Source organism: Lactuca saligna, chromosome 5 (assembly GCF_052625555.1).
Source record: "Lactuca saligna cultivar CGN05327 chromosome 5, ASM5262555v1, whole genome shotgun sequence".
Taxonomy (NCBI): Eukaryota; Viridiplantae; Streptophyta; class Magnoliopsida; order Asterales; family Asteraceae; genus Lactuca; species Lactuca saligna.
Window position 1 is genome coordinate 309,780,417 of NC_136421.1, and position 72,089 is coordinate 309,852,505.

At 35.4% G+C, this 72,089-nt stretch overlaps 2 protein-coding genes and 3 non-coding genes across 6 annotated transcripts; 2 read left to right on the forward strand and 3 right to left on the reverse strand.

Moving 5' to 3' along the window:
• Positions 1-11,249: 11,249 nt before the first annotated feature.
• Positions 11,250-15,702, forward strand: LOC145048571 (transcription factor EMB1444-like). 2 transcript variants are annotated; one of them, XM_078997102.1, is made up of 10 exons: positions 11,250-11,940; positions 12,437-12,589; positions 12,693-12,777; positions 12,960-13,001; positions 13,250-13,309; positions 13,403-14,140; positions 14,721-14,822; positions 14,917-15,057; positions 15,130-15,255; positions 15,357-15,702. In XM_078997102.1, the coding sequence occupies exons 1-10, from the start codon at positions 11,843-11,845 to the stop codon at positions 15,435-15,437; spliced, it is 1,626 nt and encodes a 541-aa protein (XP_078853228.1). In that variant the 5' UTR covers positions 11,250-11,842; the 3' UTR covers positions 15,438-15,702. The 2 variants fall into 2 exon arrangements, with proteins under 2 accessions (XP_078853228.1, XP_078853229.1); XM_078997103.1 differs by having other exon boundaries at positions 11,788-11,940; positions 12,484-12,589.
• A 4,566-nt stretch (positions 15,703-20,268) lies between these two features.
• LOC144999305 (small nucleolar RNA Z102/R77) lies at positions 20,269-20,354 on the reverse strand. Its single transcript, XR_013660818.1, has one exon. It is a non-coding gene; the product is annotated as a small nucleolar RNA Z102/R77 (small nucleolar RNA).
• Positions 20,355-20,572: 218 nt separating this feature from the next.
• Positions 20,573-20,658, reverse strand: LOC144999303 (small nucleolar RNA Z102/R77). Its single transcript, XR_013660815.1, has one exon. It is a non-coding gene; the product is annotated as a small nucleolar RNA Z102/R77 (small nucleolar RNA).
• Positions 20,659-20,885: 227 nt separating this feature from the next.
• LOC144999304 (small nucleolar RNA Z102/R77) lies at positions 20,886-20,971 on the reverse strand. The gene has a single exon (XR_013660816.1). It is a non-coding gene; the product is annotated as a small nucleolar RNA Z102/R77 (small nucleolar RNA).
• A 34,459-nt stretch (positions 20,972-55,430) lies between these two features.
• Positions 55,431-58,585, forward strand: LOC145048572 (alpha/beta-Hydrolases superfamily protein). The gene is made up of 8 exons (XM_078997104.1): positions 55,431-55,564; positions 56,340-56,648; positions 56,728-56,927; positions 57,009-57,359; positions 57,427-57,627; positions 57,701-57,771; positions 57,836-57,975; positions 58,061-58,585. The coding sequence occupies exons 1-8, from the start codon at positions 55,522-55,524 to the stop codon at positions 58,426-58,428; spliced, it is 1,683 nt and encodes a 560-aa protein (XP_078853230.1). The 5' UTR covers positions 55,431-55,521; the 3' UTR covers positions 58,429-58,585.
• Positions 58,586-72,089: the final 13,504 nt, after the last annotated feature.

Consider the following 72,089-nt stretch of genomic DNA (forward strand, 5'->3'; position numbering starts at 1 on the left):
CAAGGGACTGTACCTAATCTAAATATAAATTGAACATGTAAATAATGAATGGATCAGATTAGATCTTCTGCAGATTTGGATATCAACACCAGCACATCAAAAGCTGATCAGAGCATTAGCTTCAGCTTCAGTCATCAGCGTCACGGTTAGGCTGATCAACTTCAGCTTTAGATAGTGAATGGCCATTAGTGAGTATCATCGGCGTATTATCTAATTAGTGTGTCATCAGTGTATAACCATCAGCGTCTGGACAAACTGATCAATCTTTAGTAGATGATGTCTTCATGCCTTTGGTGCTGATAGAGTCTTTAGGGTCTTTCAGTCATTAGTCGATGTTCTTTAGTTTTCAACATAGAACTTCCATCAACATATCTTCAGATTAACTAACTAACTATAACTATACAATATATATTTTGCATCATCAAATATATACAAATGAGTGAACCAACAAAAAGAATTAGGGTTTCAAGGAGTCAAAATGTTGGATTTTAGAAAACACGGAGCCACACGACGTGATATAGGTTATATGAAAACTTTTGTTCGGGATTGGTCTCACGACATGAGACATAGAGGCTCACGACGTGAGAACTTATGCAGCCCAATCCCATGATCTTTTAGGGTTTCCTTCGTATTTAAGCACCTCTAAACCCATTCTAGGGTTCATTATCAGCCTCCAAAACCCTCTTCCACCTCATAAAACCCTAGCCTTCATCCATTTCTTGATTCTTGGTTATTTTGGAGCCTTTCTTGGTTTGAAGAAGAAGAGAAGGTGATCTTTTAAAGAGGCTTGCAAGCAATCATCATCATCATCATCACCTCATATTGTTTCTGGACCCTTGTAAGTGTCAAAGCTTCCACCTTTATTATTGTTTGCGACTAGATCTAAGTTTTATCCCACTCTTCTCCTTGGTTGAGCAAGTTTGAATGAATGGAAAGTTAGGGTAAAATGCTTAATGGATTAAGGAATTAAATTTTTTGATTTTTGGCTTCCGACTGTGCTCATGACTTGAGACATAGGGTCTCACAATGTGAGGTTTTAATGACCCCATTTTCTGTTAAGCTTCTTAGATCTTACGTCATGAGAGGAGGCTGCTCACGATGTGGGATAAACTCTAGTGACTTTTCTTGTCTGAGTTGTCTGAGTGGAATTGAGATGAGTTGGAATCGAACTGAGTGAGCTCTCACGACGTGACCAAGGGTTGGTCACAACGTGAGGCTGAATAATTGACATTATGGTTTGTTGACTTTGACTTTAACCATTGACTTATGACTTGGGTTGACTTTTGGCTAAGATGGTTGATTTCAGTATGTATTCTAAGGTTGGGCCTTGTATGTTGTGATAGGAGCAATGTAATGGTGGTTGCATGGCTTTGAGTTGGGTGTTAGTCGACTTTGTGATTTAGGTGAGTCTTCTCACTGTACTTGTGGGTCGAAGGCACAAATGTCGTCCCATTAGGATATGTTATATAGAATGCTAGTTGTCTTTGTGACCCTTGTATTTGTATGTCGGGCTACGCCCATTGTATATTGGGCTAGGCCCATGGTATGACGGGATACGCGCCCATTTGTATGTTAGGTTTGGCCCATTGATTTGGAAGGGTTATGTAAGTCCCGATTTTAATGATCCAACCGAATGATCAAACAGATAGCAATCAATCAGAATAAGAATGGAGTAGAGGAAATATTAAACCAAGCATGCACACGTTAATATCACAAAAATGTCAGGTACATCTTAGATACACACACATACATCACCCTAAAACTGACACAGACACACTCTATCTATAGGACCACCAACTGTACATGCGTGTACAGCCGTACACACGAGTCTGGTCGTACATAGCCACACAACAAGCTACAAACACCATTACAAATCAGAAAAATACAGTTTCCTAGAAAAGCAAAGTATAAACCATAATTTTAGACCCAACAATCTCCCCCTTGGTTTATAGCTTTCTTTTCTAATTGACCCAACAACCCTTCCCCCCCCCCTAAAAGGTAGTTGGCTTTTCTTGTTAATCATCATTGGGAGCTTGGCTTCATCATTAATCTTTGATATCTTCAGGACTTCAAGATGAACATATGAATCTTTAATAAACGACTTCATCTTGAGCACTTGGGCTTTTCTTCATAATTTGGCTTTGAACACACATTGAGTGAGGAGGCTTCTTGTACTAACTCTTGAAAGATAGCACATTCAGCTTGAGAATCTTTAGAGAGAACAATAGAAAGAAACAATCTTCTAGATCACTTCAGCAGGTTCATAGATAGCAACAGACTGATTGAGGAGGCTTCAATGCAATCTGTCACATAATTTTCAATTGCTTGACCTTACTTCTGAAGAAAGATTGAATGTTGAAAGAATAATCTTCATTTCTTGCTCCTTCAAATGAAAATTCTTCGACACTCACGGGTGAAGTCTTGGTTCAGAAATTCTTGATACAGTCTCCATAAGTCTCATCTACATGTGATTTCACTTTTCAAGACAAAACAAATTTTGATATAAACTAAAAACTAAAAACAAAGTTAGCACACAATATTTTTGGAGTTTTCATATTTTCTGAAACATAAAACAGAAACAAAAATATTTTTGGATTTTTCAAATTTTCATAAAAGAAATAAAGCAAAAATAACACTATTTTTGGATTTTTTTTTTGTTTTAAATTTTTTAATTCTCCCCCTAAATTTGTGCATAGAGGAAAACTATGAACAAATTTAACAAAAACAAAAATATTTGGAATCAAAGTTGTGAGACAATCTTAACTTTGTTTATCAGTACCTTCACTTTTATGAATAGATCTAGTCAATTGTCGGTATTGTGGCCCACTTAAACACGAAGGATATTGACAAAATTTTCTAAATAAACCATTTAGCTGACAACGACCACGGGTATTGTCGTCCACTTAAATTAAGCAGCAAGATCTATAGACAACCTCTAAATGGTTCAAGTTTAGTTGCACTAGAACGTGTTCCCCACTTCCCGTATACCCTGATTATCAAGAACTTCCAAATAACTCCTTACTTTAGGTGAGTAAACAATTATTGAGGACGAAGATAGATTTAGAGATAGATGCATATGTTGTGTCCCAGGTCGGATCTCTTTCAATCACGCAGAGGGGACAACATATGACTAACATAGATAGAGGGATTGAGAGGTAGAATGTTGCATATGTTGTGTCCCAGGTCGGATCTTCCGATCACACAGAGGGGACAGCACAAGGCTAACAGATAGAAAGAATTTCATAGATAAGGAGTTGAGTAGAATTAGAGTTGCATATGTTGCAATCCAGGTCGGATCTCTTCCAATCACGCAGAGGAAGCAACATATGACTGACAGATAGAGCGTAAGAAAATAATTTCTATAGACCTACTTTATCAGAACCCCCAGTCTCCCTATCAGAACCAGAATTAAGGATATAAGTCCGTACATCAAGGAAAGGTTGAACCACTATTTTAGATGCGTATTAATTTAGTGTATCTCGTGGGTTCCCGTGTTTATCTCACTACTCTATCTACCCGAGCGTCGTATGATCAGTCCAAACAATCCTATCTAAATCCACACTGTCAAATCCTTCGTGCCTACCAGCACATTGAACACAGAGTCTAGACAATTCAGATTCAGTCCCTTACACGTGTTTTAGACTGCCCGTTATCACTTTCTCGATATCACGTCCCAAATAATACCTACTAACAAAAAACTATAAGAAAATGAAAAATTATCTTGAAAATAATTAGTTTAAGATAAACTCAGGAGTTGAGAGAAGAAAACTCAAACCGTAAGTCACTGATTGAATTTGCATCCAGAAGGTCTAAGAGCAGCACGCATAATCTCAGAACAGATCCGAAAATTCTTCATGTCATTAAGCACAAACCCCATGTGATCCTCTCCTTTCTTCCTTTCATTCCTTTCCCGCAAAGGACACATACTCTCGAACAAAGTTATGAATGTTGTATAGTTGAGATATATCCTCTATCATGTGCCTGAAACAGCCTACTACCAACAAACTAAAGTTTGATGATATGCCTCCATAGCTGCTCTAGCACAGAGCGGGATCAGTTGGTCTTTGGAACCCAATCCATTTTGAAACTGGGTTGACCTTTGTCATCAATGCTAGGAACTCTCTCCCATGACATATCATGTTTATCACAAACAGAAGATGATGAAATATTAGAGTCATTAGAAGATTTGGGAGATTGAACCTTCGGTACCCATCGGTAGTTGGGTTTAACCCATTTCTTGTTCGATCGGATGGGTGCCTCGATACTTGATTTTGAATTTGAAGCTGATCTTTTAGATGACTTTGATTTTGGTTTCACTGATTTATCCTTTGTACTTTTTGATTTTAAATCATTATTGTAAACACTTTCAAAAGGTGATGATGATTGGCTGGAAGTAGATTTGGGCACCCACTGGTATTTAGGTTTTGAAGATTTCACAGGTGATTTGGAAATGGTTTTCTTTAGCTTTGAGTGTTTAGATTTCTGACTAAAATTAGTCGAAGATCCATACGCACCCTTTGACGAAATCGATTTTGACTTAGTTGCATTCGATTTCGGCAAAGCACATGTGTCTGATTTAGTGAAAACCTGTTTATTTGATTTAAAAACAGCCCTTGTTTTATTATGATTAACCTTCCAATCATCATCTTGAGGGCGGGATTTCGAGAAATTTCTAGTTAAAGACCTTCCCCGAGACTCGTTCTCTCTCCTTGGTAAGGAAAAATGCACAAATGTCCAGTTGGAACAATTTCGAGCAATGTGGCCGGCAGTACCACAGTTAAAACAAATTTGTTTTTTATCACGAAAATTGGTATTGCCTTTCTCTGATTTATTTTCTATAATAACGTCCTTATTTTTCCCACAAGTACATATGCAAAAGTCAGTGTGTGTGTTGGGTGAGGGTGAAGTGGATGTGCTTGAGACATGAACATCAACATTATCAAACAAATCATCAAACATATCAAAGAAATTTAAGTTATCAGAGTTTGACACAGAATCATCACAAGACACAACATTAGTTTTGGAATCAGAAACAAAAGTAGCATCATTAGAATCAAAAACATCAGGTTCGGAAACAATTTTATTATCAGACACATTTTCTTCAGCTTCTAGCTTGAATTGACTTAATGGTTGATCTGCATAAGAAGTGGAAACATTAGTACTCACAACCTGAGGACCACATCCTGACACAAATACAACAGGATTGCCATATTTGAGATGCGCCTCTCTGTCCATTTCCTCTTTAGTCAAAGGGTTATACTGATAGGTGTGATTAAAAGGAGGAGACACTTTATCATACCCTAAACCCTTTGACTGATTATTTTTAAATCTCAAACTATTTTCCATCATTGATGCAACTACTTCACTCGACGCATTAAATTTTTTGAAATTAATATCCACATTTTCAAACTTATGTTTTAATGCATCAAGTTCAACAGTTAACTGTGCAAGTTGTTCTGTTACATATCTATAGTTAGCACATTTATTGTTGTATTCTTCCTGAAGTTTCCTAAAATCTTTTGTTTTTGCTTCTAACTGTGCTTGCAAAGGCATCTGTTTTTTCCTAAGTTAATATATATCGTATTTTACGTCCTCGTTCTCTCGACGTAACAATTCTAAATGCTCAAGTAGATTTTTAACATTATCAATGCATGTTTGAGAACAAGAAGTCTGACTTGCCTCTTTCTTTTCAGTCTCTAGAGTGGTAGACACCATGATCACAACCATACACGCCAACTGTACACTCCAGTCGGACACTCCAACCATACACTTCAACTGGACACTCCAACCGTACACTTCAACAATACACTTCAACCGGACATGTCACAACTAGGAAATTGATGCCTTGTAAACATTGAACAATGATAACAAATGTGAACCAACAATGTGAAAACATGTAAGATGCTTATTCAATAACAACAGAATTTCAATCAAACACTTCATACAAGCACTACGAATAGTCAACAAATAATTGGAAACCCTAGAAATCCTTGTTTAAGTCCATTTTGGACTAGGATTTCCTTATTGGGCCCAATGGACCAATAAGCTTCCAATTAGACTATCTTGGGCTTAGAACTCTTGAATGAGCTCTAATTGGACCCACTATCATTTATTTCAGTATTTTGGGCTATATTGGGTCTAGAATGAAACAAAATATTTAAATGGACCTTATTGGGCCATAACTAACCTAATTTATCCCTAATAGGTCATAAAAATCACATTTATATTTATTTGGACCAAAAATCACTCAACATAACCATGAAATTGGGCTTAAGCATTTAAGGCCCAAAAATTCTCTCTTCCCTCTCCATTCTCGGCCCAAGCCCAACCAAGGAAGAAGAGTTGACTTTTTTCATTGCCACCTCATTTTTGTTTAATGGTTCTCCATGCAAATCCCATACACCCAAGTAAACATCTCATCAATCCCCTCTCTTCCTCTCCCTCTCTTTTCTTCGGCCGAGAAACACACAAACACTCACAACAAAATTCCCTCTAAACCACTCAAGAATCATCCACTCTCCTTCATCCAAAATCTCGAAAATTTGGCTTGAAGTCTAAGGATTTTTATCAAGTAAATCATCATTCAAGGTAAGCTGATGTTAAATCTATGATCTAACTCACTTCATTTCATCAAAAATCTCTTCTAAATCCATTCAATCTTGTGATCTTGCACCTTAGAAGCTCTTTAAGTTCAAGATCTTCCAAGAAAGGTTGCTAGGACCGAAAATAACAACAAACTCTTCTCTTTTCTTCTTTAAATCGAAAACAACAAGCAAAGGTGAGTTTTATACCCTTTCTTTTCGGTTTTTATGAGTTTTATGGGGGAGAATACAAGAAAATGTGTAGATCTATGTGTAAATGTATGTTATGTGTGTTTTGATGCATGTGTGTGTGTGTGTGATATCATGTGTTTTGTGATGAATATGTTATCAAAAAGTGTGTAAAACCGAGATCTAAGACATGAGAAAGGAAATAAACATAACTTAAGCTATTGTACACTAATCAAGTCAAGAAAAATAGTTTATAAGGTTAGGATGAACACACTTGAACATAAAACCCATCTTTGGGCTTAAATTGTCAAAAATATAAACTTGGGGTAAAAATCAACAAGTCACTGTTTCTTGAAGGTTAAATGGGGCCAAAATAATCTCCATAAATATTTTTCTGATTTTTAGAAAATTCTAAGGACTTAAAATGTAAATTTTTAACCTAATTGGCTAACTATGGGCTTCTCGACCCAATAAGCCTCAAAATGCGAAATTTTACAAGTTGAGGGGCTGGAAACGTAACTTTCTATAAAACAGCGGGTATTTAGCATAACAAAATGTTTATAAGGGTCAAAAATGCTTTTCATTATCAACAAGGACCAAAAATGCAAACTTTTTAGATTTTGGGCTAAAACTGTAAAAGTTGTGAAAAATGAGTCCTTAACCAAGAATCACTATTCTAGAGGGGCTGAAGCTGCCAACTAAGTAAACTGTGGGTTAAAAATCGTGTTTTCATCAAATAAATTATACAAAAGTGTCAAGAAAAGTATTTGAAGGACTAAAAATGAAACTCTTTTATATAAAAGGACCAATAGTGTTATTTTTATAAAAGGAGGGTAATGAAAAGGATCAAACTCCATTTTCAAACAAATTAAGTCATAAATACAAAATACAAGATCCACGACTACCGACGAAACAGAAAGACAAATACATTCTCAACAACAAATATCGTTACAAAATGAATTGATTCGGTATCGAATCAATAACAAAACAAAATCATAAAACCAAAGCATTTTAATAAACACGCGATAATTATGATGAGTCAACTTACAAACTTTAGGCTTGGAAGTCTCAAATTATGCTTATTGGACCTTGCTAGCCCAATAACATGATCTTTGGGCCCGAAGGGAATACGCTTATGTGTTATTGAGCCTCCTATGACCCAATTCCATGTAAAAAGACTTTCAATAGCTCTAATGTGCTATTGGGCCCTAGTGGCCCATTAGTACTGCTAGTAAGGTCGAGAAGTTAAATGCGAGTTGGGCCAAGTGTCTTTCGCATTCCCAATAGCCTTGAATAACTCATGGAAATAAAGGGGGCTTCGTACCCTCCTTTCTCCTTGGTTGTTGGGCTCATGAGAAATCAAAGTAAACAGATTCAGGACGATAAACAATAGTAATCAGGGTGGGTGGATTAAGTGAGTAGTAACGGCCAACGCCTTTAAGGATCGTTCGTAAATTGTAGTTATAAACTAGCCATTTTCTAAATGCGTGATTATAACAACTCACAAACCCTAATTAATCCAACGCCACCCGGGTAATCAAAAACATTCAACGTATCGGTATAACAATAAACAAGCCATGTATTTTAGGTTTTGGGAAAACATCGGGTTTTTCCTGGGAAGTTCAACATTTTCACTTTTATGATGAATACAAAGTTCAACAATTATACATGTTTTGAAAATCAACAAGAATATTTACGGATCTTCACACTTTTTATAAACAAATACTCTTTTCATAAAATATCGGATTTTCTGCGTTTACGAACTAGACCAAATCATTTTACCACAACATTACTTATGAGCTCACCAACATTTCATATGTTGACGTTTTTTTCAAAATAACTTGTATTCTCAGGTAACAGGTAAGTTGAAGGATAAGTAACAAGTAATGTCATGGTGTTTTGCTTAGGTTATCTGTCAGACAGTTATGTTATGAAATTGTAATGTCTAAAACAATGTACAGAATGTAAACAATACCAGTTGTAATATTTCAATGCATGGTGATGTATTATGTTATGATTCATGTATATTCATTGTAATGGTATTCAATTTAAGTCATAAGAGCCTTCGGACGTTTCCGCCGTCTGGTTCGGGGGTATGACAGGACACTCCAACCGTTCACTCGATTACAGTCAAGGATCTTGAATGGAGTACGGTCGTACACGCTTCAACTAAGCTCAATCGTACACATTGCATTTAACCATACACACCAAAAGCACTTGAATTTTCGAGTAAGTTTTGATTCTAAGCCTTTGAATGTTGATCAGAAGCAGAAACTCAATAGGTAATCTCGAATTAGTCTAAAAAATGATGAAGTTTTCTGCCCGTACACACACGAAGATCCGATTTGACACTGATTTTGCTTTGATACCAATTGTAAGTCTCAATTTCAATGATCCAAACCAGTGATCAAACAGATAGCAATCAATCAGAATAAGAATGGAGTAGAGGAAAGATTAAACCAAGCATGCACACGTTAATATCACAAAAACATCAGGTACACCTTGGCTATACACATCGTCACCCTAAAACTGACACAGACACACTCTATTTATAGGACCACCAGTTGTACACGCGTGTACAGTCATACACCCATGTACGGCCGTACACAGGGTGTACGGCCGTACACATGGGTTCGGTCGTACATAGCCACACAACAAGATACAAACACCATTACAAAGCAGAAAAATACAGTTGCCTAGAAAAGCAAAGTATAAACCATAATTTTAGACCAAACAAGTTAGACCCATCTGTATGTGGAGTCGGGCCAATTGATTAGGAAGGGATAGGCCCATTATTATGGGTTGGGCCCAATGTGAGGGCTAGGCCCAAGGATATGTATGGTGTGAGGTATTTTGGAGGAATTCTTTAAGCTTTATGCTTACGGTTTCATGTTTATGGTTTTAGGTACTTCTGGTACGAGAGGGAAGGGTCTGTCGTGGCTGCACAACATCCCCCCTGAGTTTATTCCACATTGATAACTTTTGTTGTGATGTTTAAGTACTATTTTTCATCTTGAATGCTTTTGGGAACAAAATGTTATATGGATTATTGTTTTAAAAATAAAAATTTTACCTTGGATTTTCGGGACATTACATGAGACAAAGATCCTTTTAGGTTGCATGTGTCATTCTTAATAGTTAAATGATTTTCGCAGTGTGCATATTGTTGTAACTTGAAAATTCCATCAGAAACGACCCTTTGCTCTCATGATACTCTCTTTGTCGAATTCTTTAAAAGAAACCCAAATTTGTTTGATTTGCTTTATATACTTCTACTTAATAATTTGTTTATATTTAAAAAAAATAGAGTAATTGTAATCATCATTAACTTTAGAGGTGTTCACTGAATTTGCATCTCACAAAGTTTATGAATTTTTTGAGCCTAAACCTAAATAAATAAATAAAAATTAGTTAACCGGTCTTTTATCAACTAGTATTTTTGACTCATCAAGTTAACCAAATAACAATATCCTAATTATAAATATAATTCCATGTTAACAACCTCCACAAAATTTTCCAAAATACAACCGATGATGTTTGTTTACAATAATATAATTGATAATACAATTGATGATATCCATTTACAATAAGGTTAAAACGTCTAACCTTGTTTTTCAGGTGTTATTACAATTTTTTTTACCTGTATTGTTATTAAAGTTTTTTTTTTTCAGGTCTCATTTTTACACTACAAAAGAAATTTAGTTTATGCACACAATACACATATACCTTCCCTTAACTATATAGATCACTCCTGTATTGAACATATAGGTGATGATTATGATTTAGTTATTTGTAAGTTGGTTGATATGAGTAAACTTAAATTTGAACAATTGAAATGAATTAACCAAAAAAAAAAAAAAATACCTAGTCAAATGGATTTTGTACCAATATAGATTTTGTAACAATATATAACATATTAATCATAATATAAAACTATAAAAATAGATTTAAAAAAAGTTTGTGGAAATGTTTCGTTTTTATGTTATCCGATTCATCGACCCATCCATATTGGCACCTAACTAAACATTATGCAAGTCAAATAACCACTTAAACACAAATTATAAATAAAGAATCTGAATAGAGGTGTTTTGTTGTTGTCATAACTTTTACATATAAAAATCATTGGTGAGCAGGTATTTTTGTGAAAGGGTGAGTAAGAAAGATGATGGGAAATAGGAAACATTTTTCTAACTTGAAACATCATATTGTTTGCCATAAGAATGAGAACATCTATAAAAGGTGACTCGTAACATCACAAAAATGATAAGTGTAGAGAATCAAAAGAATATGTACACACAAACTGACACTTCTTTTGGTGAGTCATCATTCTTGAAAAGCTTTAGGTGAACTGGGGTCAATTCGCAAATATGGTTTCAATTCTTGTGCCAATTGTCAAGTTATTAGAAGTTGGAGGGTGGGTTGTTAAACTTAAGTGAGAATAATAATATCCGCTCTCTGTTTATAAGTCTAGTCTTGAAGCTCACTTATTACACAGATTTTACTCCTTTCCTTTTCTTTCTGTGTGTGTATAAAAGTTCAATTCTTTTAGTATCTTTTCTAAATTGGAAGAAAAGTTAATGCTGAAAAGTGAAAAAACATTCAATTTTTCCCCTCATTTCATCGATGTCGTTTGATATTAGTTAAATTCTTTGAAACTGTTGATCGGAAGATCCAAGAAGATATCTCTTTTCAATTTAAAATTCTTGAATTTAAATGGAGGGGTTCTTGAATTGTGTAGTTTTTCATGTGGGTATTGATCTTTTGAATGTCAATCTTATAAATTTGGTTCAAATTTGTTGAAATTTGAAGAAACATTAGGTCTCTATCAGGTTAGGATTTTTTTAAGTAATTGGGGGAAAGAGAATGGGATTGGAGAGTCTGCTTATTCTAACAGTAGATCCACCAATAAAACGGCGAGCAGGGCTACGGAGAAAACAGGCAGGGAGAGGCTCTTACAGGGGGAGCTAGGCGTAAATTAGGGTTTAACTTTTTTTGGGGGTGTGAAAGTTCATAATTCATTAGGTTGGTGGTGTAATTACAGTAGGAATTGTTTAGATTTTTTCCGAAAGAAGATGGGGGTTAGTGCATTACATCAAGCTCTGAAGAATTTCTGTCTTAACACCGACTGGAATTATGCTGTTTTTTGGAAATTGAATCCTCAAGCTCGAATGTAAGATCATTTTACTTCTACATGTTCGTTAATCACTTATTGTATCTATCAAATATGTTATCGTCAACGAGGTCTGTTTCTTGATCTTCGTTATCTCAAAACCATCTAATTAAATTATTCTGTGAATCGTCATTGGGATCATAAATATGAATCAATTTTTATGTTTTTTGAAGTGGAATCGATGGTATTTCTATGGATCGTAGATATTAATTTGTTTACGTGCCATTTCTTTTTGAATTAATTAGTACACGACTTAATCTTAACAAAGTAAGTCAAAAACTTTTTCCATTTTCTAGACATTTATCTATCTAGACAACATTGATTTTAGTTATTCGTTTATTTTGGGTCAAAATATTCAGATCTGGAGAAGCATGTAAAGAAGTTTTTGCTTTAATAAAACTGATTATTGAGATAGATGTGAAATTACCTAACTATCCATGAATGGCTATACTACCTTAGGATGTTCACAATTGCCTGTGATATGAACTTCTTGTAGGATGTTGACTTGTGAAGATGCTTATTATGACAAAAATGATCCTTCAGGGAGCAAAAAACCGTTTGATACAATGATTGGAAATTTGCATGAACAAGACCTTCTTGACCTAGCAGTGGCAAAGATGTCTTTTCACAGATATTCTCTCGGGGAAGGGTATACATACCACATTACCACTACACTAAAAATGTTTTTTTTTTTTTTTTTCATTTAAAAATCTTTATGACAAAAAATTCTCATGATACTTTTTATTTTATAGAATCATTGGGCAGGTTGCAGTTACAGATAAACATCTATGGGTTTCTGGTGATCAGCTTGTTAGTGATCCCAGCTTGTCCTTTGAGGTAAGAAATAGCATTCTACTTTTAATTTCTATTATTAGAATATTGTAAATTTGTAAAATATATTCAACTATAGAAAGTGAAAATTGCTTTCTATGTTTGGATGACATGGCTATAATTGGATATATCTTTCAAAATGTAATGTTGTATTTAACCGATTTATATTGCAATTTGGTGTTTTTCAGGATTATGATGGATGGAAAACTCAGCTGCAAGCTGGGATTAGGGTATGTATGGCCTTTACAAAAAGTAGCATCTAATTTTTGTTTTTCTTTTTTTCTATTACAATGAAAAATAAAAAATCTACCCAATTATAGCATTCCACTTTTAGTTTTTTCAAACAATGAAAATTGCTTTGTATTTAAAAAAAAAAATTGCTATAATTGGGTAGATTAACAAATATATGAAACTATGTTGATATTTCTTGCAATGATTCATGATTTGTGAAATAAATTGATCTCTTCTTGATATGCAGACGATTGTTGTTGTGGGTGTTATTCCTCATGGAGTCGTACAACTTGGCTCATTAAAGAATGTAAGAACAATTTTTTTTTTCTTTTCTATTCATTAAATAATTATTTGATTTGATTGAAGTTAGGTAATTTATACATTTGTCTAAAATCAACAGATTCCTGAGGATTTGAAAATGGTGAATGACATCCGAGAGATCTTTCTTGAGTTACAAACTTCTTTAACCGGATGCATACCTAGCACTACTAGTTCATATAACGATACAATTACTTCCGTAAACTTCGGAATCAACAAATCCTACACAATATCCAATCCCGATCGAAACCCGGAATCAGGAATTCCCGTTCCGTCAAATTTCCAAACGCTAATGAACTCCAGAAACACAGATTCCCAAACCGAAACCAACACCATGAATACATCTTTCAATTTCCCAGCCGGATGCGAGTTATACGAAGCACTAGGACCCGCATTTTTTAACCAAAATGAAAATTACAATAGTCAAACGGTCAATGAGATGCCTGGAATCGGAATGAGAAATACCGATCATTTGACACCCAACTCGGGTTCCGAACATCTTCTAGAAGCGGTTGTGGCCAATGTTTGTCAAAGCGATAGTGAGTTTAGTAACTCGGTGAAATGGGTCGACCCGCGGTTCAATGACATGCAAACGAGCGGTTCGGGTTGTTATTCGTTTGAGACTTACGGTTCTTCATTAGGGTTCTCATCGGCTAGTCATAGTAGGTGTAGTGAACCATTAGAACAATCACAAGAACGGGTGCATGTTAGCAAGAAACGGGCTAAACCGGGTGAGGGTAGTAGGCCCAGGCCCAGAGATAGACAGCTTATTCAAGATCGTATTAAGGAACTTCGTGAGCTCGTGCCTAATGGAGCTAAGGTAACTTCCTCCCTACATAATATTTTATTTTATGTTCTTTTTTGTTACATGTTACATGGGACTGAACAGATGTTACTGCGTTTGACATGCATTGGACTGGGACTGAGATTGACATTTGATGTCGATGGGACATAAATTACAGTCTCTGTCATATCCAAAAAGGTAGAACAAGGTGGGACAGGGACTCCGCTCTCAATCTCTCGTTTGTGCAAAAGACGTAAATACCCTTATCCTTCTCAGCATTGAAAATAGCCCTAAGAAGCTTTTCCGGTCCTGTCCCGTGTAGTTACACGGGACTGGATGGGGACCGGTTATCTAGGGCTATTTTCGGTGATGTGGATGACGAGGGTATTTACGTCTTTTGCACAGACGAGAGATTGAGAGCGGTTTCCCTATCCCACCTTGTTCTATCTTTTTGGATAGGACAAAGAGACTGTAATTTATGTCCCATCGACATCAAATGTCAGTCTCAGTCCGATGCATGTCAAATGCAGTACAAGACTGTTTTGTTGTGTCGTGTACTGTGTAACAAGCGGGGCCCGGATGTACTGAAAAGGGGTAGTTATGATTTATGACACAGTGCAGCATTGATTCACTTCTGGAAAGAACAATCAAGCACATGCTCTTCATGCAATGTGTTACGAAGCATGCTGACAAAATCGATAAATATGCCGAATCTAAGGTAATGCTTTGCTCTTTGGATAAATATTTGACCAAGACTTTCTCTATTAAGTCAAGTTGTTCTTTCTGTATTAAGTCAAAACGAATTTTTTCAGTTGCTAGGAAAGGAAGCAGGCATACGAGGTCCATCAAGTCATGAACAGGGTTCAAGTTGGGCAATGGAGGTTGGGGATCAGATGAAAGTTTGTCCGGTAACAGTAGAAAACATTGGTACAAACGGCCAAATGCTGGTGGAGGTATGGCGGTGAAAATCCTTTTTTTTTTTTTTGAGAAATAAACTAAAAATTTTCATTCGATCAAATGCGCAGATGATGTGTGAAGAAGGCGTCCATTTTCTTGAGATAGCAGATGCCATTAGGAGTTTGGGTCTCACTATTTTGAAAGGAGTTACAGAACCCGAATGTGATAAAACCCGGATGTGTTTTCTTGTCGAGGTATTGTTGCTATTATGTGTATAAAAATAAATAAATAAATAAATAAATAAATAAAGTTTGTTTGTATTTGCTATTTTAATGCGTTGATTGCATGTTTTCAGGGAGAGAATAACAGAAATGTTCATCGGATGGATATACTTTGGTTACTTGTTCAGATATTACAATCGAAGACACAAACTTAAACTTAGCTGGATTGTTTTTTTTTTTTTTTTTCTCATGTCGTGTTGTAATTTAGCTCCTTTTTTTAAAAAAAAATTGATGCAAAAATAATATGTATTGCCTTTAAGTTTAGGTTTTTTGTGTCTTTGGGGGGAAAAAAAACTATGCATGTATGTATAGTCATCGACATGTAACGAGCAATTGTATAGGCTTATATCGGGGATTGTAAACTACAAAGCTATGTTGTCTTTTATATGATCAAGTTTTAACCTTTTGGCATGAACACAAGTCTAGATGTTCTTGAATGTATAAGAAAAATGATAAAGTGTGTTTGGTATTCAACTTCAATAACTTGAAATGAACCTTAATTCAAGATTGAAACTCTTTGATTGTAAAGAATTAAAACCTTAGAATGGATATAATCATAAACAAAAAACCTCGACTATACGTCATAAAATGAAAAGAAGCAATTAGTGAATGTTACATCAAAATTAATTGTTAAAGACTTGATCAAATGATACTAACTAATCAATCAGAAACAAAAAAAAAAGTTTATTCTTTGTCTAGTTGAATTGGTTATTTCGATTGTGTTTATTTTGAAAACATATTTCATGTTCGTATTGTATAATTTTAAACAATATCTTAATCCTTGTGTCGTTCTTGTATGTTTGTACAAGATACACTTGTCTCTGTATTGTATTTTTTTTTAAAAGCAAAAGCATCATCATCTTCTAAGTCTTCGTCTTCATCGGACATAGTGATATTGATAATAATACCATATGAACAAAGATTTGATGTGTCACCTTATTGCGTCTTTCACCCACTAAATTACTCTTTATAAAACGTGTTGGTCTTAATTCTGAATTGCGGCTTCAAGTGGAACCTATTATTACACTTTATAAGGTTGTGTTTAAATGCAAGTTAATCCACTACCTCGAAAAGTCGATATCAAGATCAAGATCAAGATCGTCCACTAAATTCTCAATGAAACACTTCAAATTTTGAATTTCTTCCAAACAGCACCTTTTAGTTCCCTTAGTTGTGTTTGTTGATTAGAAATTCTCTTTCAAAATGTTTATTAATCTATTCATATGAGATGAGAGTAGTGATGTATTTATGTATGAATAATATATGTATGAAAGATTTAAACTATCCATGTAACTATGTATAAATTGCAAATCTATTTTATATATGTATATCTATGTTATATGTATGTATGTATGGATCCATTTGACGCTAGCAAGAAAAAATGAACACTTTAATTTAAAAACAAAATCTTTGAAGGGATTTTAATCTATTAAAAGTCAAAATAGGAAAATGTGGAAAGAGCTATTGGTTGGATATACAGCTCTGATTAAACATGTCTTTCCTCCCATGGAAACCATGTATGCTTCAATGGAATCGAAATCTAAATGCACGGGTATTTTTCATGTGTTTATTTGAGAGGAAATAGAATGGGATTAAATCTCCATATAATCATAGGAAATATTTTTCTGATTGTTCATCAGCTAGAAACATCTCCATGCTTCAATTTTGGAAAACTGGTTGACACATTTAAAGAGATAATAAACGGTTTAATCAGCACTAAATTGAACTAGCTACAAAGCTTTCAATTCCGAACATTGATCAGTGACGCTTGATTGAAACTATATTTATACTTTGCAGTGAGGTTCCATTTAAAATCAATTGAAAAAAGAGGTTAACATTGATCGGTATTTAAGATGAGTGACAAATCAAACTCAACAACTCATATATAAGTCATATTAATGAATTGTTCCTTAAATCGGTTCGGTGTGCATACATTTTGTGTTGTATCTATTTGAAAAGATACCTCATATATATTTTTTTTTAATAATGCTCTATTGGTTTATGTTTGCTCTAAGAACCATGAATCTGATATGGTGAGGCTTGATTGAAACTATATTTCATACTTTGCAGTGAGGTTCTAGAAGGTTATCATCGCTTTATTTTTCTTTTATTGTGAAAATTAAGTTAAATTGAGGTCGATCATAGACAAAGAATTGACAAATGTTTGTAATAGTGCTTTGGCAATTTATAAACCATATGAACATCTTGTAGATTCAACATACCTACTTACATCTAGTGTTTTGGGTATATATCATCTTAGACATTGATGATCGACTACAATAAACTTATATATTCTAATTATGTTTTTTTTACCACTGATAATGATACCATATGTTCCACAGTTGTTGGCTGTTATGTATATAGTATTTTCATAAGATAATGGATTTCTGAAGATCGTTGTTTGAAGATTTTTTCCATCAAGCATCAATTTGGACGTGGTTTAATAATATGATGATGTTCTCTCATGTTAGAAAACAGAAAGACCACACCGACATTGTAAGTATTTTTTTAATTAATATTTTTTCTTAATGTAATTATTCAACAATCATGTTAGCTGTGTTATTCTTTAACATGATCATTGAATAATTTCATTAAGAAAAATTATTAATTTGCAATATACTTACAATATCCTCTGATCTTTCTTCTTTCTAGCATGAGAGAAGAACCATATTATTAAGAGTAAATTACTGAAATCGTCCATGTGATTTGGTCAAAATTGCACGTTTGGTTCATAACTTTTTTTTTTTGCATTTGGATCGTCCATGTGGTTTGATTTTGTTGCTTTTTTCATCTCTACGGTTTGGTCAAAATTGCACGTTGGTCCCTAACTTTAATAAAGGACGAAAAAAACAACAAAATCAAACCACAGGGACGATCCAAGTGCAAAAAAAAAAGTTAGGGACCAAACATGCAATTTTGATCAAACCATAAGGATGATTGCAGTGATTATGGTAAAAGTTAGTTGTAGTCGATCATCAATTTCCAAGATGACATATACCAGAAGCACTGATGTAAGTAGGTATGTCGATCATCAATGTCTAAGATGACATATATCCAAAGCACTAAATGTAAGTAGATATGTTAAGCCCACAAGATAGTCAATATAGTTTATAAGTAACCTAAGCATAATTACAAACTTATGTTAATTTTCACAATAAAAAAAATAATAAGATAATAATCTTCTGAAAGCTTTAATCAAAAGCTTCACCCTATCATATTCATGGTTTTTAGAAAATCATACAAATAGAGCACTATTAAAAAAAGACAAAACTGCAAAATTGATCCCTTACTATTTAAAAAATAAAAAAATAGAAAAATAAATCTCTCTCTCTCTCTCTCTCTCTCTCTCTCTCTCTCTCTCTCTCTCTCTCTCTCTCTCTCTCTCTCTCTCTCTCTCAATTCATAGAGAACTTCCTCAAGAACACACAATCACAAAATTATACATACACAAAGAAAATTAAACACACACAGTGAAAAAACCAATCGTTCCAAACAAATCGTCATTCCCATCTCTCATCTCTATGTTCTTCGATCCTTCTTCCACAATTCCCTTTGCTTCAAGGAATTGAAGGCATTAAATCCAAGCATTACATGAAATTGGAGGTTTTAAAGCATATGAAATTAAAACCCAGTCCCTTTTGTCTTGTTTCTTGGTTTGATTTCTGAAGAAAAAAAAACTAACCAGAGAAATTAAGAAGAATATATTAGAGGGAGATAAAGACAGTGGTGGTGAACATGATATTTAAAAATAGAAAGATGCGATGGAGATGAACCAATGATGAAGTGATGAAATCCGAATTTATAGATGTTGAAATCTCGATTTACTAGAAAATCCCCACCTTCAAGAACCAAACTTTTGTTCTCTCCAAAGATCAAACACAAACACCCTACCTTTGAATCTAGGGCTTCACTGGTTCGCTGGATGTCGAAAATGCTTGGAGTCGTGGATTGAATCGACCATTACAAAATATTATCCAGATGACAGATGAGGACAAATCAGAGAGTGTGTGATCCAACTTCATATTCTATAAGTTGTGGCATCCAAGGGCTAATTGGATGAGTCCAAACCGTATTTCTTGAAAAAGGGATTGGTTTGGGATGGAAAGCTCGAGGATGATCGAAGATCTCATTTTTAGACGGTCATGTTGGATTGCGGACCAGACGTGGCGGCGACGACGGGTGAAGACGGTGTCATGACCAAGGTTTTAGTGGATTGTGGTGGTGTCATTGGGTTGTGGGATGAGTATACAAGAGAGAGAACATAATTTTTTTTTCATTAATATTCACAACTTAAAAAATGCAAAAAGAAATTAAAAAGGCATAACAATCTATTCAAGTATTCCATGGACCAAAAATACAAAAAATTCTTAATTTTAAGACCAAAATCATAAAAAAAATCTTGATTTTCTATACAAGTGGGATCTTATCCATATTCTTTCAAATACCATAACTCCATATTCTTTCAAATGACCAATTTTATAGTTTTGTTTGAACAAATAAACACAATGCATAATATATGCGTGCAAAACAGTACGGGTGATTCATAAGATGACTTATATATGAATTATTGAATTTGATTTGTATCTCATCTTAAAAACTAATCAGTGTAAACTTTTTTTAATTGATTTTAGTAATTAGAAGGCCCAGATTTACAATATCTGCTTTGTAGCCTCCACGATTTGTTATTTTCCTTTACATGCTTTTCTCATATGTGGGTTTAAACTTTAAACAAAATATATGAATTTACTAATAATCAAATAACTTCAATTTCTTTTGTTCTAATGTGGGTTTAAGACGGCAACAAATTTGTTGTTTCAAGGATACCTAATATGGGCATTGTTAGTTGTTAGAAATTTTGTTTAGAATTCATATTATTTGATAATTATAAAGTTATGTCGCTCATTTTGTATGAAGGATCATTTTGTATGAAGGACGAAAACCAGATCAAGAACTCCAAAACTGTAATCAATCAAAATACTAAATCAAGAAAGATCAGATAGAGCTAATACATTGTTGCCATCATATTGACAGTCAAACCAATAGGGAAAACAATTTCCATCATCAAGTCAATCTTGAACAAAAACAATTCAAAGAAAAAATAATTATCATCAAAATTAAAATTCATTAAAATGCAGAAAACGCCATAAACATAATTTCAATCTTTGTGTGTTTTTATAAATACGGGTTTATTCTGAAAAATCAGACAACAAATACTTGATTTTCCAATACTAACGACCAAATTAATTCAAATCTAAAAAATCACATTACTTAACAAAAACGATTTTAAAGAGAGAGATCAGATAGAGCTAATACATTTGTGCCATCATATCGACAGTCAAACCAATAGGGAAAACAATTTCCATCATCATTTCAATCTTAAAAAAAAAAAAAAAAAACAATTCAAAGAAAACACAATCATCCTCAAAATTAAAATACATTTAAATGCAGAAAACACTGTTGAATTAATATCAATCTATGTGTCTTGATAAATACGGTATTATTCTAAAAAATCAGACAAAACAAATACTTGATTTTCCAATACGACAACCAAATTAATTTGAAATCTAAAAAATCACATTACTTAACAAAAAAGATTTTAAAGAGAGAGATCAGATAGAGCTAATACATTTTTGCCATCATATCGACAGTCAAACCAATAGGGAAAACAATTTCCATCATCATTTCAATCTCGAAATAAATTCAAAGAAAACAAGAAAAAAAATAGTGCTAAAATTGCTATAATAGTCTTTGATGTATGCATATCGAATTACTTCGAATCAATAAGCAAAGATTTAACAAATTAACAACGCAAAAAATATAAATAAAACGCTATTGAATAGATATTCAAAGCGTGTGTTCAAGGAAAATGCTGCGGCGCAAACGATAGGATTTCTTTGCTTCAAAACCCTAACTACAGTTGGTTATATAGACCGCGGATCCGGTTGTAAGTTCAGAATAAATGCACAATTGGCACACAAACATAGTCTCAACTGCATTTTCATACCTTAAAAAACATATTTACTTTTTTAGTCCCTGTGGTTGACACTCTTTTGTAGATTTTATCCAAAATTTAAAACGTAGATACGGATGATCCCTGTAGTTTCAAAATCCATCACTGTTGGTTTTTTGCTATAACCGTTACTCTCTCTCTCTTTATATATATATATATATATATATATATATATATATATATATATATATAGAAAGGTCATGTCTTTGTGGTTTGGGCTATGCAATCATCTGTATAGGTCTTAGTAGGTTAATGGTCATGTTTTGTTTGTACGGTCAGAGTTGTATATACGGTCTTAGTCATTTGTACGGTCAAGTATGTGTGTATGGTTGTACACGGGTTTATGGTCGTAAACCCATGTACGGTCAATCTCCACTATATAGAGAGCATGTCAGTGTCAGTCTATGGTTGATGTATGTGAGTGTAATCAAGGTGTACTAGACGGTTTGCGGCCCAGCTTATAAAATCGTGTGCATTGCTTGAGTTAATTGCTTTCTTCTACACTATTCTTGCTTTTAATTGTTTGATCACTGGTTGGTTCCTGGATTTGAGCCCTTACAATTGGCATCAGAGCGATTTCAGTGTCAAACTTAGTTCTTGGTGTGTACGGCTTTAAGATATTCATCAAATTCGTGGTTAATTCAAGTTTACTTATTAGATATCTCCTTTTGATCGACATACAAGGCTTTTGGATCAGAATCTGCTTGGAAAACTACTGATTTGTATGTGTACGATTGAACATTTTTGAAGTTTGTACGACCTTTATCAAGTGTATGGCCGTAAACATTCAATATTTTTTATTGTGTACGGTTGCTGTGTACGATCGTATTCTCTTTGTACAGTCGTAATCCGGTGTTCGACTGCAATCCTCGTGTACGGCCGTAGTCCTCGTGTTCGGTTGTAAACTCCTTGTACGGTCGTAATCCTTTGTGCGGCCGTGAACTCCTTCAATTGTTGTTTGAGCCTTTTAAACTTTAGTATTTTTTTAGTATGTTTGTTTAATCAATTTAAAATAAATGGATTCACAAATCTCATCAACTCATCAAGAGTTGGATACCATCATTGGAACCACCACTCGAATTCCTCGCTTACTGTCCGCGGAAGGATTTCCTGAATGGAAGTATCGAATGGAAAATTACATTAAAATGAAAGACTTCAAAATCTGGAGAAGTGTTTTAAAAGGACTGGTTTAGATCACAACAACACTTGAAAATGGAGTTGTCATTGATAAAGGTTTTGATAATTACATTGATGAAGATTTTGAAAAGGTTGAACAGCAAGAAAAGGCATTGACTACACTCACAATGGCCTTATCCCCAGAGATTGCACAAGGTTTTAGAGAGTACACTTCAACAAAGGTTATGTGGGAAGCTCTAATTGAAGTGTATGAAGGGAATGAAGATATGAAACAAAGTCGTCAAGACATGCTGAGACAAAAATTCAATATGTTTAATCATATTCTTGGAGAGACTTTGGAAGTTCAATTGCAGCGTTTTATCACACTCATCACTGAAATGAGTTCAGTCGGGATTTCAATGCCTAGATCGTAAATCAACAAGAAGTTGCTTAACTCTCTCTTAAAGACATGGCATATGAATGTTGTTGTCATCAAGAAAACCAACGATCTTAATCGTTTGAGTTTATCTGAGATAATGTCAATCAGTAAAGCTTGTGATTTGGATGACAAGCAAAGAGAGATCAACCACGTTAACTCATATTCTTATGCTAATCTTGGAATCCAATCAAACAATTCTTTCCCATCCTTAACCAATCATCAAGTTCAACCACTTGCTGCTCCTCAATCATCATCATATGTCACACCATTTATGCAAAATGTTCAGTCTCCTGTATTTTATCCGCAAGTTGCTTCTTCTTCAAGGATACATGTTCTCGTTTCTGCTCTAGCTCCTACCCCAACCCTAACTCCCAAAGAGAATGATGAGAATTTGGGTCTTGCAGCTGGTCTTGTTAATTGTTGTAATGCTTTTGTAGCTGGTGAGCTGCCCCTTCAATTGTCATTTGCTGATTTGGACCAAATCCATCCAGAAGATGTTGAAGAAATGGACATAACATGGAAAATTGCCATGGCATCGTTCAAAGCTAAATAGTTATCCAAAAGGACAGGCAAAAATAACTGGGGGGATGAATGCAGAAAAGAAGGTTGGGTTCAACAAAGGCAAACTTCGTTGCTTTAATTGCCATGAACCAAGTCATTTTGCTAGAGAATGTCCCAAGCCTGATAGGAGAGAGAACAATGAAAGAACAATGGTGCTAGTAAATAACAGTAGGGGAGCCATCATCAACAATCAATCCGTAAATCTTGCGGTGGTGGCTCAATCATTTGACTGGGAGGATCAAATTCAGGCTCTGAATATTTCAGGACCTGAAAATACGCATTTTGCCCAAATTAATGATGTTGCTGAAGGAGAAGCTGAAACAGATCCAGAGGCTGAAATGATGGAGTTACAATCTGCATTCATGGTTCAAGCAACGCCAGAACCTGCAAAGTCGGAGGTCAGTGAAATCTCTTGTTCTCGATCCTGTGTTAAAACTGTTAAATTTTTGCATGATCAAATCGAGTTACTAAAAAGAGAGAATGAGGACTTAAAATATGAAAGATATGAACTAAAGAAAGACTAGAGACCACTAAAAGAAACAACTTGTTGTCACTGAGGAACTTAACACATTGAAAATACGTTTTGAAAATGCTGATTTTCACTTTAAAATTTTCGATGTGTCAAGTGAGAAAGTGGAAACAATGATTGAACACCAAGTGAAATGGAAGGACCAAAAGCAAGTAGGCATAGGATATGAGAGTGTCCTTCCCCCATTTAATCATAATTACATGACTCAACCTATGACTCAGGAGGAGATAGACCGAGAACCATTCATGGTCTATGGTAAACCAGCTACTAAACAGGTCACAAACCCTAGTGTTAGGACTTTGGATACTAATATTTCTACCTCCAATGCAGATGTGTCAGTAAGCCAGCGAACACACAATAATGGGAATATTGAGTCTAATAATAATTTGGTGTCTAAATTTGGAGTTTCTATTTTAAATGTTGATGAGTTTGCTATTGATGTTAAGACTGATATTTTATCTTGTGATGATGTGATGTCAAACTCAAATGTTTCTGATGATTGTGATGTTGTTTTTGTAAAATCAACTGAATTTGATGTTAACACATCCACATCATCTACATCTGTCACATGCTCTAACTCGTGCAATTGCACATGTGGGAAGGTTAGAAAGGTTCATAAGAGCGTGAAATCTGAAAATGGCAGTACCAGGTCTAAAGATAATAAGCAAATTTGTTTCAATTGTGGTACTGTCGGCCACATTGCTTGAAATTGTTCCAACAGAGGATTTGTACATTTCTCATCGCCGAGGAAAGAAAACGAGTCTCGAGGAAGGTCTCTAATGAGAAAGTCCCCGAGATCTCGTTTTCGTGAAAATTATCAAAAAATTTGTAATAATAAGAAAAGGGCTGATATTCAATCGAACAAACATGTTTTCTCTAAACCAGCCACATGTACTTTGCCGAAATCAATTGCGGCTAAGCCAAGGTCAATTTCGTCAAAGAATGCGTCTGGATCTTCGACTAATTATAGCCGAAAATCTAAACACTCAAAGAAAAGGAAAAATATTTCTAAATCACCTGTGAATATTTTAACACCTAACTACCAATGGATGTCCAAATCTACAGTTGTTCAATCATCTTCATCCTCTAAAAATGGTTCTTCTTCAAATAATAATTCAAAATTGAAAAGTAAAATGGATAAATTTGTGAATGTTAAGGGTCAACCTAGGTTCGTAATGACATGGGTCCCCAAATCTAAATAATTCCTCTCATTGTGCAGCGACAGTTGCGGAAGAATATCGTCAGACCTTGGTATGTCGACAACGATTGTTCCTGACACATGACAGGAGACATCTCCAAGCTAAATGACATTCAAAACTTTAATGGGGGATTCGTTTCCTTTGCGGGAGGTGAAGGCGGAAAGATCACTCAAAGAGGAACAAATTCAAATGGAGTGTTGAGTTTCAAAAATGTCAACTATGCTCCCGAGTTAAAGCATAGCCTGTTAAGTGTCTCGAAAATTTGTGACAAAGGATATTCGACTCATTTCACCGATAAGGAGTGTCTAATTCTGAAGCCAAACATTGTTATCCCGGATGATTGGATTCTTGTAAAATCAAAGTGGGATGGCAATGCTTACATCATTGACATGAACAACAATATTCCAGAACAAGTCGCTTGCCTCTTCTCAAAAGTCTCCGAACAAAATGCTATGTTGTGGCATCGAAGACTCGGGCATGCTAATGCAAAGACCTTGAATCGTCTTGCAAAAAATGATATGGTGCGTGGACTTCCTGTCAGAGATTTCATCACATTTGAGAAGTGTGTATCTTGTACCCAAGGAAAGCATCACATAAATCCACACCTGCCTAAACAAGTCAATTCAATCAACCATGTGCTCCATTTGTTGCATCTGAACTTATTTGGTCCAGTCAATGTCCTTAGCATCAACATAAATTCATATTGTCTGGTTGTGATCGATGATTTCTCGCGTTTTAGGTGGGTATTCTTCTTACCTAACAAAGTTGGGGTCGCTGATCTATTTTTTAATTTATTAAACAAACAGACTAACAAAAAAAATACTAAAGTTTAAAAGTCTCAAACAACAACTGAAAGAGTTCACGGCCGCACAAAGGATTGGCTGTACAAGGAGTTTACAGCCGAACATGGGGACTACATACGTACACGAGGATTATAGCTGAACAGTGAGACTACGAGCGTACACGAGGATTACATTCGAACACCGGATTACAACTGTACAAAAAGAATATGGCCGTACACAGCAACCGTACACAGTAAAAAAATCTTGAATGTTTACGGCCGTACACTTGATAACGATCGTACAAACTTCAAAAATGTTCAACGTACACACACAAATCAATAGTTTTCCAAGTAGATTCCGATCCAAAAGCCTTGTATGTCGATCAAACGCAGATATCCAATAAGTAAACTTGAGTTAACCACGAATTTGATAAAGATCTTAAAGTTGTACACACCAAGAACTAAGTTTGACACTAAAATCACTGTGATACCAACTGTAAGGGTTCAAATCCAGGAACCAACCAATGATCAAACAATTAGAAGCAAGAATAGTGTAGAAGAAAGCAATTAGCTCAAGCAATGCACATAATTTTATAAGTTGGGCCGCAAACTGTCTAGTACACCTTGATTACACTCACATACATCAACCGTAGACTGACACTGACATGCTATATATATAATGGAGATTGACCGTACACGGTCAGGATCGTCAGAAGAGGTTCAATCAGCAGATGATGGATTTGTCAATATTCACAATCTTCCCGTCTCGCTCAATGACATTAGCCAGGAGCTGCCTTCCAGACTTCGATGCGATCACCTGATCAAAAACGTCATTGGCCAGTTGGGTGATGGTGTTCGAACGCGAAGTTAGAGTGGAGATGTCAATACATGTCTCTACTCTTGCTTCATTTATCAAATAGAGCCAAAGAATCCTGAAATGGATTTGAATGAGCCCAACTGGGTGGATGTTATGCATGAATAATTCAATCAGTTTGAAAAACTTGGGGTTTGGAAGTTGGTTGAATTATCTAAGGGCAAAAAGTCTCTTGACACGCGTTGGGTTTATCGTAACAAGCAAGATGATTCAGGTGTCATTGTTTGAAAGAAAGCTCGATTAGTTGTTCGTGGATTTCGCCAAATCGAGGATCTGGACTACACCGAAGTTTATGCTCCGGTGGCACGCTTGGAGGCTATTCGTATTTTCTTAGCATACGCCTCCTACATGAACTTCACGGTTTACCAGATGGATGTCAAGACGACTTTCTTGTACGATGCGGTAATGGAAGAAATATATGTTGATCAACCTCTTAGGTTTGTTAACTCAAAATTTCCCAATCACGTATACAAGTTGGACAAGGCTTTGTATGGGCTACATCAAGCTCCTTGAGCATGGTATGTCACTCTTACGAAGCACTTGCTCGAGCATGGCTATTCACAAGGCACAATTGATCAAACTCTTTTCATCAAGCATGTTGGTGTCGATCAAATTCTGGTTCAGATCTACGTTGATGACATTATTTTCAGGTCCATAAATCCTCAACTATGCAAGGAGTTTGAAGTCGTCATGAAGAAGAGGTTTAAGATGAGTTCACTCGAAGAAATGACCATTTTTTTGGGGGTTCAGGTCCAACAAAATTCAACCAGTATCCTGCTACATCAAGCCAAGTATGTTGAAGATATGCTGGAGAAGTTTGGGTTTCGATACGCAAAACCTGCACTGACGCAAGTGGCCAAGAGACCCCTGTTGAATCCAGATAATGACGAAGAATCTGTAGATAAGACTGCATATAGATCGACGATTGGATCGTTAATGTATCTAACTGCAAGTCGGCCATATATTATGTTTGCAGTTTGTCAATGCGCTCGATATCAGGCTAATCCTAAACTTTCACATCTTATTGTTGTCAAAATAATCTTTCGGTATCTCAAAAGGCAACCCAAAATTGGGTCTTTGGTATCCGAAAAATTCTGAATTTGATTTATATGCTTTTGCTGACAATAATTATGGAGGTTGTGAGCTTGACAGGAAATCAACCTCTGGTGGGTGTCAATTTCTCGGTGACCGAATGGTGTCATGGCAATGCAAGAAACAGCACAGAGTCTCAACCTCGATAGCAGAAGCGGAATATGTCGCTGCTTCTGTCTGTTGCTCTCAAGTTATCTGGATCCAACATTAGTTGTTGGATTACGGTTTGAATTATCTAGAAACCCCTATCTTTTGTGATAATGAGGTTGCAATTCAGATAACTAAACATCCAGTCCAACATTTGAAAACAAAGCACATTGATATCAAAATGCATTTCATCAGAGATTGTTATGAGCGCTCGCTCATTCAGTTAGAACAGGTTCCCACTGCTAATAATGTGGCATATCTGTTTACAAAACCGTTTAACAAAGCTCGATTCGATGTGCTTTTGCGATTTTTAAAAATGATACGTTTTGAGGACTAATTTTTGTTTTAGGTTACTTTAAATTGATGCATTTCATTTTCATTCTCACCCATGCACAAATTTAGGGGGAGAAATAAACAAAAACCAAAAAAAGTAATAAAATTTGAAAAATCCAAAAATAGAGTTGTTTCTATTTTATTTTTCTCAAGAAAAATATTAAAATTACAAAAGTATTTTGTAATGAAGTTTGCTTGCAGGTAATGAAATAGGACGTGATATCAACATGCGTGATAACAGCCAATTTAAATCTGTGTAAAGTACCAAAGCTGAATTGTCTAGACTTTGTGTTCGATGCGTTGGTAGACATGAAGGATTATTTGATCTCGTTTGCGCATTTTATTTGGCCATATTTGTGTTGCTCTCGTTTGAGTCTAACCGTTGTAGGATTAATTCTGTTACTTGAAGGATTATCTGATTTCTGTTGCATGTGGCTATATTTATAAGGTAGCTAGTTGATGTTACTAGGAATCTTTCAACAACTGAGGATTGGGCAGGTTGGGAACCTAGGATATGCTCCAGTGAGTTAGTGGGGTGATTCAGTGAGCTTGGGAACCTAGGGGGAGCCTAGGAGGTGCTTCGGTGGATATTGTGTTACTGTTTAACAGACATTTAGTATATAATGGGAGTAGGTGTCTTAGAGGATTCGGGATGATTCTGGAGGAAAGTATGGATAGGTATGGAAGGTAGTATTGGGCCCGTACTACTGAAAGCACAAGATCCATACTCAAATCGGGGAAAGTCTTGGAGAATTTAAGAATTATGGGAAGGAGAATTCTTGGTTATAATTGGAATGTGGGATAGTTGTTGTGCAGAATGCAGATGAGCACACAAGGGGAAGGACTAGGGTTTGGTCCCGGCTCCAGTGGTGAGCCAGTTAGCGGAAAGACTTCCATGATTTTGAATTCGCCGTGGATCTCTTGTATCATGCAGTAATGATTGATTGTGCGATCTGTTGCACTTTCGGATTGGAGACTGTGTCTTCTAAGATTATCCGGCCTATGCCATATGTGACCTAGCATATTTACTTGGTAGCTAGCTCGCATTTCTAAAAGTCCCACAAAGCACAAAGCACGTAGCATTCGGACAACATAAAACTAACGAACGGGTAGGATATGACATGTAACTCTCATTAAAAGTATAATGAATTACAAAGTAACTAAATGCTTTTATTAAATTCCCAATGTTAGTTACTTTAAGAAAAATGTGAATTTGATGCTAACCCATGAAATTGCACATTGCACCTTATTGGTCGTTAGTGGAGCGTGTGTGGTTAACCGTCACACTAATTTGGGACTAATATTGTTGGCAATGGGTTTCTCGTAAATTATCGTTGATCAATGGAGTGTGTGTGGTTAAACGACACATTGATTAGGTGATAAATGACATCGAGGGTGCCAAGCTAATTTGCATGGTTATTCACATCTCGTTTGTGATTCTCAACATCCCAGTCACAAAGTGAGAGAATAATTGAGATTAAACATGTCATTGAAAAGTTCAATGAATCTCAAAAGATCTAGGAACTCATCTAGAACCTAATTCATTTACAAATTTCATTTTTCGTGGTGGAATTGGTAAATCATCATTTACCTACCTTCAAATAATTTACAATTGGATTACGACATTTCTTTTCCGAATTATGAATTATTGTGTTGGGTCCTAGCCTTAATGTTTCATTTGGGTGTTATATTAAGGATCCAAATCAACTTACTTGAATTTTATCCCTTTTATAGACGTCTAGTTTTGACAACCATGATCTTCCTCATCCGCTTGGAAAAAGATTTCCTTCTGAAGATGATATTCAACATGTTGATCAAGGTGAAAGATCATTCCCTTTGTCGTCCATTGGTGGAACTGGAAATCATTCTCTTATTCTGCCTCCTCCAGTGATTCTCCCTGACCGACAAATTCGTCAACTTGAAAAGTTCAAGGTTACTCAAGCCCTATTGGCATGAAAACGCTAATATGGAAAGTTTGTGTGTGCACACATCCTCAAGATGAAGTCACATATTGACAGTTTGGGAATGTTGGGTGTTGTTTTCCCAAAATAGATGGTTGTTGACTTGGTTCTTCACTATCTTCCTGAGTCATATAGTCATTTGACCCTAATTGATCTGACATATTTGCTAATTGTTGCTAAAGCAACAATGCTTTGGCGCACTGCTCAAGAAAATTTGTTTGGAGGATCAAAATCCCAAAGTTCCATGGACGTTGTTGATGGCAACGTTGATAGTCCAGAAATGTTTTTTCCTCCTAAGGGAGAGAAATCGGCCAAGGTCAAAAAGTTTAATCGTAAGAGAAAGGACAATCCTGAGATAGTTTCACGTGTCACTCCCGAAGAGTCCATTTGTCTTTATTGACGATTGAAGGGGCATTGGAAGTGAAGCCGCCCTGACTACCTGAGAGATCTTAGAGATGCTAAAGTCAAATTGTATGACTCTACTTCAGGTACATCCACTATCTAACTCTATTAAGTTCTTATTTATAGATCATTATTACATGACGTGTTAATCACATTTTAATGTTTTGTAGGATCGAAGAGAAAGAAGGAAGCTTAAAAAGAGCAGTAGGCTGATTCTGATATGAAGAAATGGATTTCGGTCGCATGGTTTGATGATCATAATTTTGAGCTACTGCTTAGGAATTATGATAGATTGATAAGAATATGTAGAAACATAGCTTTCATATGTATTTGCATAGTAAATACGACTTTTCCGCACATTGTCAATAAAGTAAAATTTGGTTTTATCTTATTTTCTTTGTGATTACTTGCAATGACATTTGTGAAATTTGATGTTTATATTTCTATTATTAGCAATGTTGGAAATGGATTTGATTCTTACTTATATCGCTTGTGGTAGTGTTATAATTTACCAAGTGAGGAAGGATTCTCATTACCCAAGTTTTAATTGGACAAAAACTCGGAGTCATGCGATTTGAATTGTGTGATGTATGAAAATCTTAATCCTTGGGAAACTAGAACAAATTTCTTGTTCGCATGTACATGTGAGTCAAGTGAAGGTCTAATGGATCTAGTACACATCAATGTGGACCACTTAGATATACCACACAGTATGATAAAGTCTATTCGTCATGATTTACTGTTGGTTTAGTAAATATGGTTATGCTTACAAGATTAAGTGTAATTCTGATACCTTGAAAATATTTAAAGTATAACAGAATGAATAAAAGGAATCCATTGGGTAGAAAGATAAAAGTTTCTCCAATATGAAAGGAAAGGAAAGTACGTTAGTATCATGTTTTATGATCATCTTAATGATTTAGAAACTATGTCACAATTGATACTCTAGGATACCTTAGTGCATTTATGTGACTAAGAAGAGGAATCAAGAACTGTTGAAATGGTTAAATCAAGAAGACGAGTCATATTTCGTTCCAAAATCAAGTTTTAGCGTCATGCTCTAGTTACTCCAAGTTGTACCTTCAACAACATGTTCTAAGTAGGTTTATAACAACTCATGAAATGTGGAGTAGAAATTTTTTATTGCTCTAGCACATTTAAAATTGGTAGTTGTGACGGTTTGGTTAAAACAAAGACTAACTAATACCAATTATATAAAGTGTTTTCTTGATAAGAACGCACACTAACTCTTGAATATTTGTTTGTCGAGGAATGTTCCTTGATAGAGAATCTTATATGTCAAGAATTCAGTGGGAGTCTTGTTGATCTTGAAAAGTTTCAGGAGACAATCAAGAATAAACCTTTTAGTAATCACTAGCATACGACCTAAGTTGATAACCTACCGTGTTGACATATTATTGTTTTCGTGCCCATTCCAGTTGAGTTGGCTATGCATGTGAGTTTTATGAGTTCTCATTTGATTGCATAAAGCAGAACACCCTGATCAGTGAAAGTTCATTGACCAGTATGGGTGAGTTACTCAATAACTTGGAAGCATTGGTAGACCCTTGTGCTACCAGATGGCAAGAAATTAAGATTAAGCAAGTTCAGTCCATATGAGTTTAAATTTGTCGTAAACTTTGTCTTATGATAGTGGTTTGAAATGATAAATTCACATGGATAAGAACATATACACCATAAAATCTTAGTTGGAAAAGGTTTCTCTCTAATTCATGAAAATGATTGTGAGGAAACGCTTCCAATAGTATGTTTTAAAGGATTGATTAATATCATTAGAGTTAGAAGTTGTGATAATTGTGTTCTCAAATTCGAGTATGATTATGACATACCTTTTCATAGTTCGAATTGTGAGAAATGTCAAATAGTTTTAACATTCGAGACTTATTGCTATAAGTTCCAAAATTGTTTAGACACATACACGCTATCTAATGGAAGGTGTATGAGCTTGAGAAGTTTAGATAAATACTTATCGAAGCACCATCTACCAGAAATCAGAACTTTGGTAAGAAAGTTAATATGTATTAATTTCTATAAGTCTAGTTGATTTCCAAGTATATGTCAAAGCTAGTGGGAGCATAATTGTTATGATGATAAGAACATAATTGTTATGCTAGTAGGAAACAAAGGTTACAAATTTGCAAGTTGCAAAATTTGGAAGTTGTTTCGCTATAGAAAGTTATAGGGGAGAGCACTTATACTTCATTTCGAATCTAAAAGTTTAGATTGAAGTTTTAATGGAACTTAGTGATGAACATATATGAATATCATGTTGAAATGATTCAACATAGGAAATTCGAAATATATGGAAATATTATAGCAAGAGATTGATCAAGGTTTTATGTAATACATTATGAATCGAATCCCACATGCTTCAGATATAGGATCGATTACATATGTTATAATATTCACTCGTTTGGATTTTCCAAATGCCTAGGGCATTAAGAGGGAAAAGGAACCGGATATGACTAAAGTTATTAAACAGCCGTCAAGGACAATCTAAGGTTTACCAAAGATTGGTTGCTTATGGACAATTGGAAGTATAGTATAATTTTGGAAGGACCATATTGACATGTTCTGAATAAAGGTAACTCTTGTTAAGAATTGATAGTCTTATGGAATATGGAAAAGTTTCCATAGGGGGAGTTGGATATTGAGATCTATGTGTGAGTTAGTAACTTTAATACAAGAAGGATGTTCAAGGAATGCTCCTTAAATGTGAGACTTCGTTTCCATGGAATTGTTTTGTAACAAATCTCTAATGGAATGCTTTGTAATATTATTGGCCAAGTCTTTGTGACTTTGGACCCTCGATATTACAAAAGGATCATTACATGAAAGGTTAGACTCTAATACATTCTAGTAGTGGAAAGAATTTGACTTGTGATAAGGATTTGGAATTGTAAGATGAGAATCATTGGAAATGTGTTCAATTGATCTGTTTCACAAAGAAAGGACCATAGATAAATATAGTGTGCGTGTTTTGTGCATGGCATGACTAATGCTTTAATTCAAGTATTAAGTTGATTGCTCGAAACATTATACAATTAATAAAGTTTGATTAATATGGTGATCAAATAATAAGTGTTTTATTTATATTCAAAAGTTTTAAGACCATAGTTAATTAGATTATTCTTGTGTTTCACTTCACATGTTTTACTTCTCGAATAACTAGGTTATACAAACATCCACAGTCGATCATACTTTTGGAAGTAAGTAGTGAATTATGATTAGCATGAATCCGACTGTAGAATGTCTAAGTGCTTAGACATAGGAAATGTTTGTTGTAGTGTTCACGAGTACTCCTGAAATAAGAATTTTAGTATTGGATAAACCCGCGCTCAAGAATTACTTCATGGATTTTATCACGGGTAATTTTAAGATGATAATATCTTATATTCTTGAAACGGAGATATATGATTTTTTGTTTACGAGTCGATTGTGCATTGATAATACATAAACGCATCAGTAACTTGATGTTATAAAACGTATTGTTGTGTGTGATTTGATGAGTAAATAGTACAAGCATATGAGTCGAAGTTTATCCGTTCCTTTTACCCTAAATGGGATAAAAGCGATATTTGTGTGCCCCTCGATGATTTAGTGATGACTCTTAAGCGCTTGGTCAAGCTTGGACTAAGTTGATGTTTCAATTATAGTCTGAGTTAGTCATCATGAATCGGAAATTGGTAAACAACTATTGGACAGAGATTGATTATATTCCATATCTCATGTTTAGACGATATCCTGTAGAACGATGGGATATTTGGTCACTTATCTAAAGGACGTGTCATTGACTAGTTAAGAGTTCGACAACGGCTTTTAAAAGCTACGATTGCTGGTTAAAATTCAAAGTAATACTTGCAATAATATTTATTAGACTTATCCAAGTGGGAGACTGTTGGATTAGGTGTCGAAGCCCATAACTATAATTGATATGTAGTTGATTTGATAGTAGCATGGTCCTTTTTGATTTCCTTCACTCATGCAACTTGACAGGATGATTAGTGGAGAGAGAGTAGGATTTATTATTTGAAATAATAAATTGGTACTCAAAATGATTTTATCAATATATTACAAGATTAATATATTATTTAGAAATCATATTATTACTTAGTATTTAATCAAAAATTAATTTGATATTAATTTTGGGATTAAGGGAACTGATTAATAATGGAGTGACTGTTTTGCAAATCATTGATAGTTGCAAAACTGGGCTGATGGACTCCTTAATTAGGAGTGGACGAAATCCTATAGGGAGTCCATATAGATTTCGTCCAAGGCCTACTGGTAAGAGGTCCATGGGCTGCTTAAGCCTTAACCAGGAAATTAGGGTTTCCTTCAAAAACCCTAACAACCACAACTCTATAACCCCCTCCCCAAGCATTGGAATTACGGCCAATGCTTCCTTGAAGAACCCTAGTCGATTTTTCTAGTATCTCTCCTCTCATCTTGTTGCATTGGGTGTTTGTGAACCATTAGAGGTGCAACATTTAAGGCACTAAGCTTTCAAGAGTCAAGATCAACAAAGGTGTTATTGTTATTACTACATAATAAGCAAAGTAACTTCAAAAACCTAATTTATATATTAATTTCGAATTATGTATGCTAGATCTAGGGTTATTGATTTGGTATTTAATTTACATGTTCAATTACCGAAAAACTTAGATAAAAAAACAATTAGGGTTGCATGAACACATAGGAATGTTGTTATGCTCATAACCCATCATATCTTACTCCAAAAATAGCTTTGCGTCTACAAGCATATGCTAATCACCTGAAAAAAAATATATTCAAACCAATAGGTTAATCCAAATGATTCAATCATATAAGCAACAAGTTTAAATGTAACACCGTAAATTTCCAAAACAATTTTTCGCATTTATAAAAACATAATTCACTTGTAAATCATAAAAACATCATTGTTCGATACTCAATTTATAACATATAAAAATATCCCAAGATATCATATCATAAAAATCCCGTGTGTGTACTGATCAAGCCGGCGCCTTCCCGCGATCCTCACTAGTACCTGAAACACATAACAAAAAACACTGTAAGCACAAAGCTTATTAAATTCCCCAAAATACCACATATAACACATATTAGCCACTCGAGGCTATAACTTTGTGGGTCCATGCACCCAAAACTATGTGAACCTGCAGGTTCTAACTCTGCAAGCATGCACAACATAAATCACATAGAAGAATACAGTGCAACAAACAATATATATATAAATCACTGTATCACATAACTCTATTTACCTACTCAAGGTAAAGTATAGTGAGAAGACTCACCTCGCGTATCTCGGTAACTCGTAAATCCCTGAAATCACTAGTGCTCGATCTCCCAAGCTATAGTCCTCCTATAACACAATACATCTCTAATTAACACTTTCTCAACTAAGGTTGACTAACCCTATCAAGTCAACACCGGTCAACTCTGGTCAACGGTCAACGGTCAACCCCAACTCGCCGAGTCTGGCGTGGACTCACCGAGTCTCTATGGGGATCCGATTTCTCTGAGTCCCTTCCGACTCACCGAGTCACTCACCCAACTCGGTTACTCAACCCCTGGTTCGAAATCCTTGAACAACCCGCACCAACTCGTCGAGTCTGCCAATGGACTCAGCGAGTGCATTCCATGCACAACCCTAAACAACCTTCTGAGGTCAGATCTGTTCCACTAACGCATAGATCCAGTCCTTCCAAGCTTATTTATCACGTAAAGTTCATGTCTTAACGCTCATATCACACCTAATGACTCATAAATGGTGTTTTGACCTCAAACACAAAGATCCCAAACCAAAACCTCCATGGATTCATAAAAATCTTGGACAAAGGGACACTCTGGACCTCCAAGGGTCCAGATCCAGAACCTAACTCACTTAAGGGACCATGGGAGCACTAGATGTAGCCACAAAAGGGCTCAATAAACCCTAAATCAACATGAACATCGCCTCAACAGAAAATGGTTCGAAAATAGTACCTCAAATGTGATGTTTTGGACCTTAGATCTTCAGGAAGTTAACCTTCTTGCTTCCTCTTGGCTAAAGCTTCCTTTCCCTTGATAGACAACACCTCCAAGGTTGATAATGGCTCCTTCTCTCACTCTAAACGCTCAAGTGTACTAGGGTTTCGCTCTGGGGCTGGTGAGCACAAATGACGGCCATAAGGCCCTTTAAATAGGCCCCAAACCCGAGAAATTAGGGTTTTACTAAACAGCACGGACTCGCCGAGTCCACCAAGGTGACTCGTCGAGTCCAATCATTAATCCGGATGAGAAATCGCGTCTTTACTCAGTGAGTCTACGCACCAACTCGCCGAGTTCTTCCACAAAACTCGAAATAAAATGAATAAATATAATACCTGAAATTCCGGATGTTACAATTCTCCCCCACTTGAATCTGACTTCGCCCTCGAAGTCTCATCCCTAAAATAGCTCCGGATGCTGCACACGCATCACACGCTCCGGTTCCTAAGTAAGCTCCGACCTTTTCCGATGCTGCCACTGGACCTGCACCAGAGGCACCTCCTTGTTCCTCAGAACCTTGATCTTCCGATCCACAATCGCAACTGGTCTCTCTGCGTAGTTTAGGCTCGCATCCACCTGAATGTCATCTAACGGCACCACCGCGGACTCGTCGTCTATACACTTCCTCAACTGAGACACATGGAAGGTATTATGAATCCGCTCTAATTCCGCAGGTAGCTCCAAGCGATACGCTACCTTGCCCACCCTCACAATTACTCTGAACGGCCCGATATATTGGGGACCTAGCTTGCCCTCTTCCTGAATCGAATCACTCCTTTCCAAGGAGATGCCTTCAGGAGAACATAGTCACCGACCTGGAACTCAAGCTCGGATCATCGTTTATCCGCATAACTCTTCTGGCGGCTCTAAGCGGTCAATAATCTCTGTCTGACCCGATGAATCTGCTCTGTCGTCTGCAGCACAATCTATGTACTTCCCATCACACGCTACCCTACTTCTCCCCAACAAATGGGGGTCCGACACCTCCTCCCATATAACAACTCAAAGGGCAGCATACCAATGCTCGAATGATGGCTATTGTTGTAGGAAAACTCCGCTAAGGGAAAATATGTGTCCCAGCTTCTGCTGCAATCTAGCACACATGCTCGAAGCATGTCCTCGAGCGTCTGAGTTGTCCGCTTACTCTGTCCGTCAGTCTGCGGGTGGTATGCGGTACTAAAATGCAACCTCGTACCCAACTCCTCATGGAATTTCTTCCAAAATATGGAAGTGAAACGCACATCTCGATCTGAGACAATCGAAATTGGCACCCCATGTCGCGATACCACCTCTCTCACGTACAATTCTGCCAACCTCTCAGCAAAAGAGCTCTCACTGATGGCAAGGAAGTGAGCGCTCTTTGTCAACCTGTCCACAATCACCCAAATTGCATCGACACCCCTAGCAGTCCTCGGCAACTTGGTGATAAAATCCATGGCGATCTGTTCCCACTTCCATTCGGGAACCTCCAACGGCTACAACTTACCATGCGGTCTCTGGTGCTCGGCTTTAACCCTAGGGAAGGTTAAGCACCTCTCAACAAACCACGCAACATCCCTCTTTATACAGGGCCACCAATACTCTTTCCACAGGTCTAAATACATCTTAGTAGCCCCAGGATGGATCGAGAATTTCGACCGATGAGCCTCTTCCATCAAAATGGTACGCGTCCCTCCCACAAACGGCACCCATATACGCCCCTGAAATGTCATAAGCCCCCGACCATCGGTAACGAACTCCGATACCACCCCCAACAACTCGCTCTCTTTTCTGGTTCTCCGACCTCACGACCTCAGTCTGTGCTCCACGAATGGTGTCCAACACCGGAGCCATCACGGTCAATCGCAAACATACATCTCGCAATGGGGCACTCTTTGCCCTGCGACTCAGTGCATCGGCTACGACATTAGCCTTGCCCGGATGGTACAGGATCTCAGAATCATAATCCTTGACCACATCCAACCACCTCCTCTGCCTCATATTTAGGTTAGGCTGATCCGTCAAATACTTCAGGCTCTGATGGTCCGTGTATATCGTACACCGAACCCCGTACATATAGTGACGCCACATTTTGAGGGCGAACACCACTGCCTCGGGTGGGATACCTCATCTCATGAGGCTTCAGCTGCCTCGATGCGTATGCTATCACATGCCCTCTCTGCATCAACATCGCTCCCAACCCCAAGATCGACGCATCACAGTATACCACAAAGTCCTCCATTCCCTCCAGGAGGGCTATCACCGGGGCTTCGCATAACTTTTGGCGAAGCGTCTCAAAGGATGCCTACTGCTCGGGGCACCATGAAAAAGCGACACCCTTCCAGGTCAACTTGGTGAGTGACACTGCAATCTTAGAGAAATCCCTGATAAATATCCGATAATAACCTGCCAATCCTAAGAAACTCCTGATCTCGGAGGGTGACCTCGGTGCCTCCCAACCCATCACTACCTCAACTTTGGCCGGGTCGACCAATATCCCTTTCTGGTTAACGAGATGCCCTAGGAACTGGACCTCTCGCAACCAGAAATCACACTTGGAGAATTTGGCATAAAGCCTCTCCGATCTCAGAACTCCGAGGATCTCCCTCAAATGCTCCTCATGCTGCTCTCTAGATCTCGAATATACCAAAATGTCGTCGATGAATACGATCACCGACCGATCCAACATCGGCCTGCACACTCGATTCATGAGATCCATGAACACTACCGGGGAATTGGTGAGCCCGAAAGGCAACACCACAAACTCGTTGTTGGATTAATGTCTAAGTCCATAACTATAATTGGTAAGACTTGACCCGACCCGGCATGGTCCATTTGGGTTGCATGGCATCATGCACTTGGATAGACTATAATGAGAGAAATAAGACACTTATGGTTATTAATATATTATAAGTTCTAGTATATTAATAATAAGAATAATGAGATTATTTAATTAGTATTGATCAAGAATTAATCTAGCATTAATTGAGTGATCAAAAGATGACTAATTAAATATGTGGGTTGATTGTGTAAATCATCCATACTTGTATAGTAGGCTAATGCTCCATGGATTATCTAGTTGGGCCAAAACCCATATGATGCTCCATGGTGTATTTTAACCCATGGATCCAAGGAAATGGAAAGTCATCACAATTAGGGTTTACCCTAATTGTATAACTATATAAGCATCTTATTCTTGAGGAAAAGCGGCCACTAGTGAGAGTAAGAAAGGGCTAGCCGATTTTCATGAAGTGTAGAATTCTCTCTAAGTTATTCTAAGTGTTTTGATGATTGTGAACCATTTGAGGTGTCACACTTGGGGTACTAGGCACTCAAGCTTCATGAAGACAAGCTCCATCAAAGAGGTATGTATTCTATCTTGTTATATTGATAGTTTTGTATGCTAGTTTAGGATAATACCTTGGATATTCATATTTGCATGTATAATAGAGAAAACATAGATCCAAGGTATTTAGGGTTGCATGTACACTTAGGAGTGTTAGAATGCTCATAACCCAACAGTGGTATCAGAGCCTAGGCTTGTTTTCTTGTTATACCTGCAATAGAAGCTGAAAAATCGAAATTGGTGCTGTCAGCCTAGCAGACTCGCCGAGTCCATGAAGGGACTCGACGAGTCCAAGGCAAAATGCATCCAACTCGCCGAGTTATGTTCATGCACTCGACGAGTTGGACCCCAGACAGCATATTTTCGAGGTTTTTGGCTAGAAATGGACTAGGAACATTACCCTAAGTTGTTTTTGAACTTATAAACTTGTTTTTTTAATGTGGTAATGTTCATGCTAATCCATTTTCAAAGATAATTGTCAATAGATTCATGTTTTGTATTAGTTTAAGGTTTAGACTAATTACATGAAAAAGTTTGATTTGAATTATCTTGTTCTTATGAGTTGCTTAGATTAATAGAAAAGTTGAATGAAATAGTTGTTTTCAATCCAAATTAATCTAAGAGTTGATTCTAAAATGTGTTTTTGTAACTTGTCCTCAAGTTATATGAAAAGTCACATTTAAGTTTCATAAAACTCATAAAAGTTGGCAAAGGTTACAAAAAATGAAGAGTCTAGTTCTAATTAAATGGAGTTATGACTCCATAATTTGTCCTCAAGTTATGGAGGACCAAGAGTCTCTTCATTAAATAAATAAAAAAAAATAATGTAACCTTAATTAATTCCATAAGTTATAAAATAAAGAAAAGTTAATTCTTTATTAGTTTAAAATCTTCCATAATTTGTCCTCAAGTTATGGAACTTGAAGAGTTTTTGGATTAAAACTACTTTAAATACATAGGTTATGGAATTAATTAGTTTTGAATAGTTTCAAAACTTGCCCTCAAGTTTTGGAATTTGTAAAGTATTCTCATATGAATACTTTAATTCCAAGTTAGCCCTTAGAATTTTAAAAGTTAAAATTCAACCCTTATACTTTATAATATTATAAGTTAATAATATATATGTATAAGAGTAAAGTCGGTTTTACCGCTAGTACGCCTCATTCACGAAGCCGGTCTATAAGGTGGGTATAAGGTTGTTGCCTATAAAATGGCAGCTTAATGGGTGTCCACTCTCACCCACCGCTTGCTTGACTGGTGGAGGGTCGTTAGCCGAACGGGTTTGACAGGACTATAATTCTCCCTTCATTAAAAGTATTAATGATAAATACTAAGTAACTAACTCTTAATAATTCCCAATCTTAGTTACTTAGGAAAATGTGAATAAGGTGCTAATCCATGAAATTACACTTTACACTTTGTCTAGGTCGTTAGTGAAGCGTGTGTGGTTAACCGGCACACTAACTTGGACTTAACAAGGTAGGTAAAGGGTGACTTAGTATTTATCATAGTATCGATGGAGCGTGTGTGGTTAACCGGCACATCGATTGAGGGGTAATTTATTAAGGGTACCAAGTAATTTGCATGGTTATTTCACACCTTGTTTTGTGATCCTCGGCATCCCAGTCACAAAACCTGAAGGGCACACTCGAGATTGAAACATGCCATTGAACAGTTCAATGAATCTCAAAAGATCTAGGAGTTTCAAAACCAATTAAAACCTAATAATACATTTTGTTTATCTTGGTGGAAATTGGTGAATCGTCATTCACCTACCTTCAAATTATTTTATAGCTTGGATTACGGCATCCCTCTTCTAAGTTATAAAATAGGTTGTTGGGTCCTAGCCTTAATATTTCATATTGGGTGTATATTAAGGACTTAAGATCAACTATCTTGAATATCTCCCAAAACATGTCTGGTTTAGACATTTATGATCTTCCCAAATCTCTTGAAACTAGCTTTCCTAAATGAAGATGATGTTCCAATGGAAATCATACTTCTTTCATCTCCTCTAATTATTCTCCCTACCCCACAAGTTCTTGAAAAGTTTAAGGTCACTCGAACCCTATTGGCAAGTGAAGGTCTAGGTGTGGTCACATCTTGGAGATGTAGTCACATATTGACAAGCCGGGAGAGTTGGGTGTCAAAGTCTTGAGAAAGTTGGTGGTTCAATCACTTTCTAAGTCACATAGTGAGTTTATTTGGGACACCTATGAAACAGACTATGACAAGACCCTTAATGATCTTATCTATTTGTTAAGATCAACTTCCTGAAACTTTATGGACATTGACAATGGTGACACTGGAAATACAGAAAAAGCATTCTCTTCCCAAGGAAAGGGATTGACCATAGTCAACTAGGTTAACCAAATGGTAAAGAGAAAAGCTAAGTTTGTGATAGTCCCGTGTACCATTATCAAAGGGTCCATATGTTTATATTGCCAAAGGAAGGGTCATTAGTTGTGAAGCTGCCAAATTTACCTAAGGATGTTAAAGTCAATAAGTTTGACTCTACTTCAGGTAAAGTCCACTATCTAACTCTGTTAAGTTTCTATTCTGAGATTCCTGATACATGATGTGACTGGGTCACATGGTAATGTTTTAAGAATCAAAGAAAAGTAAAGGAACTTAAAGAAAGAATATGTTGAATCTGATCGCATAGATGGATTTCTATCGCGTAGTTTGAAAAATCGGATTCTTGAGCTAATTCTTAGGAGTTATGAGATATTGCTAAGGAATAGATAACAACAAGTTTTCATATGGGTTGTAAGGATAAGTTTTTCCGCATAGTTTTAAAATAAAAGAAAATTTGATTTTATTAATTTTAAAATATCCTTACAATGGCATTTGAGGAAAAATTGTTGCTTATATGATTCCATTAATAGCAAGAGTGGAAATATGAAATTGATTCTTTCATTTGTGGTAATGTCTAAATTTACCAAATAAGGAAAGATTCTCATCATCCAAAGTCTCAATTGGACCGGGACTTGGAATCATGCAAGTTGTATAGCATGATGAATGAGAACTTTCAAGTATTGGAAAAATTAAGACTAATTACTTGTTCACATGGATGTGTGAGTCAAGTAATGGACTAAGGGATCGAGTACATAGTCATGTGCACTGATTAAGTCCACCACAAAAGATATAAGGCTATTCGTCATAGTTTACTAAAGCTCAGTAAATATGATTATACTTACAAGCTTAAGTATAACTCTGAGACATTGGAAAAGGTTCCAATGTAAGGTAGAGCGAATAAGAAGAATCAAATTAGGCAGAAGGATAAAAGTTTCTCAAATCTGAAAAGATGGGAGAGTACTTTAGTATCAGTTTTGTGATCATTTTAATGATTAAGAAACCATATCAAAATTTGTTCTCTAAGGAAGTCTTAGTGCATTCTTATGACTAAGAAGAAGGGATCTTGAATTGTTGAAATGGTTGAATCAAGAAAATGAGTCATACTTCGTTCCAATACAAGTCTTAGAGTCATACTCCAAGATTGTAATTTGAGTGACATGTCTTAAAGAAGGTTTAAAAACACTTATCAAATGTAAGAGTAAAATTTTTCTACTCTTGTACATTTGAAATTGGTAAGTTGTGATGTTTTGGATAAAACAAAGACCAACTAAGGCCAATTGTGTGAAGCGTTTGTCTTGATAAAGAATTCGCACTATCCCTTGAATATTTGACAAGAGAGACTTATATGTCAAGAGGACAGTGGGAGTCTTAAAGGTCTTGAAAGTCTCAAGAACTAATCAAGAATAAAACCTGAGTTCTTCACTAGCACACGACTTAAGGTTTATAGCCTATCGTGTTGACATATTCTGTGCCCATTCCAATCAAAGTTGGCTTTGCATATGAGTTCTTAGAGCTCTCAATTGGTTGCACAACAACTTGGAAGCAATGGTAGGCGCTTGAGCTGCCAGGTGGCAAGAAGTTAAGATTGAGTTTAGTCCATATGAGTTTGGATTTGTCATTATCCTTGTCTTGTGACTATGGTTTCGATAATTCACATGGATAAGAACTCATACACTATTAAATCTAAGTGTCATAAGGTTTCTCTCCGATTCATGAAAATGATGGTGAGGAAACACTTTCACTAAGTAGATTTTAGTTAGATAGCAATTGTGATGTTTGCATTCTCAAAGTCGTTAGTGGAGCGTGTGTGGTTTACTGGCACACTAACCTGGACTTGTGAGAAGTGGCAAAAAGGTCTAAGCATTATGATTACGGCATCCCTCTTCATAATTGTTTAGACACACAAGTGTGCTATCTAAGGGAAGGTGTATGTTTTTGATAAAGTTCTATCAAAACAATCCAGTATCAGAAATCTGAACTTTGGTAAGAAAGTCAATAAAGTATTGATTTCTAGAAGTCCAGCTGATTTCTGAGTACATGTCAAAGCTAGTAGGAGCATAAGTGTTATGCTAATAATCATCATGTTAGTGGGAGCATGATAATTATGATAAATATTACAAGTTAGCAATGTTAATTATAGAAAACAAAAGGTTTCAATTGGGAAAAAGTTGTTTTGCTATAATTAAGGGAGAGGAAATTATACTTCATCTCAAATCTATAAGCTTAGATCGTGAGGTTTTAATCATTTAGTTAAGGAAATATATATGAATTCATGTTGGAATGGCTCAACATAAGGAAATTTTGTATATGGGTCCATTATTTGCGTTCTAAAATTCGATTATGATTACGGCATCCCTTTTTATAATCTGAATTATGAGAACTTGGCAAATAGAAATGGAAATGTTATAGCAAAAGACTGGTTTAGTCTTTATGTGAGACATCGTGAATCGTGTCCCATATGCTTCGGATATAGGATCGATTACATGTGCTATATTCATCCTTTCTAAAATTTTCCAAATGCCTAGGGCATTAAGATGGGAAAAGGTTTAGAACTGGATATGACTAAAAGGATTAAACAATTGTCGAGGACAATCTAAGGTTTACCAAAGATTGGTTGCTCAAGGACAGTTGGAAGTGTAGTGATAATTCTGGAAGGACCATATTGACATAATCTGTAAGGAGGCAACTCTTGTTCAGAAGTGATAGTCAAAATGGAATCTAGAAATGTTTCAAAGTTAGAATTTTTCCAATCTGTTTAAGATTAGGAAACTTAATGCAAGAAGGATGTTTCTAAGGAGCTGATCTCCTTTGGAATACTCTGTAATGATTGTTGCCAAGTCTTTCTGACTTTGTGCATAATCATTACAAGAGGATCAATGCATATAAGTTTAGAATCTAACAGATTTCAGTAAATGACATGAATTTGGAATTCTTGCATTTGCAGTAAGGATTTGGGAGTGTGGGAAAAGAATCATTGAAGTTATGTTCAATTGATCTAGTTCACAAAGTAAAGATCATAGACAAACATAGTATGCATACTTGGTGTATGGCATGACTAGTGTTTAGAAAAACATAGTGTACATGCTTGGAGCATGGGACAACTATTGTTTTAAATCCAAGAATAATGTTGATAGCTGAAACAGTATACAATGAATAATGTGTAATCATATGGTGATAAATAAAAGGTGTTTTATTTATATGCATAAGTTCTGAGACCGTATTGGATTCAATTATTATTGTGTTGCACTTTGCATGTTTTGACTTCCCGAATAAACTAGGTTATTCTTCCAGAATGACTAAGTTATTCAAACCATCCACAGTCGGTCATATGTTGGAAGTAGATATGAATTAAGACTGTCATGGGTTGGCTTGTAGAGGTCTAAGGTGTTGGACAAATGGCTACAACACTCATGAGTGCTCATAAGTTCTGAGTATTGGATTCAACCCGCGCTCATTGGAATCACTTCATGGATTTTATCACGAGTGATCATGAGACGATAATATCTTATATTCTTCAAACCTAGAGATATGAGTTGTTACTATGAGTTGGTTGTACATTGATTGCACGAAACTGCATTTGGTAACTCGGTGCTATAAAACGTGTCTTTGTGTATGATTCAACAAGTAGTAGAACAAGCCATATGAGTCGAAGTTTATCCATTCCTTTTACATTTGGGATAAAAGCGATATCTGTGGGCCCCTTGATGATTTGATGATGACAAATGGAAGTGCTCGGCTGGGCCACGACTGATTTGATTTGTTCAATTAGTCAGTCGTCATAAATCGGAAATCGGGAAACAACAAATGGACAGAGAGAATGATTATAATCCATGTCTCAGTCCATATGATATTGATATTGCCATATTTATACTTATTTTTAGGCAGTATTTAAGTACATTTTTATTAATAAATTGATAATATGTGCAGAATAGTGATATTTATGAGTTTAAATTGTTATTTTCAGTCAATACAAAGGATTTTCGAAGAGAGGGACCAGAGGTGACAAAATGGGGAACATGGGAGGCTTGGAAGACAAGAAAATAACAATTCACGACGTGGCGGTGCATCCCACGACGTGGCACGGGTGTTCCAGTAGATAAACATCGCGGCGCGGAGGATTTCCTTGAAGGATACGTTTTACTTGAAGCCCACGACGTGGCGCAAGTTTTTGAGGATTATATAAGTTCTCCTATTATTACGAATAAAGGGACTTTTTGCAGAAGAAAAGGAGTTCCAGGAGACATTTCAGAAGAGAAGAAAGGTCCTGGAAGAGGGATTTCAACACCAAAAGAAGTAAAGTTTTATATTTAGTTGATTATAAGCATGTTTTTCATTAGTTTTAGCTGTGCTAGTTTAATTACTATGATGAGCAGCTAAATCTAGCTACTTTTGCTTAGCTAGATGAAGCTTTGAACTTATGAATAGTTATATGTTTATGGATTAATTTGAGTTGGTAAGAGTTGTTTGTGTTTGATTTGTATAACCTAGCATGTTATTATTTGCTTATCTAATTGCTAGATTGCATGTTCTGTGTAGCTTAGTGACTATGAAACTACATGAACTTGTTTACCTAATAATTTAGTGAACATTAAATTGTTAGAGCTAGGATTGACCAATCTTAGTTAGTAATTAGGCTAAATAAATCTTAGCTGTGCTAGAGAACGTAAATTGTGACCATAATTGCGTTTATACAACAAATCTTACATAGCATATTTACATTCATAATTAGTTCTATGTTTAATTATGTGTGAACATACATGGTTTAACATGAATTAGTTACTTATTGGTAAGATAGAACTAAATTACTAATATAACTAAAACCCAACTTAATAACCCATAATCATTAGCTAGCCATAAGGAAGAAGTGGATTCAACTAAGCACGAGTGTGTTTTTTATTAATTTGATTAAGTTCATTTGATCTTGCAAAATCAGATAAAACCCCCTTATTAAATTTGTTAATAAATTAGGTTAATTTATTAGTAATTAGGTTAATTAATTAGTAATTAGGTTAATTAGTAACACCGTTCCCTGTGATCGACACCCGACTTACCTAAGCTATACTGTAATCTGACTAGGTACACTGCTTATAAGTGCATAGTTAGTCTAAGTTTGTTAGGTTATAAATATTAAAATTAGTGGGTACTTTCGTGCACATCAGATATCTAGAATGGAGGAATATATGATCCCTTATCTAATGGACAAGTCATTGACAAAGGTCAGAGTTCATCTACAAGGTCAAAGTTCGACAGAAGCTTTTGAGAGCTACGATTGCCAGTTGGTTCCTGAAGTCATACGCAATAATAGTTTTAGACTTATCCAAGTGGGAGACTGTTGGATTAATGTCTAAGTCCATAACTATAATTGGTAAGACTTGACCCGACCCGGCATGGTCCATTTGGGTTGCATGGCATCATGCACTTGGATAGACTATAATGAGAGAAATAAGACACTTATGGTTATTAATATATTATAAGTTCTAGTATATTAATAATAAGAATAATGAGATTATTTAATTAGTATTGATCAAGAATTAATCTAGCATTAATTGAGTGATCAAAAGATGACTAATTAAATATGTGGGTTGATTGTGTAAATCATCCATACTTGTATAGTAGGCTAATGCTCCATGGATTATCTAGTTGGGCCAAAACCCATATGATGCTCCATGGTGTATTTTAACCCATGGATCCAAGGAAATGGAAAGTCATCACAATTAGGGTTTACCCTAATTGTATAACTATATAAGCATCTTATTCTTGAGGAAAAGCGGCCACTAGTGAGAGTAAGAATGGGCTAGCCGATTTTCATGAAGTGTAGAATTCTCTCTAAGTTATTCTAAGTGTTTTGATGATTGTGAACCATTTGAGGTGTCACACTTGGGGCACTAGGCACTCAAGCTTCATGAAGACAAGCTCCATCAAAGAGGTATGTATTCTATCTTGTTATATTGATAGTTTTGTATGCTAGTTTAGGATAATACCTTGGATATTCATATTTGCATGTATAATAGAGAAAACATAGATCCAAGGTATTTAGGGTTGCATGTACACTTAGGAGTGTTAGAATGCTCATAACCCAACACTCGTAATGCCCATAACGTGTCCTGAACGTTGTCTTCTGGATGTCCTCATCTTGCACCCTTACCTGATGATATCCAGACCTCAAATCGATCTTGGAGAACCAAGATGCTCCCTGTAACTGATCGAACAAATCATCGATCCTCGGCAACGGGTAACAGTTCTTGACCGTCAGCTTGGTCAACTCCCGGTAATCAATGCACATCCGGTGTGAACCATCATTCTTCTTGACAAAAAGGATAGACGCTCCCCACGACAAGCTGCTCGGCCGAATAAATCCCTTTCCCAACAGCTCCTGAAGCTGCGAGGACAACTCTTGCATCTCTGGAGGTGCAAGGCGATAAGGCACCTTGGCGATAGGCGCAACCCCAGGAACCAAATCGATACTGAACTCTACTTGCCTCACGGGAGGCACACCCGACAACTCCTCTGGAAATACATCCGGGAACTCACGCACTATTGGAACCTCCTCAACTGACATCGACCTCTCTGAATCAACCCGCGTATCCATTACGTACGTCACAAAGCCCTTACAGCCCTGCTGTAGACACTGCCTCGCTCTAGCGGCCGAACAAAACGCTGACCCAGAACATGTACCCTCGCCGTACACTGTAAGAACTCCCCCACTAGGGTCTCGTATGGTCACCAGCTGCCGCTCGCAATCGATAACCGCTCCAAATCTGCTCAACTAATCCATGCCTACGATGACACAGACGTCCCCTATCACAATCGGGACCAAGTAAATAGGAAACTCTACACCGAAAATCTCAAGTACACATACTCGAATCACCTCCGTGGCATATACTACTCTCTCGTCGGCGATGGAAACTCTCAGAGGTCGACTCAACGCCTCTCGACTAATGCTGATGTGCCAACTGAAAGCCAACAGTACAAAAGATCGACTCGCACCCGAGTCAAATAACACCAAAGCAGGTACAGAATTCACAAGAAAAGTACCTACGCATATCATAATATAAGCATAAAATTTTAAACATTAAATAATTACATGAAAAAGTACATACCATCCACGACATTGGGCGCTGCGCGGACCTCCTCCGCGGTCAACTGGAAGGCTCTCCCTCGCGCCTTCGGTACCTCGGCCTTCACTAGCCGGCTCTCAGTAGCTTTGATAGCAGCAGTGGCAGATCCCTGTGGTGTTCCCTGGGTAGTCCCTTGCAACAGCGGACACTCTGCCTTCCGGTGTCCAGTCTGGTTGCAGTGAAAGCATACTGCAAACCCCTTTAGGCAGTCCTTGGCCATATGCCCATCCTTACCACACTTATAGAAAGATCCCGCTCTACAAACCCCATCATGACCCTTACCGCACTTCCCATAAGTGCGGCCCTTCTAGCTCCCTGCTCTCGGATCAGCGGGCTTGGCCCGCTTGGCTGTCGGCTGAGACTGTGCCGGTCGCCGATCCCTTCCCTGAGACTCCGCCTCCTCCCTCGCCTGAGTCTCTAGCTCGATCTCTCTTTTCCGAGCATTTGCCTGAAGCTTGGAAAATGTCCGGTACAAGGAGTTCGCCACGAACTCCCGAATATCTCTCCGCAAAATACTCAAATAACGGCTCATACGTGCCTACTCAGAAGACACGTGCTCAGGGCAGAACATCGCCCTCTCATGAAACATCCTGGTGATAACCGTAACAGACTCTGTACCCTACTTGAGGGTCAAAAACTCCTGTGTCAACCGATCCCGTTCCACCGGAGGAACGTACTCATCACGAAACATGGTGGTGAACCTCTCCCAGGTCACCGCAACAAGATCTACTGGAGAATAGTGTGCTGTCGTGAACTTCCACCAGTCCTTCGCCCCCAGGCGAAGCTGGTTCAGTGCAAACCGAACCCTCAAGTGCTCCGGGCACGAGCATGTGTAAAAACAACCCTCAATGTATGACACCCATCTCATCGCTGCAATCGGATCCTGCGTTCCATCAAACTCTGGTGGCTTCATGTTGCTGAACTCTCGGAATAACAACGCATCACCACCCTGTGGCCTCGCAGCAGCAACAGCTGCGGTGGCCGCTGCAACAGCAGCCTCAGAAAGAGCAGCATAACGCTCGTCAAAAGTCTCAACCAGCGTGGTCTTAATAGACCCGAACATCTCTGGTATCTCTGCCCTGATGGTCGCAGCCACCTCCTCATGGATGATCCGACGGATCTCCTCATCACTAGTCCCACTGCTCTCTGGCATAAGATGTGCCCTCACCATGATCTACCTCTGAAATACAACATACGATATATTAGAAATTCACTCGAGTATACTCGCACTCGATTACTCATCCCTCCTTGATCCCTGGCATCCCAAAGATTCTTACTTGGACTGTACACCGCCCCGGTGTTTTTAGTAGTAAGGGTCCAATACTACTGTCCGCACCGTATCAGTATACACCCCAAGTCCTCCTCTTCGGATCCCAAATCCCAAGTACTCTACTATGCATAATCCACTCTCTAACATATCTCTCATAAGCTCCTCGCTGCTACCTATTCACTCTCAAGCATCTCATAGCAGCTCACCTCTCCTTAGGCTAAGGCATCACAAATCAGGCCACTCTAGTCCTAATAGGAATACCTAGCCCACTCTAGCAAGAGAATACATCATATCAATCTCATAAACATATAACATAAGGGTAATTTGGGAAATCAGCGTTCGGGCATTGACTGATCGTACACACGTTTCTGCTCTGTGTTTCTCTAAAAATCTTTCACTTCTTTTAGAAATTTTGGTTCTCTTTCGAAAATATTTTCCAAATCCTCAGTTTGAGTTCAAATACTCCCGAAGGTGTACCCGAATCCCTCAAACCAAGGCTCTGATACCAACTTGTAACACCGTAAATTTCCAAAACAAATTTTCGCATTTATAAAAACATAATTCACTTGTAAATCATAAAAACATCATTGTTTGATACTCAATTTATAACATATAAAAATATCCCAAGATCTTATATCATAAAAATCCCGTGTGTGTACTGATCAAGCCGGCGCCTTCCCGCGATCCTCACTAGTACCTGAAACACATAACAAAAAACACTGTAAGCACAAAGCTTATTAAATTCCCCAAAATACCACATATAACACATATTAGCCACTCGAGGCTATAACTTTGTGGGTCCATGCACCCAAAACTATGTGAACCTGCAGGTTCTAACTCTGCAAGCATGCACAACATAAATCACATAGAAGAATACAGTGCAACAAACAATATATATATATATATATATATATATATATATATATATATATATATATATCACTGTATCACATAACTCTATTTACCTACTCAAGGTAAAGTATAGTGAGAAGACTCACCTCGCGTATCTCGGTAACTCGTAAATCCCTGAAATCACTAGTGCTCGATCTCCCAAGCTATAGTCCTCCTATAACACAATACATCTCTAATTAACACTTTCCCAACTAAGGTTGACTAACCCTATCAAGTCAACACCGGTCAACTTTGGTCAATGGTCAACGGTCAACCCCAACTCACCGAGTCTCTATGGGGATCCGATTTCTCTGAGTCCCTTCCGACTCACCGAGTCACTCACCCAACTCGGTTACTCAACCCCTGGTTCGAAATCCTTGAACAACCCGCACCAACTCGTCGAGTCTGCCAATGGACTCGGCGAGTGCATTCCATGCACAACCCCAAACGACCTTCTGAGGTCAGATCTGTTCCACCAACTCATAGATCCAGTCCTTCCAAGCTTATTTATCACGTAAAGTTCATGTCTTAACGCTCATATCACACCTGATGACTCATAAATGGTGTTTTGACCTCAAACACAAAGATCCCAAACCAAAACCTCCATGGATTCATAAAAATCTTGGAGCACTAGATATAGCCACAAAAGGTCTCAATAAACCCTAAATCAACATGAACATCGCCTCAGCAGAAAATGGTTCGAAAATAGTACCTCAAATGTGATGTTTTGGACCTTAGATCTTCAGGAAGTTAACCTTCTTGCTTCCTCTTGGCTAAAGCTTCCTTTCCCTTGCTAGACAACACCTCCAAGGTTGATAATGGCTCCTTCTCTCACTCTAAACGCTCAAGTGCACTAGGGTTTCGCTCTGGGGGCTGGTGAGCACAAATGACAGCCATAAGTCCCTTTAAATAGGCCCCAAACCCGAGAAATTAAGGTTTCATTAAACAACACGGACTCGCCGAGTCCACTAATGCGACTCGTTGAGTCCAATCATTAATCTAGATGAGAAATCGCGTCTCTACTCGTCGAGTCTACGCACTAACTCGCCGAGTTCTTCCAGAAAACTCAAAATAAAATGAATAAATATAATACCTGAAATTCCGGATGTTACATTAAATGCAACCATTCTATAGATCAAGACAAGCTTAAATGATTAGATGATTTTAGTAGGTGACATCTACAGAAAGTATTTAATTTTCCATTCAATCTGATGTTGATTAAATGAACAATACACCGTGGTAATTGAGTTGTATGGCAAGGAAAAAAACAAGAAAAAAACCGATATATGAGTTTATAATCGAATTGATCGCAAAAAAGAAAGAACAAATCAATGTATTACTAAGAATTGATTTCGAGGGGGGGGGGGGGGGGAGAAGAACAAATTGATGTATTTAGGGGGAAAATGATTCCAACAAAAAAAACAATTTTAGGGTAAGAAAGTTTACATATCATTAGATTTTCACGGCACTGGCGGAGGTAGTTCAAGGGCCGGTGGAGGCGGTGATGCAAGGGATTCAGAGAAGTGGATCGTCGGTTGTAAGACAAGAGGTTTCACCGACATTGCAAAGTTGGCACTAGCAATGTAGGAGTGTGGAGGTTGGAGGTGGGTCTCCCACAAGAGGTTTCACCGAGAATGAGTTTCTGAGAAATAGACAAAGAAGAAGGAGCATAGTTGTGGGTAAGTATGTAAGAAATAGATAGGAAATAAGGAGCATAACTATGGGTAAGTATGTGAGACATAGATAGAAAAAAGAACTCGCACCTCTTATTTCGTTTCAGATACAACTCCATATCTGAAATATTAAGAGGGTTTTAACAAGGGAAAATGCCACTATAGGCCAACGAATTCTTCCTTTTTGGTTTAAGAGGCACTTAATGTTATCTGTTGGCACTCAAGAGTCATAAAGTCCATGTTAACCTGTTAGAAAGAGTAATCTTTTTTTGTTCGGTTTTACAGATAAAAAATGATGTGGTTCTCCCTGACTTTTCTTTCTTTCTTTCTTTCTTTCTCTCTCTCTCTCTCTCTCTCTCTCTTTCTCCCTCTCTCTCTCTCACTCTCTCTCTCCTTTCTCTCTCTGCTAGAACGTCACTGTAGGCCACACTCCTACTTTTTCTTCTCCATAAAATTTTGAGTTTCAAGACCTCAACAACCTTAAGCTTGTATGTTCTCCGACCACCCCACCATCTTTGTTACAAACCATCACAATCTCCCATGGTACCTGCATTTTCCAATTACTTCTTCATTTCACCCCACCAAGATCTTTCTAACCCTTTTGTAGAAATCCATTTCTCCTTCCTTTTTGACCATCTCGTTCCTCACATCTAAACCATCTTCCCATTCATATTCAGTGTAATTTCTTTGCACTCATTTATTAGGTGACAATATCATTTATTAGGTGGCGATACCACATAGAAAGCCAGAGATTGAAAATAAAAAGATAGAGGATAAACTGAATGCAAATCTTAGCTTCGATTGTCAAAATCAAAATGATTCCTTTTACCAATGGTTGCAACATCAGTAAAAATGGAAGAGGAAAAAAAAAGAGGGACTTCCCTGGTTTATGTACTCATCGAAAACCCACAAAAGTGTAACAAAATGTGCTGTGTGGCTGTCAGAGTTTGAAGAGGGTGAAAAGGGTCATATTTTACCCAAATGAAAACATAACATTCACACCAAATTATTGATATATCATTTCACAGTAACTCAACGTCCTCATTTTGCTGGTTGTTGGTGGAGCCTGCTGAACTAGAAATGACGATATCAGTTAAACATGAAATCTCCAATGGTTGTCGTCGCCGAGTTAGTGATTAAGGTCACTTGAAGCAGATTACTGCCATTGAAGAGGATAATAAGATTAAGTAGAAATTCTCTAGTGTTTTTGCCGTCATCTAGCTTTAATTGTACTTTAAAGTTCAATTTTATGTTTTTCTTTAATCCAATCCAACTTCTTCTGGTAGCATGCTCACGTTATGAGTTGTTGCCAATGATGATGGTAGGAAATGGTTTTCCAATTATATGATCATCGAGATGTCAAAGGAAACGGTTTGTTGAATTGTAGTAGTTGTATGGGGAAAAAAACTAGACACCAGATATTTGATTATTTGTCAATAAGAGAATAAGAGTGATGACTTGGTATATATTGTGTTATTCACTAGTATATCTGTACAAGATTATTTGTACGATTCACTTGTATAGTACAAGGTGTTATTCACTTGTACAATGCAAGATATGATGCATTTATGTGGGATGAATTATTCATGGTACAAGGATAAGCGGGAAGCTTAGGAACCAAGGTGTAAATAGTAGCATCCAACTAGGCAACCAAATCATTGATGAGTAATCAGCTAAATCAGAGAAAATAAGTATGTGGCAATGGTAACCGGATATAATTGATAATGGTGATTAAATAAGCAGGTCAATATCGGCTTTATAGCGTTAAAAACAAAAAATCAAGTTCAATAACCATTTAAACCAAAGAATTCGTTGGGCTATAATGATATTTTCTCTTTTTAACGAATTAAAAGATAAAAAATAAAGGACTATCAAATAACCTATATTTGAATTTTTAAGAGATTAATTCTTAATTTTTCAACTAAAAGGTCTACTAGAAGGCCCATTCCGTATGTTTAAGGTAGCCCATTTTCTAATGGTCAAAGTCCAGCAAACTAATTGACCGGTTAACTGTTCGCAGTTCCCACCGTAAGGCGTAAGTCGGTTTTTTTTTTCAGACAAATCCCACCTCCTGAAACTGAAGCTTCCCGATGCTTTTTGTAACCATCAATGGCCGCCAGTAAATACATGAAACGCTTGTTGCAAAATATAAGTACGTATTCCTTCTCATTTCAACTATATTATTGTTTAAATACCTGTACTTACAATCTTACGGTTGAATACTTTTTTGTTATGAACCCTATGCGTTTGTTTGATTCGATTCTGCACTGAATGCCATCGTATGAGTCGTTCCTTTGTAATTATCATAAATTTTGATCACAGGGATTAGGTGCGGTTTGTAGTATATTTTACGGTCGAGTTAATGGTTTCTTAAGCTACTTATTGATCTAATTGCGCCATTTGTTCCTCATAAACGAACATTCTACGAAGTTAAAATTGTGTTATTTAAAGTTTGAGATATCAATCGCTGAGAATTGTAATGAATATTTTGTTAACGAGGATTGAGTGCAATGTTTTACATCGGACATCTTCTGTACATATGTATTGCAATTGATTTTTGAGAAACGCAATGTGAATCGAACATATCGGTTTACGAAAATTGATAATTTCTCGCAAATTTTCTTGAAACAGATGGTCATGTTCCAGTTAAAAATATTATAAACGGAAAAATACATGAATTCCTGAAAGTCAATAAGTCACTCTCATAGTCTCAATTTAGCTCCATTAAGTGGGGTGTACTTAATACAAACGATTTTGGTGCTCAAAAAACAATGTCTACATCAGTTTAAAAGCAAAGTTATCAGACACAACTTTCAAAGATCAAGAACAATGAGTTCATAATGATCTCAGAGGGAAACTTTTATAACATATTTGGGTTTGTATTTCTATATTCTCAATCTTCATATCATTCACTTTCGGTGCTGCAGATTTGAGTTCCGAGTTTATAAAGGAAAGGGAACCTTATAACCCCCGTGTATATAATATCATCAAACGCTTTCAATCACAATGGCCAAAAGTAGAAGATCCAAACATGAAAGATGCAAAGGATGATGCATCTATATCACCTAGAAATAGAATACCTCAACATGACAACCAAACAGAGTCGAATTCTAAGGTCAACAAATACAGTTCTGATGAAGAAGATGCAACCAGCAACAAGTGGAAGCCAGATCTTGCTTGGCTCACAAAAGCACTTGAACCAGCATTACAATTGTGTAGATGGCCTCTTCCCACAGGTCTGTTTACAACTTTTCTCTATTTCTTAACACACTTTCTGTATGTATTTGAGAACATATTGTATTCTATTTAAAACAGGAAATGCACAGGAAACCAAAATCCCACCTAGTAGTCGATCACTTGCAGAAATCCTTGCAAGCATTCAAAGAAGCAAACTTGGAGTCAAAGATTGGAGCTTAAGTGATCTTACAATAGGTTTATATCTTATCTACCTTCAACAAGCATCCACAAATCCATTTCAAGATGTGAAGGGTGTAAAGATTTCATCCGACACAGTGGTAACTTTCTTAATTTCTCACAACCTTAAAATCCACAAAATCATTCTTACCTTTTACTTGCTGTGTGTATGTACTATGTAGGTGCAGGATCTTATATACCATATTGAACTAGCAAAAGGGGCATATAGGGAAAGTGCTAGTGGGCTAGCTAAAAACAGCATGCTTCGTGAAAACAACATAATAAAATTTGTTAAGAATTCAAGCATGCTGAGACCTGGATACTACATTGGTGTTGATATTCGCAATAAACTTGTGATTTTTGGGATTCGTGGGACCCACACTGTGTATGATTTCATCACAGACATTGTTTCTTCAAGTGATGTGGAAGTTAATTTCGAAGGGTATTCCACTCATTTTGGAACTGCTGAAGCTGCCCGTTGGTTTCTCACTCATGAAATGGGAACCATTAAAGATTGCCTTCATAAACATCAGGTGCTCAGTTTCTTAATATTCTTTTTCCCTTTTTTTAAATGTAATAACTAATAGTAATTTGTTATAGGGATTTAGGTTAAGACTAGTGGGCCATTCACTTGGAGGTGCAATTGCTTCAATGCTAGCAATAATGATTCGAAAAAAGACATGTGATGAATTAGGTTTTAGCCCTGAGATTGTTACAGCTGTTGGATATGGAACACCACCTTGTGTTTCTAGAGATCTTGCTGATAGCTGCTCTGATTTTGTCACAACTGTTTGTATGCAGGTTGATTTATTTATTTATTTATATATTATTTTTATCCGCATCAATTTCAATTATTGTTTTTTTTGATAAACAGGATGATATAATCCCGAGGCTAAGTGTTGCTACTTTGATGAGATTGAGGAATGAAATTCTTCAGACTGATTGGTAACTAATGGGAATTAAGATTAATATTTGTGTTAAAAAATAATTAACTTTTTGAATTTCTCAGGAAAACCATATTTGAAAAGGATGATTGGAAAAGTGTTTTAGATGTAGTTACTAATGCAAAGCAAGTTGTATCCTCTGTACAAGATGCAGCTAGGAAGTTAGTTGATTACACTAAATTCGGAAGCCAGACAAAATTTATTGGTATTATTACTAAATTATTTATTTATTCTATAAAAATAAAATGACTTATGTTTTTATGATTTGATCTAAACCCTAATAATAACAGATATTCCTGGTGTGAAAGATTCTGTTGTGACACCAAGTATTATGACATCATCAAGCTCAAAAGGAGTTGGACAAAAAGGTGATGAGATTGAAGAGGAAAGAAGAGATGATTTGACATTATTGCCCCAACCCCATGAGGAACTTTTTATTCCGGGAAGTGTTTATTTTCTCAAGAGGAAAGAGGAAAAACATAATGGCAACCGATTTAATTCTTTCACACTTTGGAAAAGAAATTCAGGTGAACATTTTGAAAGGATATTGTTGTCTAATAATTTGATTTCAGATCATAAGTGTGATAGTCATTACTATGCTTTGAGGGATGTTTTAAAAGCTATTCCTCGGCCTCAAAATCAAAACTACCCCAAGTAAAGCTTCCTTTTTCCATTTTTTATATTTTACTTGTGGGACCCACAAATGAAAAATGTTAATGTTAGAAAATAGAAACGCATATGTTTTTATGGTTTTTGACATGTTTATGTAGTTGAATGTACATATTTGATTTTTATCATATTTTTAGAACAGTTTAGGCCCTGTTTTGTGTTGCTTTTTTTTTTTTTTTTTTTTCTCTACGCAGCGCAGTCAGGATAAATGATGTCTACAAAGTATATGATAATGGCAAAGTGGTAAAAAATTAGGACGTATTGGGCAAAGTGTCATTTCCCTGATTTGGAGGTTTTGAGTTCAAACCTAAATGGTGAATTTAACTTCTAATCAGTAACTAGCTATTCGTAAAAAAAGTTGCAAACTTGGTAACACGGAAGTTTAAAAGTCAAAATCTCAATTAAGTCCGTTTCTTTCTGAATAATGTGGAAAAGTAACATTGATATATAGTTTACTAAATTAGATTTTCATGTGAAGCTAATGATTTAAAAACAAATATGAGACAAGCGATATGAACAAAAAGACCAGCCCGAGACCGGTCCAAAAAAGGATAAACTGTTCCGAGACTGGTTTAAGGCCGACTGGAGACCAGGCCCGAAATCCAAATTTGTATACATATCATTTTTGAGTAAATTACATATTTTTAATCAAATATTACTCAACTTTTTTCTTTTTTTCTTTAATTAAATTTTAGGGTATTATCTTTACTAAATCTTAATATATCATTTTAGTGTTAATCATACATTTTGTTAGCGGAAAAACTAGAAATTGATACAAAAATACCTTAAACGAATTGCAAAAAACTCGAAACCGAACCGAAAGGTGCATGTTAAGGCTGGACTAAAAAAGACTGAGATCGGTCTTGAAAAAGCTGGACAAAAAAAAAAAAAAAAAAGACCGGCTTGAAATCATCCGGGACCGGTCCAAAAAAAACAGTGAACCACTCAGAGACTGATCCCAACAAAATCGAACCAGACCAGCCAGAGATGAGTTTAGAACCAAACCAGGACCACTAATGGACATCTTTATACAGCTAAAAGCATGTTGGGCTTTTAGTGAAGTGGTAGCACAGAACATTCTAAAGCAAATTTAGCCAACAGCGATCAGTGTCCTCTCTTTTTGGTACAAGTACAAGAAAAGTTAAAATGCCCCTTCTATACTTGTATCATAAAGATGAAACAAAATGCTCCTTCTAAGTCGAACAAAACATACATCCATTTTTCTTTTTGTGGGTAAAAACCTAATTATTACTTCGTGTTATCTTGCACACGTGGTATATAAACTGATTTATTTGTTAATCTAAATCGAAAAAATTGAAAAAACTGGAAAACATAACATCTAGCTGTTTGTTGCACTTAATATATATATATATATATATATATATATATATATATATATATATATATATATATATATATATATATATATATATATATATATATATATATATATATATATATGATTGGTTGTTGTTTCAAAAATACAAGGACCTTTATGTAATTTTAGTCTCGTTTGAATGTGTGTAATGTGAACTAGACGGGTACATCATATGTTTACATTAAAATACTTTCACACGCAGGATGGAAAAAATTTATCATATTTCATTCATTATTTTGAAACTAAATTCTTGACATTCAAGAATTAGTGTTATTAATGTTGATTTATAAGATTTCATTAATTGGGAGAATAATTTTGCCTAAGTATGTAAAAAATAAAATAATATTGTAGTAACAAAGATATAATTTTTATGACAATATATACTTCCAAAATACAAAGTGTTAAAAGTTGGTCAAACATTCCTTCACATGGAGATAATATTAATTAAAACATGTATATGTGTGTTAGACCAAAAATCATTGGGATTAGTCTTCTCTAATCTGGATTACACCTGTGAATGATTGAGATTGCTTTCCAATTTCCATCACCACTCTCAACTCTCAAGTCATGGTCCTTCACGTCGGTGGCTTTTTTTTAAAAAGAAATTTCCATCATGATCATCATTTAAGTTTGGTTGTAGAATTTGTACAATGTTTACGTCAATCTCATATGGACATAATACAATATCCAGCTCATCTGTAGCCTTTCACAATTTTTTTAGTAATGAAACTATTATTATCTTTTTTTGATCATTTACACTGTGTTCTCAAGTTTAATAAAAGAAAGAAAAGAAGGGAAAAAAGAAAATAAGAAGAGAAAGGAAAGGACGGGAATGGAAAGATCGTCTTTTATTTTCCTGTTCACGAGTTTGAAAGAAAGGAAGGAGAATGAAATTTTTTGATGATAGAGAACATAAAATACGTGAGAGGCATTGAAAGTAATCGTTATTAAAAGGGCTACATAGTCATTTTTATATCAAGTTGAAGGGTGAATGACAAACTCTTATATTTGTATTCGATTAGTTTCTCTCCAAATTTGTCCATTTTGAGAGGAAAGTTAGAAAAGAAAATTATCAATTGTGTTCGTTTCTTTTCTTTCAATTTTTTTTATTAAAAAAACCGAGAACACTATTTATTTCTAATTTAATTTAACTCCCGTTAATTTTTTTCGATAAAAATGCATCTTTAAAGAAACCATTTTTCCCACCATGTTTAGAAAATGGCAACATACAAAAATGCAACATATTTTTACCATTTTAGTTTAACGGCCGTTTGAATTCTTTTTATTATTACAATAGATAAATCAATAAAACATTCTACTTCCCTATAAAGTTTAGTTTAATAGGATTAATGGAAAAGAATTTGTTACTTATTAGTTTAATATGATGAAATTTGCTATTTATTTGAACAATAATTTTGTTTCACTTTGTGTCACCTTGGTAGGTAGTATTGTTCAATAAAAATTACCAATTAAAACAAATTTAAACAATAATATATCGTTAGTTTTTAATTATATATGTAAATATATATATATATATATTTTTTCTTTTTTATCATTTTATATTTGTCATCAAAATCATCAACGAGTTTTTACAAAATATTATTACTTTATCTCTTTATCAACTAAGTTATCAAGCAAAAGTTACATTTTCAGTTAGTTATTCCAATACAATAATACTATTCACAGATTATGCTTTTGGATTGAACTTAAACATATATGACTACTAAACTTCACACGTATGTTCATGATATCGGTCTTGTGAATCACAGGCTACAAAAGTGTGAATGTCATATGATTAGAGATAATAGATTATGACTTAAACTATATAAATTAATCCCTATTTTATGGTTTGGACTTTGAACAATTGCCTCCCATTCAAACTACACCCTTGTAATAAAAATGAATTTTTTGGATTTTTTGGGCTATTTTTAACTTATTATCAGTGTTCAATTATTCAATTATTGACATAACGTACTAACCAATTGTATTTATTAAGCATCTCTAGAAAATTGAAATTTTGTAGTTTGTCTCTTACTAAAAAATGGGTTTTTTATTTGCTATTTTTAATACCAACATGTCGATTCATGAAGATCGAGTTTGGATCCTTTAGGAACTGCTTATGTAATATGTAACAGTGACTTGCATGTGTGTTTTATTAGTTTTAGATTTTCTAGATATATATAATATAGGTATTGAAATATATATGTTTTTAATATTGAGCATATAGTTATTGTGATTTTAAGGCATTGATAGGTTAAAGGATTAATATGATTAGATAAAATGTGAAAAATATAGTTACTAAGTAAGAAGATATACATACAAAACGATATTAAATTATTAGTTATTCCACCTACATTTTTTATTCACTGCAAGTTGTCATAATAATCTTAACTATATATTATATACCATATATTACTTAAGTTCATTTCAATATAAAAATTTCTAGAACAGAAGTAACGATCATACACGTGTGGCGGGGTCCCACGTGCGAAGTGGGGCTTTTGACCAGTCGCACATCTTTGCTTATTTTGTGTTGAGTGAAGTCGATTATAAGCGACATGAGTGACCTATGCCTATGGTCTTGTCTAATGTTAATGTTGTAATTTTTTATTTGGTTGTTTTTTTGGAAATTGGTTGATTACGACGTCGTGTGTGTGCGCGCGCGATGAAAATTGTAACAATATAACGATCTATCGTGCATCAGAATGGGCCACAATGCTTGTTAATGATAGGGCTGGGTTTGTTTATTGTTGTCCAATGTCCATTTATTCTTTCTGTTACTTTTCTAATTATAAAAAGATACAACTTAGTTATTATGTTATCTTTCCAACCATTTTTTTTCCCAGAAAATAATGACATTTCAAAAACATGATTTTAGGGATTTGCAAAATTCTTCGTTCCCAGTGTCTTGGGTTTTTCATCTTGTATATTAATTAAATTACATGTGTGGTGTGTATAGATTACTAGTTTAGTCTAATTTCTCATAACTTTTTCCTTGCAAAATAAAAACATTTAGCAATGTCCTTATTAGGATGGAGGGAACCGTCGTTGGCGGAGGCAATTGTGTTTCTGACAAACCCGTTCAAGCCGCCTCCCCCTTTCTTTCTTTACACCGAACCCAATTCGGGTCAAGAACCTGTCTGAAACCCCTTTCCCGCTACCGAGATAGTGAGGATGGTGTTTCTGCCGATGCTGGAGAGCCAAATAGGAGAAATCTTAGCCAAATCGCCTACCTTCCCTGCCTGACTCCATTAACTCTTAGGGTTTGCAAAATGACTTATTTTCAATTTTTTTTTCTCATATGTTAAACTACATGTTAGGTCTAAATTTTATTCTAATTTCAATTTTTTATTGCAATGCAAGGACGTTCTGAAATTCTTTTCTAAAAAACCAAAGTACTCCCAACTCTTCCAACCCAATTGCAATCTTCGGTCACGCTCCGTCATCACCACTAACTTACCAGCCACAAATCGATCCATCAATTTACTCTCAAAACCAAATGTTTGTAGATGGTGTTACTAGTTAGTGTTCACAAGTCCAAATGCCATAATAATTCCAATTCCAATCTCACCCCGCCACCAACAACATCCCAACCAAAACTCAATCCAATTGCAATGCCAAACGCCTTTAACGCCCTAAAGCGAAAATTCTTATGATTCTGAACCTGTACAAGAAGTTCAACCAAAAATAAAAGGGAAATTCGAATAATAGAATATTCATTGGTAATGCAAAACATGAGATACCTTGACTCTAAAGATCAAGAAGTGGTTAAGGCGATCAAAACGTCGATTCGAGAAACATATAATCTACAATGTAAATGAAATTTCAATGTCATGTTATTCTTATTTCTAGGTTTTTAATGTAATTTTTAATTTCATGTTATTTTTTTAGGTTGTTTAATGTAACTTTTAATTTCATGTTATATTTTTTTTAGGTTTTCTAAAATGTAATTTTTAATTTCATGTTGTTTTTAATTAATATTAATGTGTTTTTTTTTTTGTTTTTTGGGAGTTCATATAATTTTAATATCAAATAAAAAAATTCATAGACAAAACCATCACCATATCCTAGTAACATGAAAAAAAAAATATGAAAATGATAAAATTTACGTAACACCTATATGACATACTTTTTTTATAGACAAAAAATCACCATACCATTTACCATTTAGCCTCATGCAAATAGATTTGATTAACATTTTGCCAACACAATTATATTTTTCATTGTTCAAAATACAATCTAAGTCTTCCTTAAAAAAATAATGTTGACAATCACCAAGAACCAAGAGTTGGTAGTAAGACTATGTTTGATGTATTAGCTGAAAAGTTAGCTGTTAGCTGAAAAGTTAATTGATAGTTAAAAATCTAGTTGTTAAATAAAAAGGTAGCTGATAGTTGAAAAGTTAGCTGATAAAAAATAATGTTTGGTAAAACTAGCTGAAAAGCTTGCTGAATTATATAAAATTACATAAAAAAACATTTAAGAGAATGTGTTTCTATAATTAATTAAGGGGTATATTTGAATTTTTTTTAAAATCTTCTAATTTTTTTTATCTAAATAGTTTTTTAAAAAACTAACTTATAAACTATTTTTTGACTTGTCAAACACATCAAAATAAAAAAGTTCTAAAATAAACTAGTTGCAACAGTCTAAGAGAAACAAAAGAAGTATAAATCAAAATAAAAAAATGGTAGAAAATAAAAGGTTTGTTAAATCTAAAGTCATTCCAAAAAAGTTAGGTTATTATTATTATTATTATTATTATTATTATTATTATTATTATTTACAGGTTGAAAGCGTAACAAAAATAATTTTGGAGAGAATATTAGCTGTTTTATGTGAAAATGAAGAAAATATATTTAAATAAAAAATATTTTATAATATTAACCTGTTGATAAATTCCTAAACCGACTCTTTTCCCTTCGTAACTCAGTTTTTGCTTATAGAAAAAATAATATAGTTTATATATGAATCAGACAACTTAAAAAAAAGTCTTACAGGAAACATTATTTTAAAAAAAAAAAAAAAAAGTAATTTAGATAAACTTGTGATTATAAGCAAGTTATGTGAAGGCGTTCATGTTATTAATTTGCTCTTGTTTATATTTGACGTTCCACCCGTGCGGGTTGTAAAGCAACGTTGATGATGTTCCACTCGTGCGGCATGTCACTGTCAATGTGGTACTTGTGGGTCCCACTCTTGTGGTATTACCAGACACAAAAATTTAGTATTCGTATATTTTAAAATTTAATATTTGAAAAACCAATTTATGCATATGTGTCAGTATATTCGATAGATGAGTTGGATGCAAATTATGTTAAAACGAGTATCTTTTCATATATATATATATATATATATATATATATATATATATATATATATATATATATATATATATATATATATATATATATATATATATATATATATATATATATATATATATATATATATATATATATATATATATGAAAAAGTGAATATACCCTTAAAGATATATAAGCTTAGGTACCCAAACTCATAATAATCATAATAATACGTCGTTTTGTTTGATATATTCATTATAATATTGTTAAACTTCAATCATTAACTTGATTTATATTTAGTATTTTTAAATTTTCACTATTATCTTCCTCTTACATCACATCTTTTTGTCGAACACTTCCTAGGCTATATATATTATTGTTGAAAATGACAATTATGTAAGAGTAAGATAAATATAAAATTTATAAAAATCTTTAAAGTAATTCAAGTTAGAAGTTGAATTATAAGAACATTGGATAATTACAACGTCTATATATGATACAAAACGATGTAGTATGGTGAGTTCGGGTACCTAAGCTTATATACCCTTAAGGGTATATTCACTTTTCCTATATATATATATATATATATATATATATATATATATATATATATATATATATATATATATATATATATATATATATATATATTTTGTGAGATATTATGTATAACTGTTTGATGTGCTTATGTTTGTTTCTGAAACTATGCGTGACATATTTGTAATTATATTGGTAACTTATTAGACTAACACTGTTAATTTACGATTGTGGGGCTATTATCGTAATTTTACAAAGATTGATATGAATTTTGCAGATTACGATACTGTAATCGCCTATTGTTTTCTTTTATTTATCAATCAAAGTTTCATTTCAAACTCTCAGGAAACCCTCTTTTTCTTTCTTTATCGCATTTTGCCATATTTTTCGTTTCTTACCTGTTATTGAGAAATCAATAATTGTCTTCAGTAGAAAATATAAATGAAGTTGCATCTTCGTTAATCGAAATGAAAGGTTAAAATGCGAGTTATTTTTCATTTTATTGATAATGCATGTTTTTATTAATTAGTTGTCGTTTTATGTTGATAAGGGTGTGTGTGTGTGTGTGTGTTTTTTGTTGATTTAGTAGGTTTTTCGTCATTTTAACTTGATTTTGATGATTGTCTCATTTAGAGTTGATATGTTTTTTATTATGTTTGTTTGTGGTGGTTTTTGATGTAAGTTTTTGTTTATATTTTCACAGATAAGGATTTCAAAATAAACTACGTTAAAAAAAATTCAAAAATCAAAAAAATATCGAATGCAGTAGAAGTGTTGTTATTTCCGAAGGTACAGTTCAAAAAATCATTTGTGATTAGAAGTAGAAATAAACATATAACTTAATGTTTGAAGTTATTTGTTGTAATCATAACTGATTTTTTGATTTTTTTCAGTGTATTGGACATAACATTTAGTTATATGTTTATTTCTACTTCTAATCATAGATTATTTTATACGTTGTTTATAATCATTGGTAAATAGTAATGATAAATGTATTTTTATATATCAAACATGAATAAAAAGTTAGTTTTGTAATCACAACTGATTTTGTGGTTCTTTTAAGTGGATTGCATATAACATTTAGTTGTATTTTTATTTATTGTTCTAATCATAAATGATTTTATACGTCTGTTTATAATCATTAGTAATAGTAATGATAATTGTATGCTTTATTTTTACTAACACTATGTTTGTCTGTTTATAATCATTAGTAATAGTAATGATAAATGTATGTTTTATTTTTTACTAACACTATGTTTGTAATGAAAATTGTAGTTGAAAAAAGGGAATGTAGATAGCTCAAGGAAGACACGGTCGTCTTCCAAAAGAGAAAATGTGAATGAGGTGTCGCAAACATGTTCAAAGACATAAAAAAAACAGTTATTAAACAACCAAAAGTGAAGCTGAGGGTTAAGGTCAAAACTGTAAGTAAGAAACGTGAACTATCTGATGAAGATGATTCAGATTTTCGGAGTCGTCCTGAATCTTCAAAAAAACCAAAGAGAGAAACTAAAGTTTTGAAGAAAGATAAAAAAAAATTGTTGTTATAAAAGAATTTCCTTCATTGAAGAATAGATGTTCACCCAAGTCATTGTTGGGTGTTATTCAAGGTTTAAGTAGAGAACAGAAGGATTGTGTTAGGACTATGGGATTTGGGAGTTTGTTAGGGATGAAGATGATTGACGTACTGTTGAAGATTGTTTATTATGTTCTTGATCATTTTAATTTTGAATCTTTGAAGGTAAGGTTTCTTGACGTACTATTTTTTATTGGACGCCAGAGAAGATAAGGTTTCTTGAGGATATCTTACAATAGAGTGGAGGATTTGGATGTGGACATGTTAATGAAGCATATGTTGAAGAAGAATTTCAAGAATCTGAGTATAATGAGGAGGAATCTGGTGGTGATGAGATTGAATCTGATGGTGAAGAGGATTTATGTGATGAGGATAAAGAAGATTTTGATGTTAATAAAGTTAGTGATGTGGAGGTAATTCTATAGTTTTATTCATTTATTATTTAATTAGTTTTATTTTAGTTGTAAGTATCTTTTTTCTTATGTAGGTGTATGAAAGTACAATTTCATGTATGTATCAGAAGATGAAGGATTTGAAAAAGGATCTTGTTGTAAAGATAGATGAGGGAGTGTTGAAGTTTCCTCAAAGTCACAATTTGAAAAATTGGAAATTATTATTTCCTGTTGAAGATTTAAATACAAAAAGTTTTGATTTCCATTATGTTTCACAAAAATATAAAGAACCGATATTAACACCTAGTTTTGTTCAAGTTAATAATGAAGATTATGGGAATGATTTTCTTAATGATGATGAAAATGTTGAAGATTATGATCAAGGGAAATGTTCTGGTGGTCAGGGGGATGGAAGTGGTCCACATGAGGGCAATATTGGTAAAAATCATGTTGAAGGTAAAGGTGATGATGATGAAGATGATGAACAAGGAAATGGAAGTGGATGTAATAAAGAAGAGGCCATGAATTTAAATTCTGTTGTCGAAAATGTTACTATGAGTGTGGGTCTAATTGATAGTCAGGAAGGTGTATCTTTTAGTCAATTTCTTTGCAATCCAGTTGTTGAAAGTTTTCTTAAAACTTTGGATCAAGGTAGGCATATTTTATTATTATATATAGTTTAATCATATATGATTTTAATTTTTTTATATTTGAATTTTATAGGTACTGATGGTTGTTTAAATCAGAAACTAGTTGAAGATGATGTGAATTTGAATTTGACTAGTATTGATGATGGTAAGTATTTATTTTTGTATTTTTAATCCATAATATATATATATATATATATATATATATATATATATATATATATATATATATATATGTTATATAGATGATTCATTTATGATTTCAATAATTTAGGGACTGTAAGTTTGGGTGAGGATGATCATAAGAATAAAGTTATTTCAGATCATACTGTTGATAAAGTTATTGTAGCAAAGAAGGATGGAGAAGGTGAAGATGTTGAAGATTATTCAAATAAAAATAAAGATAGAGGTAATTTGTTTATAATTATTGTTTACTCACATATAATTGTGTTTATAATTATTGTTTATTCATATATGATTTTTATAATTTTATTGGGTAGAAAATGCTGAAGATTGTTCAAATAAAAACAAGGATTCAAATAAGACTCGATCATTGAAAAATGATATTGTTCCAAGTTTTAGTCTTGGATTTAGTCAAGATTATGACAGTTCCACGAAGTCATCTCAAAGACAAATTTCTTCTGAATGGATGACAAAGAAAAAGATTAAGGATAGAGTTATTTTGGGAAAACCAAGTGCTGGTCTAGAGTGTGCTATTCCAAATGTTGATGTTATTGATGCTGGTCCAGTTTCTTTTGCATCCCCTTTGGGTACATGTAACGCCCGTAGATCCGGGCAAGTCAATTTAGAGGCAATATGGGTCGAAAACGAGTTTTCGGCAAAAGATTATTTAGAATAAATAATTTTAACCAAGTTATAGTATATGTCACAAGGTTTCCATACATATAAAGAACGCCGAAATCTGAGTTATAACGAAGAAGTTATGGCCCGTCGAAGTTTTACGGCAAAACCGGCACGGCACCGGGAAGCGTAAAAAGTGAATTTATGATAGAAGACTTTTTAGCCTTAGTTATCTAAACCAAAGTCGTAGAGTATGTTAAAATGAGAAAATCTGTAAAAAGAACGCCCAAATCTGACTTCGTATGAGGAAGTGATGATTTTTCAAAGTTTCAGCTTAGTAGTGTACAGCCCGAAACTCGAATTTTAGTTCGAGCGGTTTTTGGCTTACGCGACCTAAATGAGAGTTAAAGATCTCAATAATAGGAACTCAACGGTAAAAATACAGACAAAAATGGAGCTCGTATGCGAAAGTTATGGACGAAGCTTAGTTCCTACTTTTCGAGCACGGCGAATTCGATACAGTTTTGTTAATCCGAGATAGAATGAGAATTAGCTAACGAGGTCTAAACGAAAGTTGAAGATCTCATTAATAGGATCTCAATGGTAAAAAGACAGACAAAAACGGAGCTCGTATGCAAAAGTTACGGACGAAGCTTAGAGGCTACTTTACTATAAAACTCCTATAAATACAAGGGTGAACTCCTCATATTTTCTTCACACCATAAGCCTCTCTTTCTCTCTCTAACTTCTCTCTAGCCTCCCTAAACCCCTCCCAAGTCTACGGAACCTCCCTATCACGAGAAGAAAGCCCCGGAGCGCCCGACGGCTCCGAGAAGAAAAGCTTTTGGCTCGGAAACGCTGCTCCAACGAAGCCCGGTTTTTAATAAAAACCCATTGTTTTATCGAAGAAATATCGTTTTGAGAGTATCGAAGCGCTGTCCGGGTTCGGAATCACCACCTAATCAGGTGAGTTCATGGTCCCTTTCATCTTACACACAGATATGAAGTATTTATTATATAATTTACGTGTTGTGAGTGCATAGTCCCTTTCATCTTACACATAGATATGAAGTATTTAATATAAACTACGTGCTATGTGTGCATATTATCTGAATACTTGCTGTCTATGTTGGATGAACGTTTTATACATGTTTTAAAGGATTTAAACTGTATACGTATTTTATATATACGAATATGTGGGGTATGATGATGGGTAGATAGATGATGAGAGATAGAAGATGACGTGAGTATACATTGGCAGCTATAGACTTAGTGCCTATGGGATAAACACCGGTAGCTATGGACTTAGTACATGTCAAACGTTGGTAGCTATGGATTTAGTACCTGTTAGAAATTGGTAGCTATGGACTTAGTACCTATTAGTTAGACACTGGTAGCTATGGATTTAGTACCTGTAGGAATTGGTAGCTATGGACTTAGTACCTTTTGAACGCTGGTAGCTATGGATTTAGTACCCGATGAGTAAGATATAGCAGCTATGGAATTAGTGCTTTACGAACTAACATCGACAGCTATGGATTTAGTGCCAGTCCTATAACCCTGGAAGTAAGGGACTTCGGAATAAACAAATGCAGGATAGACGACTCTTAGGTTAAATCCTTAAGAGTAAAGAATATAACGGGGATGGGTAATGGGGTTAATTGTTTGATGATTAAACATAACAATTATATTATTGTGGGTTGAAAACCCTATGTACTCACCAGGTTTCCCAACCTGACCCACTCAGTTTATGTATATCACAGGTGTTGATATGAAGTCACTTTACACTGAGAGATTTAAAGAGATGTAGATCACTAGTGTAAATAAATGTAAGTTCTGTTTATGCTTATGTTTCTGTATTAACGATGACATCCCAAACGTTTTAAGATGAATAAAAATACGTTTCTTCGAAAATGTTTTAATAACGTATTTATCGTGTTTTTTTGGGAACAAATTCCGCAACCTTTTTATAAAATGAAGTACTCTGATTTTTAAAAAGCATAAACAAAAATCGGTATTTTTAAGCGAACTAGGAATATGGATTTATTTCTAGACTTAAACTTAGAATGCTAAGCGATGATTGTCAGGTGTGAGCACTAGCTTATTTTAGGAATGATGCCTAAATTGCTTTTATGTGCTAAATGCTTTGTGCATGATATGTTGTTATTTGTTCGGATCTATGGTCTGTTGCCGACCGGATCTGGAAGCCTTATATGTTTAGGATTCTAAGCGTTTAACTACGATATTAGAACTAGCATATAAACGTTTCGGGGTGATAAGGATGATTTAAGACGTCAATCCTTAATTAAGATCTAGATTCACCTTATTCGGTGTATAGATCAAGATGGCAAGAACCCGTAGCGGAAACGTAAACGCAAATGGGAACAGGAACCAACCCCCAGTGGTTCAGCAAATACCTGTTGTAGAAGAAGTTGCGCCTGATCCAGTCACCAGGGATGGAGTTCAAGCCATGATTCGGGCTATGTTGGATGAACAAAGGGAAGAAATGAGACAAATGTTGAATAGGGACGAACCTACCGTACATGTTGAACCGACAGAGCCAGTTCCCGAGCAATCAAAGGAAGGGAACTACAGCCGCCAAGTGAGTCAAGTAGGGACTCAAGGTGAGCAAAGGGATGGCCCTGAAGGGAGAAACAACAAGGATGGGCGGATATACAAGAATTTCTTGGGTGCGAAACCCCCAAGTCTCTCAGGAAGCCCGAAGCCGGTTGAGATTATGGATTGGATCTCTGAGATGGAGATGGTGTTTGAGAGCTGCAGCTGTAATGAGAAACAGAAGACTGTCTTCGCAGTAAGACAGCTGAAAGCTGGAGTCTTGAGCTGGTGGAAGCTATTGGCAGATACGATGCCATGAGGAGAAGCCTTAAGGATGTCGTGGGAAGAGTTTTTGGAGCAGTTGAAAATGCAGTACTACTCGGAGGTAGATCTGATAGACCTAAACAACGAGTTTCAGAACCTGAAGAAAGAGAAGATGAGTATTGACGAGTATGCC

Bases quoted from the DNA above. Each gene is read 5' to 3' on its own strand.
- LOC145048572 (XM_078997104.1), top strand. From the start codon at position 55,522: ATGGCCGCCAGTAAATACATGAAACGCTTGTTGCAAAATATAA. The intron at 56,649-56,727 runs GTCTGTTTACAA...TATTTAAAACAG, and splicing joins TAGATGGCCTCTTCCCACAG to GAAATGCACAGGAAACCAAA. The intron at 57,976-58,060 runs GTATTATTACTA...TAATAATAACAG, and splicing joins AAGCCAGACAAAATTTATTG to ATATTCCTGGTGTGAAAGAT.
- LOC145048571 (XM_078997102.1), top strand. From the start codon at position 11,843: ATGGGGGTTAGTGCATTACATCAAGCTCTGAAGAATTTCTGTCTTAAC. The intron at 11,941-12,436 runs GTAAGATCATTT...AACTTCTTGTAG, and splicing joins TTGAATCCTCAAGCTCGAAT to GATGTTGACTTGTGAAGATG. The intron at 13,002-13,249 runs GTATGTATGGCC...CTTGATATGCAG, and splicing joins AGCTGCAAGCTGGGATTAGG to ACGATTGTTGTTGTGGGTGT.